Source organism: Poeciliopsis prolifica, unplaced genomic scaffold, assembly GCF_027474105.1.
Source record: "Poeciliopsis prolifica strain line A6 unplaced genomic scaffold, Auburn_PproV2 SCAFFOLD034, whole genome shotgun sequence".
In the NCBI taxonomy this organism is placed as follows: Eukaryota; Metazoa; Chordata; class Actinopteri; order Cyprinodontiformes; family Poeciliidae; genus Poeciliopsis; species Poeciliopsis prolifica.
In genome coordinates, this window is record NW_026562409.1 from 5,689,671 (window position 1) to 5,750,618 (window position 60,948).

The following is a 60,948-nucleotide window of genomic DNA, read 5'->3' on the forward strand; positions in this document are numbered from 1 at the left end:
TTCATTTATTTATTTATTTATGCAATAGGATTTCTTGAAAGACTTCTGGAACGTTCTGGAGATTAGGAGCCGTTTGGCTGACTCACTGAACAGTATTAACTCCTTGTATTAAATTTTGTAGGTTAATCGGTGTCTTTTGTAACACCGTTTCCAACCTGTTCTATTTGGCAGATATTTACACCTGTGGGACTCCCTGCAGGGAACCAAACCAGTAACCCCGCGGGGATTCTTCAGGTTTGCTCAAAACGCCAAAAGAGGCTGCTAGGCCGTCTCTCAGACTGTGTGTAGGTTTTTTTTTTTTGTTTTGTTTTTGTTTTTTCCACTTTTATGTAACTTTTAGGCCCCTGTTTCTTTGGATTTATCAGAAAAGAGGAGAGGGAGGAACGCTGCAGGAGTTGGTCCAAAAGTGAAACGAGCCAGCATTGGAGAGGGCATCTATCAAAAAATACCTCCCGAATGTGCCGCCATTACAACCAGCACCACCTCCTCTTCCTCCACAGAAGTCCGGTGAGAGTGAGGAAGAGAGAAGGCTGGCAGGCTGGCGGAGGAGAGTCGTGCCAAGTCCCTTAATGTTCCCCAGCAGCAGCACCAGGAGCTCCGGGGAGGACAGCCTGGCGTGCGCCAGTGCGCCGCGGTTCACCGGGCCAAAGTGGCACTGCTGGGAGGAGTCGATGTTTCTTTCCTAATTTTTGCAGCATCTGTTCATTATCCAGAATGCTGAAAAACCGAGAAAGAGAGATAGAGAGAGGGCTCATCCTGGGAAGCCCTTTGAAACACACATCCTCATAAACATACAGTAAGTAGTAAGAAATATTTTTTGCGAATAGCTGTTCCATAAATATGCATATCTCTCTCTAACGCTGTGTCGTACATGAGCTCATGCATTGAAATTAGCGGGTGTTGCATTCTTGGAATTTGACTGTTGACATGCTTTAACCTTGCAACAAATTAGTCTGGTACCACGCGTGCAAAGACAAATGTGACGGCTAAATTCCTGGGGAAAAAAACTACACAACAAAAGCAATCACTAGATTTTAAAGATTCCTATTTATTAAAAAAAAAAAACTAAATCTTTGAAAAAGTGAAAACAGACATTTATTTCAATAAAAACAATTCCCAAAGCGTTAGATTTTGTCACATCACAGAAAAATTAAAACTAATGTCGAAAACATCATGTGGTTATAAAAGAAAAAAATCAATTGTTTAATGAACATTCAGATCAGAGATTTACACAAACATGTAGGCTAAACAATTCTAAGTGTTCATGCAGAAAAGTGTTGCTTTCACATGAAATTAGATTAAAGGAGAAAAAATGTAAAAAAATGAAACTTCCAGTGACACTGTGCTCCACTCAGGATGAAAAGTGAGTGAATGAATCTCGCTGTTTAAATTATCATGTTCATGCCCACTCATTTTCTCACTCAACTTGGTAAGAAGGGGAAAAATCAGGAGTGTTTGTCCGACATAACAGTCAAAAGTGCGATTATCAAAATGTCACAAGTACTATGGTGTGAATTCCAATTAACGTCGAGTTAAAATAATAACGGAATGTTTTTTCCCCCGTAAAATAAAATGAAGGAAAATTATGAAAGAAATGTGATTATTCAGTGCAGTGAAGCGGGATGTAATTTGGGCAGGAGATGGTGAGCACTTGCAATCTGTTAGGGGTATAACAAGATGGCTGCGGCTTAAACATGCCTCTCTCATGTAGATAACGCATGTATCCAAATATTTAATATTGTGAAAGAGGAAAAAATGTCACAAAGGGTAAATTGTTAACTTCTCTGGCACCTGCAGGAAACAACAAGATGCGCCACATGTGCAGAGAGAAAACTTATCGTGCGCACTTTGGCCAACCTCTATACCAGAGCCATAAAAGGGGAGCAGTCCATTCACAAGAAATTCCACAACATCTGTTTGGTGTCACACAATAAGGGAGCGGGGGAGTGTACAGGCAGGCCAGCTGAACTACTGCTGGAGGTTCCGCCAGGGGACAGGCTCCTGGTATGGAGGAAGAGGGCGAGGAGGAAAAGGAGCAGAGGCAGAGGTGGAGATTCGGGTGAGCGCCAGGTAGGTTTGAGGCCCTTTGGAGAGCGGCCAGGTAGGTTTGTGTGCTTCCAGATGTTCAGGAAGAGAGAACCTCCGCGACAGTTTCCCGTCATGCCCCCGAAAGCCCAGCTGCGTTGTGCACCGGAGGGTCCAGAGCAGGAGCGTGGCTGGCCCAATGTTTAGGAGGTTAAGTAGGAACGCCACTGGATCAGATATGGAGGATGAAGGTGTGGGGGTCGCTACTGGTCTGCACAGATGGCATGTATGCGCGCGTAAAGGCGTGTGCGTGCGTGTGTTATGATAGGGTTGGATGATGCCCTGGTCACATGGGCAGCAGTAATTGGCCTCCATATTGACCAGTTTGCGGCGCTGGGGGGCGGGCGGTCTCCCAGCTGGACCTGTCAGATGGCATCGCATCCACCTCACTGATCACTCCTCCACGGACGACCTCCGAACCTCACCCCCCACACACCCCTTTTCATCTTTCTTCTCCTTCCCTTCATCCTTCTATCTCCACCACCTTTAATCTCGCCTTGCCCACCTCTCCTGTCATCACAGCCATCTTCATTTCAGAGCTCCTTCTCACTTCTAGCAAGAACTCTACAGGAGCACCAAAGGAGAAGCAAGGAAGATATCTTTAGTTATCATAGATAATTCAGCTTTCATTTTCAGAACTTTAATAGATCCCCAGTGTTTGGCAACATTTTTACTGCATCCCTTGGATCAACTAATTGGGGTCTCACAGTAGGTTTTAGGGAGTTTGGACTGCACAAATTTTCACAACTGCAGCAACTCTGGAACTGTTATTTATCCTTTTGTAACTTGTAGCAAAAGTTTAATTAATTCTAAGAGTCATTGGGTCCAGTCTTAAACTTTATAACTTGACAATTCCACACTATGTTCTTTCTTGATTGTGTCATCTTCCTCAATGCAGCAAATCACCTACACAACATGATACTGCCACCATCACTCTTCACAGCTTGGGATGGTATTCCCACATTTAGAAGCCTCCAAAATTGTGATGGGATTTTTCAGTGCTTTTATGATACATGAACATTAACGGCATTTCTTGGTATCAGTCGTAGCTTAACATATCGGTATCCATCCTATAAGTAAAATTGTGTTCATGTAAAATGTAAACACTTTCTGTTACTGTATTAAAATGGCAGAGAAATTAGGTAATATTTGTTTATATTGGTTATTGGGCAGTACAACAATTTTAATATTGCAATACCAATTTTGGTCTGAAATCTTCATATTGGTGCATCTGTACCAGGCTGGTATTCTGTCATTTTTGAATGTGTCTGCTTCAACACACCTAAGTTAAATAATGAGGAGGTAATTCAGCCATTTGATTCAGGTGTTTTGAACCAGGGACACATCATAAAGTTTCAGGACCCTGTGGCCTCTTCCTTCCTGAATGGCTTATTTATTTTTTTGCTTATGCCAATTGCAGAACTCATTACTGTGGATAATGACACTCTTTCTGACCTGCTTTTGCCAGCATCTGATGGCTGTATATTCTGATGATGTACACATTCATGCATAGTTTTATTTTCACATGACATCAAACAAAAAAGCTGTTCTTTTCATGAGTTTAGAAATCTGTCAAGAGGTGATATAAATAACTTTCACTACCTATCAGAATTCAAACAATTATGTAAACAAGAATTGATCAAACCTTTAATCTGCCTTGCTTCTGAAGTGCATTCGCAGTCTTCTTTGTGTGGGAGCTCAAATTAAAGCTAATTTTAAAGCTGAAGGCTGTAAAGATTTGGCATGCAAAACACTTTTTATGAATCAGATTAAAAATAGTAAGCCGTGTAGAAATGTGTTAAAATCACAAACTGGCACAAGAATGGTTTAATTTGGCCAATTAGCAAGCAAACAGGGGACATTTGATATTTTTAGAAAACATTAACGTTTAATTGCTGAACACTTTGAAGTATTTAGTTTAAGCTATTTGCATCAATAGTGTGGGACAGCTTAAAATATGTTTTTTGCAATAAGGGCAAGCCCAAGGTGGGATGAGGATAATAAATAAACTTTAATCTGAAGCCCAATTGCTACACTAGACTGAATAAGTGAAGGAGAATGGGCTTTTTCACAAACTTGCTCATTTATTCTTGCAGTCAATTCATTTAGTATTTCAAAACAAACTCAAAATAGCTTGAAAAAAGGACCCAAGTTCAACTACTGCGGAAACTTTTTAATTAAGTATGGAATTTAAATTGAAATTCAAAATTGTTTTCAATCATGTGCCATCATAATTCCCCAGTAGAGACATGCTTTTTTAAAAGTATGGCTAAATGTGACAACATGCAAGAACAAAACAAGTTGTGAGACTTATAGTGCAGTCAGCTTGTCTCAGAAATCACAACTTAGATGTTAGAATATCAAATGGACGTAGCACAAGTAAGAAACCCAAAGGGATTTGTTGGTACTACTGCACTTATAGGTTCCACTGACAGCATTTTTTTCATGTTATTTATCCAGACTCTGCACATCTTTACATCCTGTATTTTTGGTTTATAAACATACAAATGGATAGGAGTTCAAATAAGTAGTTTATACTGCAACTTTGTATGTGTTTTATACTCACAACAACCATAATGTAATAAATGAAGAGGCGCTATGGCTACAGTTGGTATCTCAAGACTTTCTTTTTGGACCTCGGAAAATTTGACTTGGTTCAACACTGGGATATATTGTGTGATGACTCCAAGCCTTTTGGGGGCACCCTGCTGCCCTTGGGACCTAATGCAGCAACTTAGTTTGCTTATGCTTCTGGCCGGCTCTGTTTGCAACAGATCCCTGCATGTCTAAGTGACTTTTGTACCCTGGTATCACCCTCCCACCCACTGCAGTGGCGGTGTGTGCGTGTGTGTGTGTGTGAGTGTGTGTGTGTGATTTGTTGTGAGACTCCCGGCTGTGAGGAGTTTGCGCTAAAGAAAGGATTTTCATCCCAATCTTGGCAGGGGAGGGTCTCTGGGTAGGTAGAGAACAATCGTCTCTCCTTCACTGCTGTCAGCCAGAAAACACAGAGAGCTGGCACACACTCAGTGAGAAAAAAACAAAAAGGAGCGGGAGTGACAACAGGGATGGACACACACACACGCATGCACACGGGCACACGCAGTCAAACACACGCAGTCACACACACTTGTACACGCAAGTCCATTCTTTGCTCACAAAATGGGTTCTGATGATGCCTTCGGGGATTGTGGATGACAGGCTGGTTCTGCAATGTGGATGGGAGGGCCTCCATGAAAACAGTCCACAAAATGACCACAGTGTCTGCCTGCTGTCAGACTAAAGGATACACAGAGTAAAGAAAAGGTGGGAGGAAAGAAAATAGAGAGAGAGAGAAGAAAGCAGCATAGTGTCTGCCATGCATGAACTTCTGCCAGAGAGCACTCACTGGAGAGGACATGTTTAAAAGGTCCCGCACCCTGATCTGAACAAGATCTGGTTTTTTCTCCTGACATACAGGAGTGTAACATGCATGTGTGCTTTTATGCATAAACAGAAAAAAATAGAAGAGGAGGAAGATGGTGTGTGTTTGTGTGTAAGGAGGAGGAGAATTAGAGAAGGAGGAGGAGGGGGAGAAGGAGGGGTGCACGCTTAAATTCTGTGACATCTGTTCATTACAACTAGAGTGTGTTTATTTTTATATAGCCAGCCACAAGCAGAGAACTCGACTGGCACTGCTGGTTAATGTACCAGCCTGCTAATACGGTAGGGCAAATGAAATATTAACAGAGGAGACAGAGAGGATGAGGAGAGGAGTGAGGACAAATGAGGAGAAAGAGGGGAAATGATAAGATAATATGTGACAAAAATGCACATCCACACACACATTGTCTCCATAAAAGTCCCCGTTCTAGTCTCATTAAGGAGACATCAAAACATATCAGCAAGGGGGAAAAACTCCACTACTAAAAACAACTGATGTGCTGCAGTGAAAAATTAGGCACATAAAATTAGTTCAGATCGGTGATGAAACAACACAAATGATATTTGTAAAATTTCATCAGAAAATATCAAAAGAGAGAAAGTTTAAAATACACAAGTAATTTTATGTATTTTGCAACAGACCCAAATCCAAGTGCCAATATTTTTCATTCAAGATCTGAAAACAATGTTCTCTGCATCAAGTCTGAATGAGTTTGAGTTACTTCGCAAAGAAGGATGGTCAAAATATAGGTGTGGAAAGCTGGTCACAGGAGGAGCAGTGGCAGTCGCTTGTCTTCAACCTGCTGCAGCAGCACTTCATGAAAAGCATGAACAACTGCTTCTAATCATCCATCCAGGTCTTTGCATCAACAAGCTCTTTCCACTGCTTTCCCCCCTTGCTCCTTCCCTTCAACTGCCCCCACTTCCACCTCTACCCAGGCCCATCTCTCTCTCGCTCTCCCCAGGGACGACCTGCTCTGGAATGGCGCTCATGGGGAAGAATCTCGCTGCAGGCGGGCAATATGTCACATGTTTCCCAGAGATGGAGACTGGGAGCCAAACAGAGGTGTGACAGGTATGTGTTTTTTTTTTTTTTTGTTTTTTTTTTTTTTGCGGGTTGATTGGGTCTGTGCCTACATGTTTGTGTTGTGTTGTGCATGTGTGTATAACAGATTCCCAGATTGAAGGTTTAAAGGGTGCAGATTAACAGGCTGAGGACAGAGAGCCTCCCTCGGAGCTGAAGGGGAATTAAGATGGCATTAACGTCTCTTCTGCATCGGCACATTAGCCTTTCATTACCGTGTGGTTGCACAATCCATACCAGGTAATTCCCCACATTCACGACAACATTGACATGTTTGGGAGTTTTGTTGCTCACATGCCTTAATCAGAGGTATAATCTAATAGTTGAGGAACCCCACTTCTGCTGTATTTATATGTTTTGATCTTCAAGTCCTTTGCTCTACTTATGATCATTGTGAATTGAAATCCAGTGAATTGAAATACATGCATTCACAAAGATAAATTTGTTATTTATTTGTGTTGTCATTATATATGTGCTTCAAACTCAAATTAGTCTGGATAAGCTTGGACTGGGTCACACACAAAACCTGTGACAAGAATGGGAAAACTCATAATTGTTAATTTTTTTTATAGTGTTACTCTAATAAATGAATTTTTATTCCTATTTGTCTTTTCATTTCAGCTATAGATCTTCTTTTGAGGTCAAAATATCAAATGGAAAGCAAATGCTCAATTAACAAAAATAAAGACAGTGCACTGTAAAACAACTGAGTTGTACAGCTGATAGTTAATTTTCTGTGGTTTCTTTCTTATTAATTTGTTTTTATTCAAACGTTTCCCCCCGTTTAAAAAAACATAACACTTTCTGCAAAAGACACAGAAAATTTGGGTGTATCCCACAATAAAAACAAAGCTTCCTGAAATCAGAGTTTGGGAGCTGCTCTCTTTGAGTTGTGGATGTGATTTCTAGCTGCCAGAAAAGCCAGCTGTTCACTGTGAAAACTCACTGACCTACCTGCCCACAGACACAGCTAGAGTACCCACATGGGAGTTAAGAAGCAACAGTTTTAAAAGTTTCTGAAAATTATTCAGAGAATTAGATACAGGAAGTTATTCTTTTTCATTTTGAAAAAGAAGTAGATCATCTGCCCTAAAAGTAAATAGGCTGCATTTGTAAAGCACTTCATTAAGTATGAGGACTCCAAAGTGTGTTTAACTACAATCTGTCATTCATCAATTTGTACAGTGATGGGCGTCAGGTACAGTGTGGCCACAGATGCCATGACAAAGTTATGATTGCCACAGGCAATAAGCATAAACATGAGAGTTGCTGCATTTATTTTTAGAAAACAGGAGCAAACATTTACCAACTAATGTAGAATATCAGGCTCTAATTTGCTAAGATGCCTTAAAACTCTTAACTGCCAACTTCTTGTTGTTTTCCAGTTTGGCTGCATGTGCCAAGAGAGACGTGAAGACGTGGATTGACACACCATGTCTTCCTCCAGAGCCTCCCTCCTCAGCATCACCAGATTAACGGATTAGCAGGCAAGGCGAGCACTAAAGCTGGCTAATTCTCACCCAAGCACATAGAGCTAAAGCTACTCAGAGCCCCACAGAGCCTCTCTCTGCTCAGAGCAGCTGTGTGGTGGAAGGAGGGACGGAGCTTCTTCCCTCTGAAGAGCCATGAGGAACAAAACAGAAGATTCACATTGTCATTCATTGGCTTGTTTTGTGCACTAATAATTATTTTTAGTACGCCATAGTATACTGTTCAGACAAAACAACTTTTGTGATTTAAGATAAAAGTAATACATGGGCTTATGTTCTAAATATTCTGATTTTAAATCAAATTTATGCATATAAACTGAATTCTGTGTGTACATTCAGATAAAGTGGTGCTAAAAGATTATTTTATCTCTCAGCTTAACCTTATCCCTTTCTTTCTGGTAGTTCCTCTCTGCTGCCTCAAATTATTTGTTTGAGAACATTTATTGGTTGGACCAATGCTGGGAACTCTAAGAACTTAAGTATATTTAAATACCTAAGAAGAAGAAATTCATATTTACAAAATATGACAAAGTTTTTTGGAGCTATTTATCTGTGAAAGACCAGCCGTTTAGCAAATTGCTACACTCTTTCTGAAGAATAGCACATCTACTTTATAGCTCAACAGCGCCCCCTAAACTCAGCCTCTCACATCAGTTTCATTCAGGTATTTTATAATTGGTAGTTAGATCCATAGACCAAAAAAGTCTCTTGAAAATGTGCCATAAAACCACCAAAAAGGCTACTATTTTGTACAAATTTGTCAGACTATGCACTGTTTGGATTTTAATTAACTACTCCAAGAAATTTTGTAGTATTGACTTTGTATTTAGTTAGCATCGACTAAAGGCACAGGTTTAAAAGTTAGGGAAAATGCTGGAACCCAAACTTTGCCTTCTCTCCATGACAAACAAAATGCCGTATATGTTCAGACAGAAACTAAGAATTACACCAAACTTGGTGTCATTGATGCACATCCAAAACACAATAATACTGCATGGTCACAACCTGAGGTCTGCAAAGCCTCGATCATTGAGAACATAAAGTCACATGTTTTACTGGTTCTCCTCTAATATGTAACCTCTTTACTTAAACTCCTTCAAACTGTGTCAGATAGCAAGTTTCTAAACAAAATAAAGCGTTATCTAAATACTTATTTTTAGTGTTATGTACAACTATTTATCCTTTGATCGGAATACATTCAACTCTGTAAGCAGGCAGATGAAGAGATGTAATACTAAATATTTCAACTTTCCTTCACCAGCTAGATGACTGAAAGTTTGATACAATGAGAGGCACTGGCTTTGACTCACTGGCTTTGAAGTGGATAAAACAGGCTGAAATTAAGCTCGTGAAATGGCCTACTCAAAGCATGACTTTAAAACTGCTGAACATTTACAGTCTCTGCTTTAAAAATGCAGTTTCTGGGAGAAAATCCTGCTAAAAAAATACAATCTTTGAAAAGGAAGTGAATGTTTTCAATTAAATGGATTTGTTATGGTGATTACTTGCTATGTATAATAAAAAAACTGTTTAAAAGACAAAAAAAGAGAAAAGAGTAAAAAACACTGTTAAAGAACCACAAACTTGTGGCACCAATCCTAGGAAAATTATCAAAATGCATTATTTAAACAAAAATAAATAAATTAACTATGTATGTGAAACTGATGCACACATCTCCCCCCATTCTTGCACCACAAATAGTTATTTTCATAAGTATAATTAGCTATATTATCATAAGAAAACAAGATGTAATATTATCTTGTATGCTGCATAGTGTTAAAAAAATGAAAAAAACATTTTTTGGGCTTGCAGTAGACAGATTTGGATGTTTATTTATGCTAAATAGAAATAGACTGACACATGATTTTGAGGATTAACCCTTTAGGGAATAATTAAAACCACAATCTTTCAGGACAGCTGTACTATAAACCCCTAAGAGCAACCAGAATACTTCCATTAGGATGGGTAAACAGAACAACAACCCATAATTATCAAAAGTTCAACATTATTTCACCATCACAAAGTCAATAAAAGGCAAAACCTCTCTGCTATATAAAGTCTAATCATAAATCAATTTAAGGGTAAGTATTTTTACTTCAAAATTCATAACATGTACATGTTTTATCTTGAAACCTTTTCAGTTTTTGCTTTATTAGTGCAGTAGCTGCTGTCAGTGGGAAGTAACATTTCTCACTGAATAAACCAACACTGAGGTAAATAAACTAAAAACAACAATAAAATGCAAAGCTGCTCAGCTGTCGAGCAACATCATTATGAGTGTAAATGTTGGCTTTTCGCAGAATGAGATTCAAACTGTCAACTATCAATGCCAGCACCTTACCACAATATTTACTACTTCAAGCTACACGAAGGTCGAAAAGTTGGCGGGACTAGAAAACAGACAATGAGGCACGGGAACACGGCTTCCCAAAAGCGTTTCATCACGCAAGCACACAACCTCATTCATCTTGACTTTCGGTGCACTTTGGAGACCTAAAGCAAGCAAACGACATCCATCTCAGTCCGGGTTCGGTAAACAAGAGGAAAGGCGGTGAGAGGGTCCGCGGTTTGGGCACGCGCTCTCGAGCGGGCTGAGGACAATGCAACGCTGGCAGAGCCGCAGTCTCGTGCCAGAGGGAATGGAGTGCCACATGGTGCCCCTTTTGAGTGGGGCCAGCCCGGAGGGGGATGTGGACCACAATGCATGTGCACATGTGTGTTTGTGTCTCCTTTTGTGCATGCACTTGTGCGTGAACGTGTAAGCTATGCGTGACCATCCGTACATACCGTATCAAAAGAGACAAGGCAGATCATACATTTATTGGTTATACATGTAGGGTTTTTGTGTGTGTGTTAGAGTGTAAAGCTGGTTGTGTGGGTGCATATGTGAGGGGTGGGGGACGCTAAGGTGGAGCACAGGGTGTATGCGTGCGTGTGTGTGCAGAGGTGGGGAGGGGGAGTCCCAGTTCCCCTTTGCATCTTAAATTCCTCAACATCTGTTCAGCCCTTCTCTGTGCTAGCAGCAGCGGGTTGTGATTTCGATGTGTACGTGTTTGTGCATGTTTGTGTACGCAGATGCCCCTGAGTATGTCTGTTGCTGTGTTTGTGTCTGCCTGCATATGTGCATGCTCTGCTGAAGGTGCTGGTTGTTACCCGCACCTTAATTAGGGAGGAAAAAGAAGATTCATTTTCAACAGTACTTGCAGGTATTGTGTGGTATTCTCACAGTGAATACAAAGGGAGAGCCGTTCACCTGCGACGCCCCCTTGGTGTACTGGATTATGACCTAAATTACAACTCAAGTTCAAAGCTTTTGATCAAAAATCACAAAGCGTGTCACCCAATTGAGCCCAAAACTGCTACTATGTGTTCTGAAAGTAAAGCAAAGGTGGGGGCAATCTCCACACCAACCAAATCTCCCTCAATTTAAGACTCCTAAACACAAAAAAATTACAAGATGTGGGTTAGCGTTACCCTGCAATGTGCATCTGTGAGCACGAAACGACAGAAGATTTTTGGAATGAAATATTTACGTCCTGTGTGCCATCTCCTGAGTGAGAATTTCAAAGCGTCAACAGCTTTGAGGTCAGTAAACAGGGGTGGAAAGTACATTTTCTCAAAGACTGTGAACGGAATCCCTCTTTAGCATTTATATTTCATGATTCTTGACTTTGTTTGAGACGAAACAGATTTTACTCAGTGTCATGCAAAAGTATATACCTTTTCGCATTTTGCCACATTACATCCATAAACGTCAATAGGTTTAGGAAGGATTTTACGTGGTGGTACATCACAAAGTAATTCACCACAGTGAAGTGCGATAAAAAGGACATGTGGCTTTCAAATTTTTTCAATAAAAATTTTAAAAGTGCAACAGAAATTTAGACTCAAGACCTCTAAAAGATCAAGTGTACTCAATTGCTTTCGGAAGTCACTGTATTGATAAAGTCTAAATGTGTCTAATCACAATGAAAATGCTGCTCTATAAAGGTGACAAAGGTTCATAACAGAACATTATTAAACAAACATCACCAAACTCATTGGATATTTGGGGATAAACAATAAGCCAGCATTTCATGCAGCATGAGAGAGAACAAAACGAAAAGCAGAAGTTTTACAGCTGTTTCATTCATTGTGTTCTTTCATGGAGCTGGATGACAGCCTCCATGAAATGCTTCAAGCATAAACAGATGTTGAAAACAAATAGATGTTCTGTCATTGGTCAAATTAATATCAGTTGGGACCAATTTTACTCCATTAATGTTGTGTGAGGACATTTTTTTTATTTGTCATAAATACGACATTAATGCCTTTAACTATTCATCCAAGACAAGCTAAGGTTTTAGATCCTTTGTAGTTTAGATTTTTAAATCTTGATTTGAGTAAAATTTCTCTAAAGTAGTATTACCTTTACTTAATTGCTTTTTTATGTCTCTGCTTGCAACTATAGCAACAGAAAAAGAACATTCTGCAGTGCATTGACTCGATGGAGGCTGATTACCAGCCACATTTTCAGATTTCATTTGTAGAACTAAATATTTCTTGTATAATATTCCTTTCATTTGGCAAACGACTATACTACTGAGAAGTATTTTTGAAAAGTTTAGAACTAGGCATCATGTAAAGATGCTTTTCAGCCTTGCCTGCCTGTGTCATAAAAAGTTATGTGAAGCTCAAACTGCAGTAACAGTAACCTCTTTGACAGACACTAACCGTTCGGCACCCCTCACTAACCCACCGCCAGTCTTGTGCCACCTTGATGCCAAGTCTGCCAAACTTGTGTCACATTCGAACAGACCCCGTGTCAACTCGTCACAGTACATATGCCAAGTCGATGCCCTCCACATGCCAACCTCACGCTAAAGCCGTGGCAATCCTGAGACAACAATGTGCCAGTCGGGGACCTCTGTTTGGCCTGCTGTGTGAATCCCTCGGCACTGTGCGCTGGGGCAACACTGCGTGGAAGCGGAAAAGGTCAAAAGTCACCAGCAAATTAGGGTTCAATGACAAATCTGTTGATTTGGTTCTTCTTCAGTGGATGCAATTAGCAATGAAATCCAGCTCCCAAGCCCTGCTTAAACTCTAATCTCAGAATCTGTGGGTTCCCTCCAGCATGCCTGTCTACCAGCCTGTCTCCACCAAAGCCCCTCACCTCTGTCTCTCTCTCCTGATGCCTGCTGGCACTTTGGGAGCAGTGCCCCTCCAATCCCCGTACCATCCCCTCCCTCCATCTTCATCTTTCCCCCCAACCGCCCCGTCGTCCCCTCCCTCGCTCTTCCTCTGGATGCCAGCCGACGGCCCTCTCAGTGTGGCACGCCATCTGCTGCCTCCCGCCCCAGCAACCCATCCACCCCTCTTCTCAACGCTAACTCCGCCACCCCATCACCACCCCTGCAGACAGCAGCTACCCACAATCCCCTTCTTCCTCAGCCGTGCGGCGCATAGAACAGGAGGCTTTCACACAGATCACTTCACCCCCTGATGCCCCTGCCATAAAGGAGGAAACCGGGAAAAAGCTTGCATGTATGCGTGTGTGTGTGTGTGTGTGTTGTGGAGAAGGTGCGGGCCTCTTAGACAAAATAAACAAGGTTTTCTTTTCTGCATGTGATTTAAAACAATGTTTTTGTGCATGAATGTGTTGAGGCCCACTGCAAAACACTTGGTGCTTCATATTTTAGTAACATGCAGATTCACCAGTTACCAAACGCAAACTTTCGTTTTGAAGCGTCTGTTTTGCATTCTTCATGCATCAGAAAAAAATGTGTTTGCACATTAAATAACAGGATCTTTTTTTGTTTCACGCTTTATTTTTCTCTTTTCCATATTTTATAATTCTTGAACACAAGTCAAACTAGAGGGGGGAAAAAAGATGAATATTGAATAACAGATCATGAAACCTGTTTTTGGTTAAACTGCCACAGCCTTTTGGGATCTGACGACGTCTCTTGTGGCAAAGCTCTCTGATCAGTGTTTAGCTTTGGAGAAGCGAGCTAAAAAAGATTAGACATCAAACTCTAGGAGGCAGCGAGAAGGAGCGGCGCTCCATCCATCTTGTGTGAGCATGGAGCCTCATTCCTGGCACTCTATCCATCAATGAGCGCAACATTAACTCTCTGGATCAGAACCAATATCTCCATGTCTCTCTCCATCTCTCCTCCCCTTCGCCTTGCTCTGCTGAACACACACCAGCGTTCAGAATTGGTGTTCACCAACATTCTAAATTCAACCCAAAATCTCCCACTTTGCTGTTAAAAATAATCTAAATTTTGGATGGCTGATTATTTTTCCTCCTCCTATAAACACATCTAACGATAATGTCATCTTGGTTCAACTTCTCTTTTCTCCTCTCTGCCGAGCCACCCGATCTGCTCCTCTCTTTGTCTCCCTCCCAGTTGGTGTTAATAATTTAACTACAGAGCTGCTGCAGAGCTGGCACCGGTCCAGGCCTCCGATTGGCACTGTCTGTCTATTTATGACACTGTGTGGTGGCACACATGTGTGGGATGTGCAAAAGAAAGAGGAGGCCAGTGTGTGTACAGGTGAAGATGTCTGAGCTATTTTTCTTTCAGAATTCAACCAAGAACAAATTACCTTCCAAAACCACAAGAAACTTCCCACAAGTGGACAAAAAAACAGATTTTTATTGTTAGACTGGTTCACTGGTTCAGCCATTAGTCAATCAGAGACTATATATTTTGCTGAATGTCTTCTGGCTTTTAGTGTGTGGTAACGGTTGTGGGTGTGATGTTATTTTTGGGAACAGACAATCCAGAAGGACTCTGCAAATGCTTTGCATTTTGCACATTAAGCTTCAACAATTGTGTGATCATTTTAAGATGAAATTGTTTTTCTTTAATTTCGGATTCAATAAAGGTCATTCTCTGTATAGCTGTCGACCTCCTAGATAAAAAAAAATAAAAAAATAAAAAATTCTGAGAAAGAAATAAAATGTTTAGCACCAGAAACTGCAGCAGGGAAAAATAGTAATGATGCATTTTAAATGTACTGCAATTTTTAAAATTTCACTTCTCCATCTGCTGGGTCCAATAATCATGAACAGGCATCTGCACACTCAAATTTACATGATTTAAAATCCCAAAACATCGCCCTATGACAGCAACCATCAAATTTTTTTTCCCAACAGAGCTTTAGATCACTGTACCTCCTCCAAAGTTACCATGGGCCTTTTGCTTCTGTCATTAATCAGAGTGAGTAGATGACTTTGAAAAGCAAAACTGATGACGATGGGTTTCATTTAGGGGCACCAGAGTAAAGGTTTGCCATTGAAGTTCTACTTCCTATTTTGGCAGCACTGCCTGAACGATCAGCTCAGTCAGGCTGAATTCACAGCAGAATTAACCGACCTAGTGCTTGTCATCACCTGAGAAAAACTCCACAGATTCCGAAGACCTGAAAAATAAATAGATAAGTAAAGAACTGGGTGACGTTCCCAATACTGGAGGTTGACACGGTGTGAATCTCGAAGCCGCCTCCTACACCTCTCACCCTCCCACACTCCTGCCCATGCACAAGACATGTCAGCTGCAGAATCTGAGCAAGTTGCTCACGACGTTCTATTTAGTCATCCTCAAGCGCCATCAATCATGTTTAGAATAAAAACACCATCGTCTTTAATCATCATTGCCCATCATACTGAAAGACACTTGGAAATTATTGTGTCTTTTTTGTTTTGTTTTGTTTTTTTACAGAAAAGGTTTGTTCCCTGAGAAGAATCACGGTAAGATTCTTGACGTCTCGTGCGTGGAAAGCTGATGTGAATGAATCTGTTGTATTGCGTCGAGGCGCTTCCAAGGATTCATAGTAAACAGACATATGCAAAGCCGCCCACCACTCCACCTTATCTAAATCTGATATCTCATAAGGGCCCTTCACACTTGTCGGAAAACATAAACACGCCACGAGCGGCTGGGCGCGCGCGCACGGAACCTGCACTGTCATTAATTTCGGCGGCGGGGGGAGGTCAGCGTACCAGACGGCCTGCCTGAGTGTGCAAGCATGTGTGCAAGCTGGCGTGGCACTACAGCGGATGCGCACTCCCATGTATGTGTGAGTGCGCGTGTCGTGAAGCGGAGGGGAGGAGGAAGGACTGGAGAACATGGATGTGGCCGTGCACGCGCACACACCGGCGTTGACAGGTGGCTGCGGTAAAGAGGTGGTCCCTGAGCTGGGGTCTGCCTGTCTCTGGCTGAGAGAGAGAGAGGAATAAAAAGCTCCCAGCAGCTGTCGCCCTAATTCCTCTAACACGGTGCTTGTGCTCTGATTAGAAAACAGATCTGGCCTCTAATTTACTCATGACACCAACTAATGCTCTATATCTCAATCGCTCCATCCCCGCTCGCCACTGCATGGCCTGCCTGGCTGGACACAGACACTGCTGCACGCAGAGTGACTCAGAAGGCAAAGAGACGAGCCCAAACAATCAGCTGAGCGCTAAAGTGGCTTTACCTCCACGGATTATCCTGCAGTCTGAGAAGTCAGGAGTGTCGCTGCGTGCTGTCAAAGGTCTTCAACAAAACCAAGCAAATTCCAGACAGACAAATGATTTCTTCTGAAGCAACTAAAAGTTATTTTTTACAAATAATGATACTTTTTATGACAGGAAAAATTTTTTATTCAAACCAACACCAATTTCTCGGCCAATAGTAACTTTTTGTTCAGATTCACTGTTTACTAGCAAACTTAGAATCAAAAAGCTATTTAAATAGAGCCTGTTGCACAACACGAAGTAGGCTAACAGGTGTCTAAAAGCAACACATCATGTCCTGATCTATAGAAATGTAAAAACATCTGACAGACGAAAACCCTGACATCTGTCAGTCTGGGAAGAGTTACAAAGTCATGCATTTTAATGCAATGGGACTCCAGTGGACTGCAGCGAGAGCCTTTACCCACACATACAGAAAACATGGAGCTGTGGTGCTCAACCTTCCCTGTTGTTGGCTTAGAAAAAATGACTCCAAGAGTAAACTGACAACTGATCCAGAAAGGAGCCCAGATATGTGTCTGCAGGTCTCTCTTGTGTCAATTAAGGTCCATGTTTCACTAAGAAAGACACTTGGCAGAAATTACATCTGTAGAGGAGCCGTAAAGCAAAGATTATCCAGATCAAAAAGAAGGCTAAAGGGCTTTATTGTAAAATATTTTGACTTTAAATAAGCTGTTCAGGCCTGAAAACACATAGATGGCTAAATGTAAATTATTCTCCAAGGAACAGTGGGTTATATAGCTTCCACATTGATGCAGAAGACTCATTGCTAGTCGCAAGCTTTTGATAGCAGTTGTTAATCAGGGTGAAAAATCCAGGTATTAGGTTTCAGGAACTATTACTTTTTCACAGAGCGCCAGGTTGGAGAGTTTGCTTCCCTTAATAAATGACATAATCATTTAGAAGCTGCTGTTTGTAATATCTCAGGTTAACTTTGCTTCATCTTAAAATTTATTTGATGATCTGAAACTTTTAAGCTTCACAAAACATGAAAACAAAACAATTCTGTATAGGGAAAACATTTTTTTTCATAATTGTATTCCATTACCTCTGATTATGTTAAAACCTAAGTTTTTTTCTTTTCTTTTTTCTTCTTTTAAATCCCCTTTGGCCTGTAAAAAGGTCATGCACCATTTCTTTTATCCAAGTCTTTCATATGTTTACAAGATTGTAAATTATTCTCAGCTTTACTTCCTGGCAACTTTCTTGTCGTTAATTGCAGCAAGTGCTAAAATATTCATCAAACCTGCAGAACAGTAGCCAAAAAAGTCTTTGTAAAAGATATTAATTTGATGTTGGAGCATCTGCATGTGTCAGAATCTGTGGCTCTTCTCCAGCTTGTCAAGTTGTGAGTTGGGAAATATTAAACTGAGGACTGTAACAGGTCAGAAATTTAGGATGTGTGTGAGATCATCATCTCTGAGATAACGAGGATGTTGTTAGGGCTGAAAAACAAATGGAAAATTGTATGGTATCAGAGTATTTTAACAATAAAAACAATGTTTATTTTAATATTTATTTGCAGCATGTTTAGACAATATAAAGGGTTTTCAGGACCAAGTTTATCTTAATATCACTGAGGATTGGAGGGAGGGTAGAAAAATGATTATTGTTGCACCAAATAGTGACATCTTGGCATTAACAAATCTTCATAACCAGCAATCTATAATCCAAAGAAACTGTTTCAAAGGCATGTCAGGAAAAATAAAAAAAGGCTTTTCTTTCCTACTATCAAAAATACAAACATGAAGAGTTGCTAAATCCCTCTCTTTGATTTACTCTTATGAAATTAATAATGAACTTTCAAAAAACAAACATTCCAGGTGGAATGTTTTAAGACCTAAACTCACATTGAGCTGCTGAGAAGAAGACATCAGAGAGGATCCAGAACTCTGGCTGATTTAAAGATTGAGCAAAGAAGAAAGGTCAAAGATCCAGATCCCTCTCTCTGCTATCTTTGTCAACTATAATTTGAAAAAATAACAAGTAACAAAAACTAAGTGCTGAGAATATGGTAAAACTACTCATTTTAATAAAAACTATTTTTTAATTGTAGGACTTATTTAATATTATTTTTGCCCTCAATGTACAAGTTTGTCTACGATGAAGGTTGGATTTTTTTCTTCTATTTTGCAGTGTAAAATTATACTTCTGCAATAAAGCTAATTCTGTGTCATACATCAAGCCCTTACATATGCAAGGGCTGACCAAAGGGCCTTGGTAGGTTAAAAAAATATTGTGGCCAAAAATATAAACAAATACAGTATTTGAAATTGCAAAATAATCAGAAAACATAATAGTTTGAAGTTATCACATAACCTCACTCCAAAAAGAAAGCTTTGATTAAAAGCGTGACAAAATGTGAAGTTATGTTCCGTGGAGCCAGTGGAGGCGGAGGCGGCGTCTGGATGCCGTGACGCGGTTTGCCCAGCAGGGGGCAGAGGTGTGATGCAAGGAGTGGGAGGTGACAGCTCAGTGTCACACTGCACACACAGGGTGTCACCTCAGCAAGCTGGGAGATGGAGAAAAAAAGAGAGAGACGGGGGGGAGGAGAGGGAGAAAGTGGACAGAGAGACAAAAAGGTGAGAGATCGGCCTCAAGCTGCGCGCGTTTTTTTCTGCTTCTATCTTTGCGAGGACTTGAGAGTGAGAGGTTTTCTGACCTGTCTGAGAGCTTAAGCTCTGCTAAAGGTTCAATATCCAATTTAAACTGCAAATAAAACATTCTTACAATCTTATTTTAATCTGATGGTGAACTTATTAGCTGTTTATTTCACATAAATAAAAGGATGTTGTATTTATTAAGGCCACAGTGTAATTGTTTATATGTGGACTAGTAAAGCATAATAAAGCTATTTTGACTGGCTTATGTCTGAGTAACATCATAAAAAAGCATCTCTGAGCTTTATTTTGAAAAACAAATGCAGTCGCTTTTTTAATGCCTTGGTTGGGTCCAACCAATAATGTACGGTAACTATCAGGTTTTCTTTGAAAACCTGAAAGTTTCCTTCTTGAATCTAATATTGGCTTTATTTTGAAGAGTTAACAATGCCTTTGTCATCATTGGCTTGATTATGCTAGTAATGCAGAACCTACTGCATTTTAGCAATAAGCTAAACCTTAGAACATTGAAGATTTTATTTGGAAAAATATCTGCAAGCTTTATTATGAACTGGCAACTAAATCTAATTTTCGGAAGTGACATAGTCCTATCAGAAATTAGAAATTTTTGCAGGAATCTATTCAAAGAAATGTTTCAACTTCTATTATGAGTAGCTGATCTAAGCTTAATTTTTAATTGATTCTTACGTTTTCAAAAAGAAATCTTTTGGCTTTTATTTCCAAAGTACTAAAAAAGTTGTAACTCTTGATCATATGTTTATGCCTTCATCCTTTATAATAATAATAATAATAATAATAATAATAATAATAATAATAATAATAATAATAATAATAATAATAATAATAATAATAATCATAATCATCATCATCATCATCATCATCATCATCATCTTAAGCAACTGTGATTTTCAAACCAATTTCATTAATTGCTGGAACACTACTTACCGATAAATCAAGCTGAATTGAATGTAGAGTACACATTCATACTTTAGGGTTATGAAGTGGACCCCTAAAGAAATTCTGCCCAGGGCCTCATATAAGCTTGGGCCGCCTCTGATAAGAGCTAATGCATCCATATGTTTTGACCATTTTAACTATAATCCTGAGAAAAATGAGAGTGAACTTTGTAATTCACAACAGCTAAGATACTGTTCTTTGTGAAAGTGACTCATTTAGTGTGTGTGTGTGTGCATGTGTGTGTGTGCGAAATCCTTTCCACATCCTCTTTCTTCTCTCTCTGTCTCCTCTATTTTTCTCCAGGGACTCACTTGGCATCACTCCCTACTTTTTATTCTTGCTCCACAAACTGCTGGTGTCTGAGCACAGGCTGGCCGAAGACACTCCCACACACACACACACACACTCCCACGCACACACGCGCACACACACAATTATTTTCTCCTTAAAAGAAAAGGCAGTTACACTGTTGAACTTGATAAAGCACCAAAATGTTACCATCACTTCGCTGCCATCTAAAATACTAGAGAGAGGAGCTTGTAAGCAAATAAAAGTAGTGTGGACAACACAATATATGTTGAATCCAAAGAGTGTACCCAAAGAAACATACATATAAAGCCTGTGATGCCTCCCAAGACACACATTTTCAAGGAGAGAGTAACTGAGCAGCACAGAAGTAGCATCATCTGAACTTGATACAAATCCGTATTGAAGGGAAGTACACAGATGCACATGCCGGATGAACCCCTAAAACATAAACAAAAACAAAAATCAAGGAAGTTGGAGAACATGCACATCCCACATTTATTTGTTTATTCTATCCCCATTTACAGCTCTTTTAGTTTGAAACCAGCCGTATACACAAACACACACATACTGAGCTTGGAGCTTTAAGTTCTCCTGCAAAACATACATTACACTGACAGGCAGACAAGGCAGACATCAAAAGCAAGAAATAAATAAATTAAACAGAAGTATGATGGGGATTAATTAGTAAAACGAGGAGATAGAAGGAGACGCAAAACAGGAAGGAAAGATGGAGTTTGGAGCTGAAAGAGAGGAAGCAGAGAGGGAGCCGCGGTGATCTTTGGAAGGAGGCTGGAGGTGCAGGCAGCAAGACTAAGAGTGTCACTTCACGTTTTACTAAAGCAGATGTGGCATGCAGCAAAAACAACCACAAAGAAACTTCTCACGTGTCAGCATGTGCAGGTTGCTCACTTTCGTGCAGGATGAGCCGGACCTCATTTTTAAAAAAAATACCCTTCTGAATTTTGTGCACCGTCTTCTCTTCATTATTTGGAGAAGGGCGTGAGTGTGAACACAAATATGCAAATGTAACGGTTATTATTGCATTGCTCATCAAGCAGCGCGAAGCAGACATTAATAGGCTGATGAATATGCATGTGAATTTGTTAATTAAGTTAATTATTCTGCTGAAAATGCATTCGTCTTCCAAGGACATCTTCCCCAGGATTCCAACCTGCTCTGCTCATTAGTCATGCGATATTTTACACTGGGCACCGGGACAAGAACGAGGGAGAGGAGGGGCACTGAGGGGCCACCGAGGTTAAGACGTGTACGATATAAGGGCATTGTGGGTTTTTGAGTCCACTTAAGAACACGGATTTGAGGGCATCAGAGAGAGATACGATGGCGTGGCGATGACGCCTAATCATTCATCCGCTCTTCCAAAGTGAAAGGTCAGCGAAAGAGACAGAGCACGGCAGCCAGCTACAGAGGGGCGTTCACGTCTCTTGTAGCCAGACGTTCGTTCCATTTCTGCTTTTTCCTCTTTTCCTCTCCAGTAATTCCCCCTCTTCGCTGCTTTTCCTCTAATTGCTTATTAAAACCCTCTTAAATGAACTTTTTGTGCCAACTTTCCAACACATTAATTAATTGTTGTAGCCAATTAAGTGTCGCTGTGCAAATGAGCTTCAGCACAAATGGTCCTGCAGGGCCCGCACCCCCCAAACCCCCTCCCCTTATTACACCCCTACCCTCTCTCTTACTGCTTTCCCAGCAGCCCCTCTGCCCTTAAAGAGGCAGCACCAACACATGCAGGCACCGAGGGGGAGACAAGGCAGTGACTCTACCATGCTGATCAAGCTTTTTGAACCGAATTGATAATAAGAAGGTGAGACCTTGGGGAAAAAATGACTTTGGTTTGCAGAAGTGCAGCATCATGCAAAGAGGATGATGTGAATTTGACTGAGGTGGTGATATCGCCAAGACAAAAGGTCACAGAATACATTTAAAGAAGCCAGCAATGTCATCTGTCCTGAGCTTTTCTTTGCATTGCAGCCTCTCCAGTTAGCCTCACTGCTGTCGGAAGACCCAACGCAGACTTTTCTTTAGGAACACTCTTTATGCTCTATGCTTGATCATTTTTGCCATCCATGTTTAACACCACTTGCCCTACAGTTAAGTAGTGACAAATATGAAATAAAATTATCACGTGGCTGAATTTAGTCTCCCTCGGTGATTCATATATATCTTTATATCCTGTTTGAGTCAGATTTTTCAATCTGTTGAAAAAAACTTTTATTCCCTAATGTTTTTTTGAACTATTATGTCACAGTATTAGCTGTAAATGTGCTAAACAAGGTCATGGACTTCCTATGAACCAATTTTACGAATCAGCCATTTTTATTTCATGCAGTGATTTTGTAGTCGAAGTTTAAGGATGTCAAAGATAAAAGTGGATAAGTCAAAGTGTTTGGCTGTTGGTTGTAATAACTTTGTTTTTCTTGAAAAATAATTACACATCAGTGGGGAAAGTCCTCTTTGTGCAAAGCGTTTTAAGGACGACTGCTTTAGCAAACTCCGCTAGTTTCAAGTAAGAATAACTTTGAGGTGTCATCTGTCTATGAAAGCGACACATGCAGCAAAGTATTAAGCTGCAAATAACGCTAAATTGACAATAAACTTTATTTTAGACATAAATTTGCTGAGTGTTAATATGACGTCTTGGCTAATGTGATGATAGCATTAGCATTGTGAATTCTGCTTCTGTTAGAACTATGTGTGCTCACTTTTAGGGACATAACTATACTACCTGCTATTAATGTACTATTAATACTGTTTAATAATAATAGGAATATTAGCATTATTAAACAGTTTGTCATTGTTTTTGTCACTTTTGTCTTGGGAAACAAACCATCCAAAGGGATGCAATGACATTTTTAGTGCTGGAGTTATCTAACTGTGTGAGCCTCACTGTATCTAATGTGAGGCTGAATGGTCTTCTGTTGATGACATCTTTTAATCAATTTAGAAATGAAAAGTTCATATGAATATATTGTTATAACAATAATTTAAAAGGAAGAATTAAAAGTATCAACATCAAAGTTAACTCTTAGTTTTAGCAATGTTTTGGAGTGTCCCAGCCAGAATCCTGATTTAAATCTGATGTTTCTGTTGTGTGTGATTAAAAGCTGCATTTATATTTGGAGACTGTTTCCTGTGTGAGTTCAAGTTTTCTTTTTGCCTCTTTTCGGTATTAACGTCCTCAAAGTCTGCTTGTAAAGGCCAGACCTGACATAACAAGGATGTAACATGAAAATTCCTAGAAACTATAAAATATAGATAAATGGGGGGTGTTGTGTTATGGCACCTATAAAACTTGCTGTTTCAGCAGTAAACCATACATCACAGCTGGGGGGAAGTGGATCAGTTTTTTAAATATTGTATAAACAGAGATGTACTCGTAAACAAAATGGCTGACATAAAATTTTATTTGATAGAAGACAAAGAAGAGCTGATGAAGACAAGAATATTTACACGCAAGCTGTCTTAATAATTAAAAAGATTTTGATTCACATTTTATTCAACTAGGTGCAGGAATCTGTTCTACTTTGCTTTTATTTTAATATGTACGTTTGCCAATATTTGGAGTTGTAGGCCGCTATTTGTCCTTTGTGTTTAATTTGGCTTTGTGTGTCTTGGATGTGGAGCTGTGGAAGTCCCTGTGTCTCCTCGACGAGTTCACAAGCTGATCAAACAGCCTCAGTCATCAAACCGGCAAATTGCTCACAAAGACAAAATGCAGACTGCACATACTCATATTTTCATGTAGAGGTAGTTAAGAACTTTTTATCTATACCTTTTTATATGTTGAAATGAAGTTTTGAGATGAGAAATAAAAGAATTAAACTAATTAATTAAACATTTCAGAATATTTTTTTGCTTTGCTAGTTCAATTGTCAACTTCTAAAATCCTGTTTAGTCAAGAGTTTTATTGATATGCATAACATCCTGTTTTACATGGAGGTTTAAACAGAATGCTTCATTTGTTCCTTGAAAATTAAAAAGTACAGTGAGATCAGAGTTTGCTGCCAGATTACAATGTGGTGGCATAATTTAAGGAAAAATATTGTGCTTTTAAGAGACAGTCTGTAGTTTGTAGAAGTCTCAAGAAAATGCTTCTATGTCTCTCTTTCTAGTGATTTTTTGCTGTAAAATTGGCATTGTTCCATTCTGTTTTAATTGAGGGGTGCTCAAAGATCCTTTACATATAACATGGTACACAAACCAGGTGTTTAATTTTCACAAGACCTGAGAGGGACTCAGAAAATTCAATCAGTCTTTGAAATAAAAATCCAAACATTCATTAAATCAGTTTAGCATGAATAGACTTGAAACAAACCCTCAGCAATTTCACTGTTTGTCTGGAAGTCTCCCAGAATCGCTGCAGCTGATTTAAGTGCCAGCATTCAAAGTGGAGGCTCCATTTTGATCGCCGCAGACTGTCCCTGCCATGGCGACGGTGAGCGTCAGATTGGCACATTTTTGGGCATTCCCCATAAGGTGCTTTTTCTGATTGATGGCACCGCCTCGCTCGCCTCCGTCTCGTCACTCCTCAGCCCTGATTTATTCGTCTCGTCTTTGTGACTTGGCGCTGGCATTGCCCACTACATCCTCCAGTGGAAAGTCCCTGCGGGCACTTTCACTATTATTTGGAGTCCCGACGGGCAGAGGCATCAGACAGAATGCAGCACCGTCTCATCTCATTCTCACTAGGCCTGTGCTAGAGGGCAGGTGAGCCTCCCTCCGCCTCCTCTCTGAATGGATATCCCACCCAGAGGGCTCAGCTGCTCGCCGGGCCAGAGGGGTAAGCGGCTCTGTAAGCGTGCCAAGTGAGGAGCTGGTCTCTGTGTGCATGAAGCCAATCCAGCACACACACACACACACACAATCTGCACTATCCTTGGAAGCCTCTGCGTTTGCCCATCTAAGGTTTATGATCCTTGGCTGCCTGTCGGGATCTTCATAGAGAGATCAAACCAAGTGGGGAAATAACTGATGTATAAATATGATTGATATAGAGGGAGAACCAATCATTTAGACGCCATGTCTCCATCTGACTGGGTTGGAATATAATCCATCCAACTTTAATTGGGTTGGAGACAATATTACAAGCCAGCTCACTTTAAAAAATGTGTAATTTAGCAGCTTGTGCATTTTTGCTAGATAAAAATATATCAGTCAGCTAAATAGCCTTGATCTTCTGATTGGTGAAAATTCTCGCTTTTATTTAAGTCTATAAATGTAGCAACACACAGAATGTCAAGATCTAATAAGGGTTGGGAGTATTGTATGATGTATAAATAAGGGTATTCTCATCACCCCTTTTCTGCTGTAATCAAAACTGCCACTTCTCTCAAGAAGCCTGCAACATCTGTGTCATTTATTACATTTTAAATATATAAGTCAATCAATATTATTCCAAAATTTATGGAAAACATAAAAAGTTTGATGTTATAATAATTTTATATGAAAGTGGAAGCCTGCCATGGTGATGTCCTCAAAGTAAAGTATTGAAATACAATCACACAACAAAAAAATGTCAATGTCTCAATAATGTCCTGTGCCTTTGAGTATCAACTACAGATGACAATGTTTACTGATGTTCATAAGTCGACTTATTGTATGCTGAGGCATGGCGTCCCACTCTTCTTGAAGGGTGCCCCTTCAGGTCACAGTTGACCCCGCCTACCCTCACTCTAACACCACCATTGCTCTCCTTGATGTCGTTAACATCGTTGGTTGCCATAAATTCTTCTCAAAGTGAATCAACTTTGATCAGAGAAAATCTCTGAGGCTCTTTTGTCCAGCGCAAATGCTCCTTGACCCTTGCAAGACAACACCACCTATACCTGGTGGTCTGGTCAGGTACAGCGCTTTTAAAAGGTATTGGTGAATGTTTTAACAATTTTATTGCCTTTAAAATTCCTCAAAAACAACTCTTTAATAACATTGCATAAATATTTGGCTCTTTTAAAGTGGCTGACCTAATTCAAGACTTCTGGCTAACTTGTGCTTGTATTCTCAGTGGGTGGAATAGAGATCACCGGAGTGGAGTGAGTGTGTCACAAGTGATTGGAGTATGAAAGACATAGAGACACGTAAAGACACTCCAAGCAAATCAGAGAAAAGGTAATTGTCAGGTATAAGTCAGGGGATGGATACATAAAAATCTAAGGCATTAACATACCCTGGAGTCCAGCTAAATCCGTCAAAAAAATGGACGGAATATGGCCCATTTTGTGGCCATATTCCTTCTCTACTTCTCTTTTGTGGAACAGAGGCATAAAGAGACGAGAAAACTACTGTCAATGCTCAACTTGAGACTAATGGTCAAACGGACGAAAGTTCTTTAGTCTGGTGAGACCAAACTGGAGCTTTTTGGTCATCAGGCAAGACACAGTTTGGTGGACACCAAACAGTACACATCACCACAAAAACACAACATTCCCACTTTGAAGCATGGTGGTGGCAGTACAAGTGGACCAGTCAGAGCCAAAACTTTAATTCAAAAGAGAATTTGTGGCTTGAGTTGAAAAGGGATGTTCAGAGTCTAGCAACCTGAACAGATTTGCAAGGAAGAATGGAGTAAAATTGAAAAGTTCAGATGTGCAAGCCTGATTGAGACCTATAGACGGACTGTGCTGAGATTGCAGTGAAAGGTGCGTCTGTGTTTGATATTTTTGTAGGGTTTTTTTTCAACAAAATTTTCACTTTCACATTAATGAATTTTTTGGTAAAATTCCTTCATCAAAAAAGCCAAGCTTTTCCATTAGAAAACATCCTGTTGCATGTTTTCCCTTCCAGTGGTGAGGTACTATTGATCAATTGATAGGCGTCGTCTTCATCAGATTATCTCCATCCAATCTCATTTGAGCAACGCAGCAAGGGACGAATCCCAAATCTACTTTTGTGTAGATCTAGATTACATAAAATGCCAAACTTTTACAAGTATGTGGATTTAAGAGGGAGGATGTGTAAATATTAAAATAGTGAATCAGTTTTGGACTATATGTACAAAACTGAAAAAGAGAGAACCATTTAAAAATTATGTTAATATCTGAGGTCAAATGAGATTTTCCAGGAATCTTTTACTGTACACCTGAGTGTCCTCTATTTAGTATTTTTGTGCTTTGTTCCTTCAGAGACAGCATGCTGACTCAAAATGAAACAACTCATAGCACCGAAACCTGGCCAACACTGCAGTTCTCATCTTTTATGAAAAAAAACAAGTTGGGATTTGTGGAAATGCCTACCATCTAGTGGTCACTTCACACAGAAACGTTCAGAAATAGTATGTAGTCCATCTGGTGGGATAACCTTTAATAAGCGACCCACAGCCCCAAAAACACAATTACAATTATTTTTGTCGTTTCTTCTGTCTTTTATTTTACAGACATTACTTCTCCCTTTCTTCAAAGCAAAAGAAACCGAAAGCAAAATGACTGACCGTCACTTTTTAAAGCGTTTTTCACTTTACGTAGAAAATAATCTAATCAAAATAAAGAAAGAAAATGAGGGGGGACTTGTTGCAGCAGTTGTCAGAAAGGCAACGCGCTTACGGCCCAGGTAAATCCGTGTGCATTTATTCAACTTTACTTGAACTAGAGTAGCATGTGCAGAGCAGCGACATATAATGTTTCGATATAATCCATTTATGGGTCAGAAACAGGAGAACTAGAGGCTTGTTAAAGAAATGATTGTTGCACTTCATAGGATCACAGTTCAGGTAGTACATCTCAATCTGCTGAGGTTTGGGGTTTAAAACAAAAGAAATGCTCTGAAAAACATACACAGTGGTCACTCAAAGCAGAACTGAAGCCCCATCATACCCGAAATCATTCAGGAAAAGCTGAAAGATCAGACTGAAAACAAGAGGAGCTCGCATTTAAAATAAACTGAAAAACATTGTTCTCCATAACACTGAAACGCACTGAAAGGGGGCCACTGCAGTGGAACTGACAATCATTAAGCCTCAGTTGCATAGCACTCAGTTTAGCAGTCTGGCCTCGTCGATGTTTGGAACAGAGCAAAGACTTGGAGGCGGCGAGTGTTGCAACCTGAACTAATCCTTGACCACCTGACCCCATGTCCAAACACTCCCACCAAAGCAACAGAACAGCTTGCTCCATTAGGCAAATGCATTACCTGAAAAAAAAAAAACTAAATTTCCTCCTTTTAGACATTCACTTTCAAAATCTTTGATTTGACTTTCACTACCTGCTCTTGGTCCAGTGAATCACTTTCTGTGGCTGCATTCTCCATCTGCCTTTCCTTTCCCCTCAGGCCTGGACTGCTGGAGTTGTCTCATGATACCCAACATTAAGGTCACCAGTGGATTGGAGATCAGCGGGCGGTTCCATGGGAAAATCGCAGATCCTGGTCCTTGGGGAACTGTGCCGAAGTGGTGGGAGCAGCAGCACCCAGCGCTACCGGGGCCTCAGCTGGGGCTGAAGATTTAACAGGAGAGTCCGCAATCCAGGTTGGGGTGGGGTCTTCACAGCCTGTGGCATCTACAGCCGGGGAGGGGTCTTTGCTTTGCTTGGAGGTCACGACCTCCAGGTCCTGCTGGGAGATGAGCTGAAGCAAGGCAGCAGCCACAGCAGGGCTGATGCCCTGGTTGCTAGGCCGAGTTTCTGACTCGGCTTGTTGGGAGTTCACCAGGAGAGGACCTGCTGGAGGTGACCCGGGTGGAGACGGGGGGCGCTGCTCACCGCTTGGAGGTAACGGGTCAGGCAGAACTTGTTTCCTTTTCGACGCGCCACCATCTAATGGACCCAAAGAACAGAAGGGATTAAAAATAGAAGAAAATTGATCAGCAATGTTAAGCTTTTTTTTTTTTTTTTAAACTCCCAGTGTGTTCTACACCTCACTTACATAAAAAAAAGTCCTGAGTAAATTCAGCTTGAAAGTTAAGCAATACTAAAATTTTCATATCGACCACAAGGGGGCGCACACAACTAACGACATATAAACATTTCTTTGCTCTCAGATCATGTAGTAATAAATGCTGTGAAGCAGTGAAACATTAAAATTTATGCAATTTTCCAGGTTTAAAATTGTTAATGAACCCATTTTTGTTAATAATTTTAATTATTAGTCATGAAACAAAAAAGTTCAATCTAGTGCATGTAAAACAATATTGGCACTCCTCCCATATAACCAGTTGTGTGTACTGAAAGAAAAAGATGAGCTCAAAGCACCAGTGTGTGATATTTATAGAACAGTGCAACCAAAACAAGACTAACATTGTGGCTTTAAGCATTCAAAATACTCAAAACCATTCCAGTATAAACCATGATTCTGCTTAATATTTATACTAACTAATTACTGAGTGAAAGTTTGAAAAATTAAATAAAAACGTGACAAACCAAATTTAAAAGAAACACATGCAGGTGAGATCTAAAAAGATTCAAAATATTTATTTTCACTTGATAATTTATTAGATTTTCTTCATAAAAATCCTGACAATTACAGACTGGTTTTTTTTTTCTGCGAAGAAGCCACACCTCCTTGATGATGAAAATGAAGTGAAGATAAAACATGTGAAAATGAAACGGACAGAAACAAAGACAGTGAGAAAGAAACGAGAGGGAGATTTCATGGGAACAACACAGCGTGAAACTTTTTTTATTTTACGCAGCTGAACATCACTTGACTAGGTTTTGGTTTTTACTGAGCACTTCCAACCGTGCACTGGTCATGTCCATGTGCACAAACGTTTACCTGTTTACCCGGGTCACATGACAGCCAAATGCACAAGAGATTTTCACAGGTTTCTTTTGCTGTTTTTCTTTAAAGACAGGTGCTGAAAGGAGATGAGTATTTGTCAATATCAGATGGGTTGATGTATGATTGGTCTAATAGCCGGATTCATTTGGATTATTGTTCATTTCATCAGGTCATCTAAAATCTAATTTGAGAAAAGTTTATAGGTCTTATACAGATTTCCTCTGCTTTACTCATTTTATGAATTTCCCTCCTGACTGGTTTCCTTTTTGTTCACTCTCTAAAGACTAAACCCAGACTTGCCCTTGGAATCAGTAGTAGAAGCGGACGAACCGCGTGTCAGCGCCTCCTCTGACTTAACGCCATTGCTTTCATCGCTTTGCTCCTCGGTTTGAGGTTTTATGATTTGGCCCAGAATGAGAGCCAGCAGGCTGGCCTGGTCTTCCTGGCTGAGCGGAGGTTCTCCAGATGTGGGTGAGGCCTCCTGGGGTTCGGGAGGCGGCTCAGGAGGCTGTGATGAGGCAGGAGGCTGAGCCTGGTCCTCTGCAGCCCCCTGGTGGTCAGAGGCCTCATTGAGAGTTGATAGCAACTGGCTGACAGTGTCTGAGTCAGAGAGGTTAAGGAGCTGGGCCACTTGGGGCAGCTTTAGGTCAGTCTGTCCCTGGAGGAGGTTAAGCAGCACGGCCAGCTCAGTTTGATTCAGTTGCTCTGCGGCCGCTCCAAGACCTGAAAATACATAATGATTAGCAAAAACATAAACTGGAAAGAGTAGAAAAAAAAGAAAAGAAAAAAAGAGTCTGGCTTTATTGTGACTAAACTCCTGACAATGTACAAGTAAATACTCACATTTCCATACATACATAATGTATCATTGCATTTTAATTTAACAAACACCTCAGCAGGCCAAATTACATGTTAAGAAAAATGGAAATCTAACTGTATGCAAGCTTTTAAACTTTAAGTGACTTCACACTGTCTTCACAATCACAGCTACGTAACTCTAAACCACAAGCTTAAAATTATCCCAAGACTAAAAGGCCTTTAATTACATAATAATAAATATGTCAAATAAAATATGTTCTTTGACCTTTGGAGATCTGGGAGCTGAAAAAAATATTTACCTTAAACACTACAAATGATATTAATGCTATTGATTTCAGATTTCATTTCAGATGTAGCGTTTTGTTTATTTGCAATGAAAATTGTTAACAAATAGGAAAGACGTTTTTTTTTTCCCAAACATAATACTTGGAGATGATTTGTTACCTGTCAGTTCACTGTCTAGTTTGGCTGTGGAGGGCGGCTTTCCTGGGGGTGGGGGCGGAGCTCCAGGCGGGCTGCTTTGGGGTCGGCTGTTCTCTCCACTGGAGGTCCCAGCCATATCTTTACGGAGCACTTTGGGCACAGGCACATCCTCAGGCAACCCACTTTGACGTGCACGTCTTTTCTTTTTAATCCACAACTCGTGACAGTCCTGGTGATGAGGAAGACTGGACCAAGAAAGCACAAACAGGTCAAAATTTTAAAAGATTGGAATCTTAAACTGTGCTTTTCTAAATAAGTCTTTTGCTACTAACTCTGGTGGCGACATCCTGCCAGGATCGACATCAGTAAGAAAGTCACTGAGAAGAGCTTGCTCCGATGTGCAGCGACGTGAAGGGTCGAGGGTCAACATTCGGTCCAGCAGGTCCAGCGCAGGAGAAGGCAAACTGCAGAAAGGAACAGAAATATTTACCAAACCTAACAGAAAACAACAGATTTGACATGAGCATTTGGCAGGCGACATACAAGGCAAACTCCTCTCGTAGCCGCCGTCTGTACTGCTTCTTGGGCTTCATGGTATTGAAGAGTGGAAGTTTGATGACATCGGGCCACGCCGCAGGACAAGGACTTCCACACAGACGGCTGCAGGAAATGGAAGGGAGCTTTTAATCATGAGATATGTTTGAAGAAAACAGCAATTTAAGATGGAAACGATGTGTGAAATTCTCCAACATCACAGAGGAAAAGCATCGACGATTCTTTTTATTCTTTATTTCACTCCCTCTATAAAAGGCATGTAACTCTCAGGTAGCCTAACATTTGTTTTGGAAGGTTGTTTCCCAAGAATGACAGCAAATAACCAACAAAGCAAGAAACCAGATACTATTGTTTCTGTAAATATTCATCCAAACTACGCTGAATCACTTATTTCCAGAGTGCAGTTTTTAAGAACTCAATGGAAAAATGTAATTTGTTTATTTTGACGAGTTATGACTCTGATGTAAGTTGTAATGGTGATCCAATTTACTTGTGAGACTAGCTGAGTTCAGGTTTTTAAAGCAGTCGACAGCAGCTAAAACACATTGGGGCTGTAGAAGTTTCTGTACCTGATGAGTTCCAATTGTAAAAGTTCCTGGTTTGCCTGAAATATTGGTTTTTTAGTGAAGAGCTCTCCAAGAATACACCTAGACAAAGAAAACAAACACACAAACGAAGTTAGTACACTCACTGAATATATATTGTACATGAAGAGCAGTAGTCCCATTTAAAAGTGACTTACAAAACTTTCTGTGTAAGAAGGCAAACTTAGTTGGTGTAATTTATTAAATGCAGATACAAGCCCAAAATGTACAAACAAAAGAAAATGTTACTTAAGATTTAAATACATTTTCAACAGTACTTTAGAAAAAATATATGCATTTTACTCTGTTGTTGACATAGCTACCCATTCAAAGAGCATGATAATACATAACAGATTCAGAAAAATAAGACAAACTATATTAACATTATTTGAGAAAAAATATTAATAATTACAAGGATTATGTTTCCAATTACAAAATATCTGTTGTAGAAATTTTAAACAGCTTTAAAGAATCTTGGAAGGCTGTAGGAAAACAAGATTGACAGGCACAGGCCAAAAAATATAAAGTGAAAAGTACTTGAGGACCACAGAATTTTGATTTCATCTTTTTTTTTTATTAAAACTGCAAAATGTATTTTCATTTTAACCTGAAAACTAAATATTTGAATAAAACAAGTAAAGTAGTTAAAACAAATAAAGTAGTTTTCTGTAGGGAAGGGGATGTGTAATTGTGTAAATCATTACAGATCTGAAACATGAACGGGGTCTCAGTATTACTGCAACACATAATTATAAGTAGCAGGAGAATCTTCAGTACTTATTAACCAGATAAATTCATGCTGAGCTTAAAATTTGTCTGGTTCCCCAAAGAAACGGAGACAATATGCAAACAATTAATCTTGCAAATTGCTGATGTTGCTTACATTGCAGAAGAAGTGCTATTAAAACATCTGGATCATTAGAACTATTCTCTAAAAATATAACCACTTATAAAGTACAACATTTACTTTGGTACAGTTTATGCAAATGAAATTGGACAACTTGTTTTTGGAAACAGGTTGTCTTTTGTAAAAGTTGCTTCACGGTAAAAGAATTATGTCCATTGGTTTTGTTTTGTTTTTTTTTTTTTAATAAAAACAAAGAAAGAAAAAAGCTGGATTCTGACTGACTGAACAAGCATTCCACTTCGACAGTTTTAGACTTACCCGCAGCTCCAAACATCAATGGCTGGGGAATACCTCTCCTCCCCAAGCAGCAGTTCAGGAGGACGGTACCATAGTGTGATTACTTTATTAGTGTAAGGTCGACTGCAGGGGAAGAAGGACAAAGAACAATGACGTTATGAGGCATTCACACAAAACTTGCACCCCCGTGTGTCCAAACAGAAATGGTTCAGATGCAAGTGAAAAGATTTTGGCTTCATCTACTGAAGAATTACTCACTTGGTTAAAAAAAAACTATCTTAAAAACAATTCATTCATGCAAACCCCAAAAAATATATATCTAGGGAGACCCTCCGTATTGTAGGGAGGGTCAGTTGAAACTCTTCCAGGACAGTTTGTTGTCCCGCAACAACAAATTAAATGCCTGAATTACAACATCAACATGTCATTCCGTTCTGCAGCAACCTGGTAATGAACCAGTAAGTTGATACAGGCACCCAGAGAATAAGGAGGCATCTAAAAGTTGGAGGATAACCACTCTTAAGGACTTGAGTTAGAATTCAAGATAAACCGACTGTGTGTTTCATATGTTTTTTTTGTTGTTGTTTTTTTTTAAATAAACACACACTCACCTTTCTTCAGAGTTGTAAAGTCGAGCCAAACCAAAGTCTGCCAGTTTGATCTGACCTCTGCAAACCGAGAAATATCAACATCTGGCATGAGTAACAAAGCAAACAAGCTTTATCTCCATCAACCAATTTTCTTACTAAAACCATATTTACTTTGTGTCTTTCATGCAACAAAACAAAGACAATGTTTTGGGGGGGAGAAAAGATCGGTCATTAGTCTACTGGGTTGTAGAAATATACAAAACCCCCCAAAACAAAACAAAAAAAAAGACAGAATTGTAAAACCAACAATCACAATGCATATAAATGTTGATTGGAGTGTGTTTGTTTTCTGACCTGTTGTTGAGCAGTATGTTGGAACATTTGATGTCCCTGTGCAGGAAGTTGTTCTTATGGCAGTAGTCCAGGCCCTCCATGAGCTGACGCATGAAGCTGCGGATGTGTTCGTGGGAGAACTGGACCAGGCCTGACTCCAGAAGGCCCATCAGGTCGTGGTCCATGTACTCGAATACTAAATAAAATGCACCTGAGAGTAAATAGAAAAGATTACAGCTTAGAGTGAACTTTAAGATCAGAAAATCTCAGCTGAGGCTGGTAGGAACATCCGAGCAGAAGGAGCTGGAGAGTGTTGATGGGGAAGAGGGTGTCTGGGTTTCCCTGCCAGACATGTTATTCTGGTGGCCCATTCTCAGACAAGCAGAGCACAACACACACACACACACACACACACACACAGATATGGGGAGTATTCAATGTCGGAGAACTAAAAAAACTGTAAAATACAGTTTGACAGTTTTGAGTGAATAAGAATGGAAGTAATGAAACAGCTGCCCAATCCTTCATATGTAATAATCTGTTAAACACACATGAACTCTTTTTCTCAGTTGGAGTGCTGCCATATGGAGCGTTTAAATAGAAGCAGTTCTACAGACTTCTTTAGTAAAGGCGTATCTTGAAAGAAGTAAGAGTAACGATATTTGTTTTTCTATCTAGCGCTCAATAAGTAAAGCTTTCCAAAGCCTGGAGCTACCAAACAGAAAAATACAAAGACTGAAAGGAAATCCACACCAAGTTTCCATGCCTCTTAGACAGTAAAGATTTTACTTAAAGACCATCCATTTGTCACATGTTATCTCAACTTTAACATAGATTAAAAACAGAAATTAGATTTTTTTTTTTCCCCATTCACAGCAAAAAAACATGCATACCATCTTGTAGCCATCGTACCTTTGTCCTTTTTGAAGTCTAGTGCATCCTGCTTGTCGGTAACAATTTCCTTCATGTTGACAACACTGCGATGTTTGAGCTGCCTCAAGATCTTTATCTCTCTGATGGCGGTGATAGGGAATCCCTCTTTTTCATTGTCCAACCGCACTTTCTTCAAAGCAACAAGTTCCCCTGTAAAGAAAAGTGATGCACACAGGATTTACAGTAGAACGCATTTAATTCACATATCTTGAAATAATCATAAATGCTTTGCAAGCTTGTACATTACCTGTGTCTTTGTCCTTCGCCTTGTACACTTGGCCATATGTGCCTTCGCCTATGATCCCAATGATATCAAATTTGTCCACACAGCGTTTCCCCCAGTCACTCAAGTTATGTTTTCTCTCACCGTAACGTGGGGAACAAATCCTGGAAATCAAAGAGAAACAGAAAAACAAAGATATGTGGGATCATGTGGGAGTATTGATGATGCAACAACAGGTAATGGGGGGGAAATTAACAAAAGATTCTAACTTTGGTCTCTTCTTGAGGGGCTGCTGGGGGACAGGTGGCGGCTGGCGGACAGGCGACTGAGGCGGCGATGAGTTAACTCCAGGCAAAGTGGGCGGCAGAGGGAGATCAATGAGAGACGGGCGGCTGCTAGACGACTTTTCCTTTCTCGATGGACGCTGGGGAGGCGTGGATTTCTTTGGGCTGACGGAACAAAGCAAACTAATTCAGAGATAAAACCTTAATTTATTTTATGTTCTAATGAATAAAATTATCCACCAAATTAACGATCTAAGAGCACAACTCTCTTTTAAGTGACCATGGTGGTTTATGTTAACAGAGGAATGACTGAAACAGCAAAATGCAGGAAGAGAAATAACTTGTATTTTCAGTTTAGGGAACAGAAAAAAACTTGTTCAGGTTTAGAAAGTAAATGCAGTTCCAATATTTGTAAAACAAAAAATCTGTATCCACGAATCTTAAAGTTTTGCTTCCAAGCAGTCAACTTTTTATGTGATAACTAACAATTTAAAGTGATTTATTTAAATTTTAGGAGCTTTGTTAAAAACTTTGTTGGTTTTGGTTTGGTCTCTTTTTCCAACCCAGACTCAAGTTTTCATGCTCATACATAAGCACTGGAACAAAAGTATAATAACATGCTAACAATCCAGGTTAAACATTTAAGTTCTCAGAAAAAAATAAATATCCAGAAATCATTTGATGAAAACTGAAATATAGGATTCCATTAAAGTTATCTGCTTTGGAAGCAAAGCATAACGATACTAGGGATAGTTCTGTATGTGCATTTCATACTATAATAAACTATTAATGTTTGAAATCGTGTTTCACTTAGAGACGACTCACCTGTCCTGAGTGTTTCCCAGCAGCATCGGGGGCAGAGGGAGGGGGGGCAGAGTGGATGTTTTGTGGAGTGGTGTCTGGCGGACAGGACTGTGTGCAGGAACAAACCCTGGCGATTTTGCCTGGGATGTGTGATGCGTGGCGGGTTGATTAGCCCCTTCTGGCTGAGGAGGCGGTGGTGGCGGGGGTGGCACCTGTGTGACAGGTGACGGGGGCACAGGAGGGGAGGGCTCAGGAGGAGCAGGGGAATTGGTGGGAGAGGAAGGTAAAGGTGCTGTAACTTGATCCTCACTCCTGGGAGTATTAGAGGCTATTTGTGCTGTTGCTTGAGCCTGGGTTTCCACCTTCGCTACAGAGTCTCTTTCTACCTGTGGCGGCTCAGTTTTAGTGGGCCGTGAAGATGTGGCACTAGCGAGTTTTTGGGTGGATGGAAGAGGGGAAGAGGTACCACTGGCATTGGCGCGGGCGGCCGCCTCAGCGGCCAGGCGCTCTTTTTTTCTGCGTGTGAGCTCTGCACCCAAGCTGGAATTAAGGGGTAAGCGAGATGAAGGTGGGGAGCGGCTAGCAGGACGACCAGTGTGGGAGCTGCCGCCTCCTAAAGCTGAAGACGGATGCCTTTTGTTGCGTGAACGAGACGAGGAGCGGCGAGAGGAGTAGTGTAGCGGGGAACGACTTCTGGAACGGCCTGAGCGTCTGAAATAAGACAAAAAACAAAACTTTAAGCCACTCTAAAAGATCTTCGAAACACAATTCAGAAGTTATTTAATACAGATGTTCACTGAAAATAGAGAATTGCTAACCTTAAAAATCTCATCACTATGTAATATAGAAAATCATTCCATTTATTAATCTAAAATTTACTGAATGTTTCCATGCATTTTATCTTTTTTTTAGTGGACTTGTTTTTTTTTTTTATTATTCTAGTCAGATAATGAGGACTGTCATGATAGATTTACGTGGATATTAAATTGTCCCAGTAATAATTACAAAAAACAATGAAATTTTGAGACCACTTTCAAGTAATCTATTGATGAAGGCATAATAATGCAAGTTTTCCCTCTCAAAGATCAATGATTTTTGTAAAGGACACTTAACACTAGAACTGTAAGATATTAAAATCCCAATAAAACATGACAGCCAAAAACAATAAATAAAACCAACTTCATCTCAAATTATAAATAAAATGGACGCAAACCAAACTGGCCCTCAAAATTTTAATTGAGCTCATTTTAATTTATCTTGGGATTAATTGCAACAGACTTACTGATAACATGCAGTTCTATCACCCAAATAACATCAACCAGAAACTATCCGCTTTGGAATTTTCATATTTCATAATATATATTATGTTATCATACAAATCTATAAGGTACCTTAGCTTATTTACAAGTTTAAAAAAATATTAAAAATAACATTATTTTTAATGTAGATGTAGGAGCTTCAAGTTTTTACTCTTACTCCAATTACTCAGGTTTGTGAGGGTGAAACTGTTAACAGTTCAACCTGACTTAAAACCAAGAAAGCAGGTTTAACACATTCCCTGAAGACATTCCTGATTACTTTTCAACTCTCCTCTTGAAATGTTATATAGTTTGCTACACTAATCCATTAAAAGTCTTAATTATTCAGATGTAGCCAGGTAAACCCCTACAAAGTGTAGAGGGTTGAAGTAGTGGTTCACCAATAAATCGCCCTGATTTCCTTCATTTTGGTTATCGGCCAATTTTATCCACCAATCTTATTTACCTTGGCAAAGGTCTAAAAATTAACCCCTGTCCTCTTTTACTCTGTGAGAGGTTTGACTGACAGACCTACCCACCCAAGTCATGTCTACACATTTGCGGTTAATAGTCACCCCACTAAATATAGCAACCTTCTTGCTGTAAATACAGCAGACAAAAAAAATCTGTTTGCCCAAAACTGGAATCAGCAGGTCAGGGTTTTTAAAGATTGGTAATCCACGATCGGCTGAAAGACTGCAATCGGTGCAGCCCTAGTTTTCTAGATGTACTCACCGAGACGCTGGGCTTAAGCTGGAGGACCTCCGGCTGACATAGGGGCTGATAGAGCGCCTCCTGGAGTAAGGGCTGCTGTCCCTCTCACAGCTGGAGGACCTGTGCCTGTTGACATAAGGGCTGTCCGATCTTTGCCTGCTGCGGTGGGACAAATCCCTGTAAGGGCTGGGGCTCTTCTGGGCTAACCTCCGCCTGGAGTACCCATCATCCCCCTGTTGTCCATAGTTGGAGCCCAGTGGACTCTCACTGCCTCTTCTGGGACTGGATGGTACAGCAGAGCTGGCGCCCTTTCTGCGAGGGCTTCCCCTGCCTGACAGCTTCACCTTAGGGCTCGACTTGTGGCTCTTGGAGGACTTGCGGTGAGTCCTGTCTGTCCGGCTCCTATGGGAGGAGCTTCGGTTTCCATCTCCTCGGCCTTCTCTCCGCTGTTGCTTTTCTTTATGAGTCTTCCCTGAGCGACCGCTCTCCTTACTGCGAGATGAAGATGTGGAGGATGTGGTGCTACCTACACTGGCTGCAGTCTGTACAGAGAGCGTTGACTCCCCACGCTTGGTGTCACCTTCCGGTTGGAGCTGGCGCTTGGACGAGGAGCCTGATGAAGCAGTTTTCTCCTTGATTTTCCCAAAATTACCTTTTTCACGATCTTTGCTGCTCTTTTTCTTGTACCCATGCTCCCCGTTTCCAGAATCTTTGACTTTATTAGGGTCCTTGGGCTTTTTCCGAGAGTGTCTTTGACCCTTGCTCTCTCGCTCAGGTTCTATGACGATATCGTCCCCATCGTGTTCGGGAGAAGGGGAGGGATCCAGTCGGTCCCCGACCCCCCTCTCAGAAGGCCTGTTGGACGGGGGATCCGAGAAAGTGTCCGAGTCGGAACTGATGTCGTCGTACTCTACCAGAGGCTTCACCGTGTTGACACCAGGAGGCGCCGTACTACCCGGGGCAAAAACCCCGGGTCGCGGTACCGCCACGGATTCTCGGTTAGGTTTGTTTGATTTATGCCGTTTTCGTTTCGAAGATATCATGGAAGCTTTTAACAGCGCCTTACTATCTTTGCTCGTCATGTTTCCCTCAGAGGTGTGAGCTGGGCCTTGGGTCTGGTGTGGCACGCCGCCGCTCGAAACAGTCTTCCTCTTGGTCCCATGGTGTCGGTCCGACCCTGGCATACCTCACGCCGGCTTCCGTGTTCCGAGAGATTCATCCACGAGAAAACAACGGCTACTTCAAATGTTAAAACAAAGAGTTGCAAAGCAGAACCAGAATAAACACAAGCACAAAATAAACACTCTAGGCCGCTCGCGTCCTGTCCTCCTCAGCGCCAATTCATTCCATTAGCTCACCAAAGTAGTTTTCCAAAACAAGAACAAAAAATCCAAGGTGATTTTCCTGTGCAGAAAAGTTAGCACTCCGAGACAGTCACTGAATGAGGAAGGTCCAAACCAAACATAGGAGCATTGTGGTGTCGCCTCCGTCTCAACGTAGCTAGCACAGCTAGCTAATGCTCGACGGCTAGCGAGCAGACTCTTAAAAAAGAAAAAAGTCCCTTTGTGAAAGGTGTCCTTGTCCGGTGCCAAGTTAAGAAAACGTATTATTATTCCACAGAATAACGGTCTTAGTTTTCAGAAACAAGCAGACGCCTTGAGTAAAAGACGCTCGTTTCTCCAACAAAATGAAAACTTGACCCGGTTGGTGCTGTTTACATGTTCCCTTTAATGTAAGTTTTATCCTCTATAGATTCAATGTTGATTAGAAATTATAGTATTTTCGTGTGTAGTAGATGTTCCTGTTTATTATTAATGGCTCTGGAAATCAACCAGGCCTATATTTAGGGCGATGCTGGTGGATTTTGTATCATCCACAGCCCTATCTGAAGGAGACTACAATCGCCATTGTGGCTCCTGTGACTAGCAACTTCTGCGCACCAGCGAATTGACCGGAAGAGGGAGTGCTGGCAATCTCGACAGCCAATCGCAAGAAAAAGCCCGCCTACTGCTCTCGCGATGGCGCGACTGAAACGAGAAAGGTGGCAAGTTGCTCAACAAATGTTTTTAACTCTCAGTTAATATAAAACCATCACGTTTTGAGTTATAAAAACAAAGCAGTCTTCGTATCCTGCTGTTGTGTCACAGCAACAAGCAGTGTGCTTCAGATGTGGCCTAAAATACATCCATATATATGACTCCAATTAACTTAAATGTGTGGAAACCCAAAAGCTTGACCTGTATGTATACTTCTGAATTCAAAGAAAGACACGATAGATAGATAGATAGATAGATAGATAGATAGATAGATAGATAGATAGATAGATAGATAGATAGATAGATAGATAGATAGATAGATAGATAGATAGATAGATAGATAGATAGATAGATAGATAGATAGATAGATAGATAGATAGATAGATAGATAGATAGATAGATAGATAGATAGATAGATAGATAGATAGATAGATAGATTTCTGAACTCCCTAAAATGTCAAATCTCTCTTTGTTTAAGACAATATCATTATCAATGTCAATTTCTTTATTTTGCACTTAAAAACAACATAAATTGACCAAACCATTTTGTAGCTCAGTAAAATGAAACAAGATCACACACCAGAGCATTTTTTGACAAAAATTGTATTATCTTAGAAGAACAGTATCAGAACATGATGCGCCCACCACTCTGCTTGTCCGTGGACATGATGTTCTATGGTGACCTGTAGTGTTGTTTGTGGGAGATATGCATTTTGAAAAATGTCACAAAACTTAAACTTTGGTTTCATCAGACCACATGTTCACGTTCTTACTTTAGTTTGAATAATAATAATAATAAAAAAAAAAAAACGGAAGCTTGCCTATGGAAGGTCATTAAGATAGTTATTTTGCAACATTATCTGTCACATTTTTTTGTTGTATGTATTTTACCATTCAAACAGTTGCTACTGAAGAAATGCACCTTCTACCAAAACAAGCTTTGCCTTGACAATTTCCAAATCTCACTAAAATCAAATTTGTTTGGGTTGTAATTCCATTCAAAAAACTTTACCTCACGATAAGCAAGAACTAATAAAATCTTTTAAATAACTTCCAGATAACACAACATCCTTCAGAGGACTTCATTGATAATAGATTTCTTTAGTTCTTTAGATTTCTTCTTTTTGTCAAAATTAAAAATTTCAGGTCACCAACGCGTTATTTTTATGAAACAAAATTTTACTATTAAAAAAATAAAATCAGTTTTTCACTTGATAAATGCATTCTGCATCTGGTTCCAACATAAATTGTAGAACACAAAATATCCCCCAAAGAAACATCGAGCTCGACTTTCTGTGTCCACTATTTTTGCTTGTTTTTTAATAAAATAACTAAAACAACAACTTAATAACTGGAGGAGAATTGCAACCTTTTTCTTTGTATGGGACATTTTAGATGAGGCATTTGATTTAAAGGTTTTCCTGCACATTCATATTTGCCTGTGATTGTCATGCAAGATCTTTTTTAAGTTAGCAAAACAAAATGGAAAAAAATATACTACGAAAAAGAACGGCTCGATATCATAAAAAGCGGATGCAGTGGCATTTTAAATTGGAAATCGTAATATGAGGATAAAAAGTGTTAGACGACATTGACCTGTTGTCAAGCATGCGTTCCCAAGTATATAGCATGACGAACAGCCGTTCTGGATGCTGATTGGCTCCGATGGCCATGTGGGTGTGGTTAAAGGAAACGAGGAAGTGGCGATTCTTACTGTAATAACAAAAGTCGTAATGTATGTAAATATGATAGACTGTGGTATTTAAATGGCCAGCTGAGTCAGATGCATACAAAACAATTTAAATGCCCTGTTCGTCCCTCTTTTACGCCATAAACAGAAATCCAATATGTAAGTCCTATTGTAGGCTGTTTATTAATTGTGCGTGGGAAGAAGATGGCGTTTTATGTGATACAATAATGCATTTCATCTGTATTTTGTGTTATGAAATGTATTAGTTTTGAGAGGATTTGATATTTCTGACCGTTTCTATGGATTCATGAAGCCTGTCGGGTCAGGTATTTGTGCTACGTGTACGTGTTGAAAGGTTGATACCCCGCATTGATATTTTTACTTCAAGCTTCAGTGAACAAGTAAGTAATCCAAGTAGTCATTTTCTGCGTGGGAAATACGTGACTTGAAGCAACAGGATTATATTTAGTTTTTCTGAGAGGTGTAGGCTCAGTTTTAGGCTCCCATGCCTGTTGGGCTATTGTGTTGGATGGAAAGCTGCACGGGGGGGAGGAGGAGAGGGCGAGTAGATAAGAGGGAGAAGTGGTTTATTGGCTGGCTGCTGCCACTAAACCCTATTTTTTTTCAACCAGAAAACAAGAGGACTTGTCGTTTGTGTTACAGGCCGTAAAGCAACAACATCGCAACCCCGGGAGCAACGGGAGAGGACATGGTAATCGTGGATCGGGCCCGTATTTCTATTCTGCAGCGCCTACTCCGAGCTCATTGAGTCGGTAACCAGCGTCCGACATGGGGAAGGAGGTAAACGGTGTTTCACGGAGCCGGTTTGAGGTGAGTTAACCTCGCATGTTGACTGACAGTCGGAGACACAGACACGACCGAGCTGTTAGAAGCATTAGCATGCGGTTCCGAACAATGGCTGTCGCTGTAATTATTTTAAAACGTCGTTGCAGCTTCCGCAGTCGGTGTTTAGGATTAGGTCAAAACACTGTTGTTTTTGTTCGGACAACATACAGCCGAGGCCTGGCGTGTCATCTGGCTGGGGACACAGAACGTCGTTTTTCCGTCCAACCTCGTATTTCTTTCTCTGCTAAAGGCTAAACTTGGAGCTTAAAATGTTCACTTCTTTTACATTTGCGCAGTCAAAACAAAGACAGCGAGGCCAGGGAGCACGGCGAGGCACAACTTTCGTACTTTTAGTCATGATATTAGTTTTTTATTGTCTTTAAGGCAGCTATTCTCTTTATCAACATGTAACACTGTAATATATGTATCGCTTTTGTTTGGGCCAACCCGATATTTGTGTACAACTGTGGTCGCGAAAGGGGGCCCTCTGCTGTGAGTGCTGCCCTCAAACACAAACAAATGACTACAAACTGCCTCAATATAACCTGCGTGGAAAAAAGGATGGCCACTTGGAGATAGGTGCAGAAAGTAATCGGAAGTATACCCAGAAACTTTGTTAGCTGAATATTTGGGAGAGATTCGGAAACTTATCTCACCGGTGACATTGACCGGCGTAGCCTGAGCAGTTGATGTTGTTTAATCCCCAGCTAGCATGGGATTTGTGTGTGGTTTTATTTATTTTTAACGGCGCAACAGCTGACTGACTACTCAGAAGACTCAGGCCGTTTTACCTTCTGGCCCGACAGCTGCGGCCAATCTGCTAAAGCTAACTGGAATTCGGACAGGAGGAAACCGGAAATGGCTTGTGCACGCCTTCAATATAAAAGTACTTTTGTGAAGCAAAGTTTGAAGAGGATACACTGTATAATATTTCTTTTACAGATTTACTTCTCCAACCCTTTCTGGACTTTTGTTGTTGTTGTTGTTTTTTTTTTAATTTACTGAAAAATGAGTACACACTAATTTACCAAATTTAACATAAACCTATTCATCCATTGCATACCTGCCTCTTGTCATTTCATAGTCTTCAGTGGGAATAGAGCAAGAGGGAAGACACAAGCTGTATAGGTCACCTAAATTACCTGAGGACAATTTAGCAATTCTAATAAACTTTGATGTTTTTGGCCTGTGAGAGGAAGTTGGAGTACCCGAAGAAAAATCATGCATGATCCAGGAGAACAAGCAGACTCCACGCAGAAAGACCTCGGCTCTATTTTCGCACTCTATTCTCCCCTCATACACAAACCATTGTGTAATATTTTGTACTTAAACCAATGCCTGTCTGTTTTTTTTTAGATTGGTTAAGTCTGAAATTATTGAGATGAAAAGTAAGAAGATTATTGTTTTTGAGGATTAAAGTTTTTTGTTTTTAAGTCATCCTCTCTGCATTTATTTTATTGTGATCTCTATTTTGCCTTTTGGCTTAAGTAAACATTGACAGACTATGCTACTCGAGCAATCCAAAATGGTAGATACTATTTATTGGAGTCATCTAGCCACATTTTTTTAAATATAGTCAGAGGAATATATAGAAAATTACTTGTATGTGTTGCAGCATGCAGCTCATACTTGGAAAATATGGGAACAAATCTACAAGGCAACAGAATAATGCCAAAATAGTTGAGTAACCTTTAATCAATTAATCTTTTAATAATAAGCTTCTTAAAGAGACTTTATGTGGTGACTACATGTCTTCAAGCACTTTCTAATAGCTAAGGGTAAACCTTAAAATTATCATGTAAGGTGGAACATTTATTTCATTTCGTTAATATTTCTTACGCTAATAGGCCTCGTTCAAAAATTTAGAGTTTTCTCGACTTTTACTTTGAAATGTCTCAAAGGAAGTCCATCTAAATTCACATCATCAACATACCCTTTGTGTGCTGGCTCATAACCACAACAACCTAAGCTGTATTTCCAGTCTTGGCCTTCAACATTGAGGCTTCAGTTTTAGTTAAAAGTACCAAAAAAGGGGACTCGTTTCAACAAATTGAGTCATAAATTTAATTAGAAAACTCAGTGCAGGTTAAATGCTTCCAAAATTATGCCATAAAATAGAAATATGAAGAAATTCAAATACTCTTGTAATATGAGCGCAACATATATTGTGCCTTCTCTAAATATTCTTTCATTAAAGATGCACTTTATTTCTGCATTTTGGGCTTGCAGCTTATTCATTAATAACTTCTAAATTACTTTAAAAAATGCATTAATCTAATTCTCCATGGTGTGGAGTGTGTCTTTTAAAGCAAGGCAGGTCATCAAAGAATTGACATGGCAACTAAAATGTGGCCCTCATTTTGTTGATCTATCAATTTGCTGCCAGGTTTTTAGACAAAACCAATCTAATAATCACTTTATTTTTAAGAGTTTTATCTTATTTCTATCTGTGTATTTTTGTCTCGGGGTAATGGAAGCTTTAGGACAAACAGGTTTGTTATTGCCAGGATGATTGTAACTACTATGGTAACTGGGGCTGTATGGAACTTCGAGTAAAGTTGCATTGACCATCCCCCACCTGTTGCGAGGCAATGCCAGGCAGGATTTTTAAAAAAGAAGTGTTTTAAAACTACAGTTGTCAAGGTACAATTGACAAATCTGTCAAGTAGTCGACTGCTCAGGTTGGCTACGTGAGCATATCAAACAATTAGCCAACCAGTACAAGCTTCCTTTACTCGCAGTGTAATTAGAGCTGATCAGTAATAATTTATAATATTCTGCATAATAGACACTTGTGCTACCACTGAATTGAACCAGTGGCGTTATACATTTTCTGAAGTGTATGTGTCATAACAATACATATTGATAAATTTACAGTAAATAATGGCGTGGGTATATTATTTTAGCAGCGATTTAAATACTCGTCATTCTTTTGTTTCTGTTTCAAATGACTCTTAGCTATGGTATTTTCTACCCAGTAATGTTAACCGTCAGACTATCATACTGACCAAGGCATAGGTTCAGTATAGGGTCATCTCTTGAGTTCGGGGTCTGAGCATTGATTGGTTTGTGTTAAGTGAGTTAAAGGGAGCATGCTTCCCTATAAAGGAGTAATAAAGCTGAGTCTTCTGAAGATACCCAAGTACAAGTGCCCAAGTACCCAAGAACTTGACTTAAAAATGACTGAAAAAGAAATGCATTGTTGCAAAAAGTCCAAATAAATATTGCTCAGCATTTTTGAAAATTACAGGAAAATTTGACTTTTTATATACATTTAAGACAAATGTATAGAAATGAGAAGTAGCTCAAGACTTTGTAAATTATTATATTTTGATTCCTAATTTAACTACAGCAGTGATGTGCAGAAAATCATTTCTGTATTAAACCACAGAGGCTGTTTAGTTTGTGTGTCTTGTTCATAGATTCCTAAAATTAAATTACTTTATTAAGCCACAAATGTTTAACATGTATTACACATTTTTTCTGTTTAAGCCATTTTCAGCAAATGAATAGTACAATATAATGTCTAATTATGGTTCCATGGCATTTTCTGAAAAATTTCAAAGAGATTTCACTGTGCTTCACTGGGTTCCTTAACTAAACATTGGAGCTTTTCAAGCTTTCTCTCAGACTTGCTTTACAGATTATAGTTGACCAGTGGAGACAGCATAATGCTTGCATTCATGCAGCATTAGGTTCATTTTATCTTAGATTACAAAAGGAGACAGTGTATGCCTGGTAAACAAACATGCACATCTGCCTCCCTGGAAATGGCTCTGGACTATTTGGCCAAAAAAAGAAGTACTCTGGAAAAGCGGGCTCTTGCAGCCAGTTTGCCCCAAATCCAAACAGCGAATGTCTGTCCCTTTCTTTTTCCCTCAAAATTTTACACGTCTGTGCTGGCAGGCAGCCGCTTGTGTAGACAGCTGTGTGTGTGTATGCAGAGTTTGTGTTTATCAGAGAGACATAGAAAGGCTTTGACCCAAAGGCCCTCTGGCTTTCTAAAGCTCCAAGCATTAATTTCATCCGGCAGACATCTCAGTTTGTTTTTATTATTTCTGCAGATGAATGAGTTGAAGTCCCACAATGTCCAAACCCATTGTGTGGTTTGAGACGCCCATAATAAAAGCAGCCCACTGTTGGGTGTTGTAAATTATTGCTATTGTTTAAAGGCGGTAAATAAACTTTTAATTTAGTTTTAATTGTTGGATGGCTGATTTGTTTAACTGACAAAATGATAGATCAGCACTAAGAAAATGCCTTAATTTAATGTCCAAGGAAAGCCCTGAGTGACAGCCCTTTACCACTGGCACTTTGGTTTGGATTTATTCCTCCCCAAGCCTGAGCTGGGAGCAAGGATTGCTTCATGTGTGGGTTCTCCCAAACATCAGTCTTCCATTCTGCAATCTAGCACAGGCCCAACTTTCTTCCACAAATCAATAGTGTACCCTTTATTTTTGAGTCGGAGGGTTTGTAATTGCATCTATAATGTTAATTTACAGTCCTCTGCATGTGAAGACCGTTTGTGTGTGCGAATTAAAGGGGTTTTATTTGTGGGTTCTCAGCATGCGGTTATTTGTTTGGAAATCCATTAGACGGTTGCAGGAAAAGAGCTGTGAAAGATGCAAGCTGGCTGATTCTGGGGTGAACTCATAGAACTTGCTGATGTGCAAACTCTTTAGTGTAAACAGAGGAATTGAGATACTGTGCACCAAAAATGATAACATGAAAGCAAAGGCCATCACAACTGCTTGTCTGCAAGACAAAGTCCACTCCTGCTGATTTTCTTAGAGAATCCCAAATATCCATCCTGCGTTCTGTGTTCTTTCCACAATTACTGAAACTTTCCTCCAGATCAACTTCTGCCAATGAATTTACCCATCAGTGTAGTGAACTTCTTTTTTAGGGACCAAGTTACTTTGAGACAAGCCGGCAACACTGATATCCTCTCTTTTTGTTTCAGATGTTCACAAATAGTGACGAGGCAGTCATCAATAAGAAGTTGCCTAAGGAGCTGTTGCTACGGTGAGTGACATTTTATAACTGAGTCAGCGTATCTGTAGGTTTTGTAAGATTTGGGGGAACTGAGATGTAAACTACTTCATACTTCACAGCCTCACTTTGAATCAGCAAATTTGAGCCAATGCCACAAATGCCCCACCTTTTCCTTTCTGTAACCTTTAAGCACCACATTCACAAACACACCCACCCGCATGCTGTGCATTTTGCAATCATATCATGTATGCTCACTGGCCCAACCACCCATTTTCCCTTTTAATACCCAACTTGCTCTGCTCCCTGAATGCTATAAGTGTAATTAAGAACAGATGCTGGTGGCTATAAAACATTTAAATTGATTTCAGACAAAAAAAAAACAACCTCAAACCCCTTAGTAAACAGAAAATGAACACCATAACTCAACCCTGGTCCATGCCAAACAATCTCGCTGCACTGCGACTGCTTGGCCAGGTGCAGAGCTGCAATTTCTGAAGTTGGCAGATGGTGCTGCGACTTGCTGTTTCCCTATTTCGACCCCAATATGCTTTTAGCTGCATTGCAAGATCCTGTAGATATTTAACTTGGATCCTTTTAGTGACTTTGAGTTGCTTTTAAGAAAATGAAGAGAGCGTAAGCAACTACTGTGCTTACAGTCAGTGATGTTGGCTGGTTTACGCTCTGCCTGGTGCTGTGGTTGCAAGCAGCTGCAGCGTTGAGCTGAGGGCAGCCTAAAATCATCAGACAGTCAAACAGTTATTGGCAGCGAAACAACTGTTGTGTTTAGTGGCTTGGATGAAAAGCAGCCATACATGTGGACTTTAAGATCGTTCACAACTCAATCCTTACTATTTCTTTTCCTAAAAAAGTATTTTTCAACATGTTTTTAACAATCAATAGGATTCATAATTGAAAGTGACACTGGACCAGTCTTCTACTGTCCTTAATGGTTTTCTTGGATGGATGTGGTGACTTTGCTGTTTTTCCTAAAATTGTTGCTTTGTTCAGAACACCAGTTACAAAAAAATAACTTGTATTTATTATATTTAAATCATTGCATGCAGAATATGCATCCAGTAATATTTTGAAATCTATTGAGATCTGTTGATGCTCTCTTGAAACCAGCAGTGGAGAAAATGAGGAAAAAAATAATATTTTCTTACAATGTAGTTTTTAAACATCATCACTTAAAATGTATCACTATGAATCCAAGTGATAAATTGGATTGTCATCATCATCATCATCCTAATACATTTATTACTGTAACAAATGATACAATGAATGCCCAATGAATGATACAATGAATGTGCTGACACTGATTTGTCAAACAGTCATTTGAGAAATTGATCCTGGTGTTTACTTGACGCTCTAGGACAGGTTTCTGCAACCTGAAGACTCAACGGCTTTTGAAAACTTTGAATAAAAATGATAAGTTGAAGTTTTAGAAATATATATAAAACATGCGCTTTTCTCAGTTTTTTATATGGAATCATTTGATTTAATTTCTACAATAGAAGCATCAATAATTTTTATTTTGATCTATTTTTCTTGTTAGAAGGATGGGAAATTCTGAATATCCCATACAAGGAAATGTTGCCATTATCCTTGAAAAAATAATTTTCTTCATTTTTAATACTTAAAAATAAGAATAGGATAGTTGTTTAAATATGACAATGGATTTTCTGTCATAGATATTTGTCAAAAATGAGAAGTTGTCTCTTTTTCTTTTTCAGTTTTTGAAAAGGTCATGTAATATTTGTGGCTGTGAACTCAGGACAAAAAAAGCTCTTTGGATTGTAAAGGTTGCAGACCCTGCTCTTGGATGCCATTGAAGTGTTTTACTTGTATTGGACCTTTCATTGAAAGACACTTGAAAGTTTTTAGGGTAACACTTTATTTGACGGGTTGTGAATAAGACTGTCATTACACCGTCATAAACATGACATAACACCTGTCATGAACATGAGTGAGATTTCATGAATATTTATGACTCTCATAAAGTGTCATTCGGTAAATCATGACACTTTTAATTCAAAGTTGACATTATTCAAAATGTTTTTGTGATGACAACTTGGCATTAACCAAGAAATCATGATCTGACATAAATTTGTTATAAAAGTATTACTGATTAAACTTTAGCTTTTATAACGTAAAGCTACATAATTTTTTAAAGTTTTCTGACCAAATATAGTGAAGATTAGGTCTTCCAATGAATTGATATGTATGTAATCACTCCACAAAAATAATTTCCCAACATAATAAAAAACTGAAGCAACAAAATTAGCTAAAGCCAAAATTTGTCACTGGCAAAACACTGGCCATGATTGCAGCATAAAGAAGCATCTTCCAGCCACAGGAACCAGAGTCTGTAAATCGTCCCTGTCTGTCTTCCAGAATTTTTTCCTTTCTGGATGTGGTGACACTCTGTCGATGTGCCCAGGTCTCACGGGTGAGTCTGTGTTCACTGTTACCATATCTGCATGTTTTCTGCTTGTGTAAGAAGTCGGCAGGCGTAGAAGTGATGTTGACTCTTAAAATGTCTGCGTCTGTTTCCTCAGTCCTGGAATGTCCTGGCCTTGGACGGCAGCAACTGGCAGCGAATCGACCTCTTTGATTTTCAGAGGGACATTGAGGTGAGAAAATCCTAAGTTGGTAATTTATTGGTAATATGACTTTAGATATTATTGAAGAGATAAAATAAGTAATAGATGTGACCATATGTGATGGAGTTTTTGTGTTTTGTTGCAGGGTCGGGTGGTGGAGAATATTTCAAAGCGATGTGGGGGCTTCCTTAGAAAACTGAGCTTAAGGGGTTGCCTGGGTGTTGGTGACACTGCCTTGAGGTGAGTTTGCCAGAAACCTAAGCTAATTAAATACTCACTTCAATCTAAATATTGCACAGAAAGAATCCGTAATGTTTTTAGTTCTATTAAATCAATTTGTTTCTGCAGGACTTTTGCACAGAACTGCAGAAATATTGAGCTACTTAGCTTGAATGGCTGCACCAAGATTACTGACAGGTTTGTGTTTAGCTCATGGAGTTGTGCTTGTATCACACTTATGTTTTGAAAATGTTAATTTTTTTTTCTCTGTCGCTGCAGCACGTGTAATAGTCTCAGTAAGTTCTGTCCAAAGTTAAAGCACCTGGACCTTGCCTCCTGTACCTCAATCACCAACCTGTCTCTTAAAGCTCTCAGGTGTGTTGCATCAGTTCTGGGTCAGATTGTACAGTGACACACACCCCTCTTAAAATGTTAAGCATTTGTGATGTACTGTGATAAATCACTTAGAATCTTTACTCACCTTTTAACATAACTTATATGCTAAAAAATTTAACTACATAACAAATGAATATGTTATGAGGGTGAATAAAAATAGCAAAAAGCTGTATTTACCTGTCTTATCACTTTGTTTAAAGCACCTTTTGATTCAGTTTCAGCTCTAAATGTTTTATTACCATCCCAGTTCCTGACTTATTTTACCCAGGTTGAATAAACTCATTTTCAAGATAAAAAAAAATATATTTTTTCCTTAATATGTTCTTGAATTTTATCCTCTGATGCTGCTGTTATTGACTTCCTTTTGCAACACCTCATCTGTGTTCTTTAGTGAAGGTTGCCCTTTGCTGGAGCAGCTGAACATTTCCTGGTGTGATCAGGTCACAAAGGATGGCATCCAAGCTCTGGTGCGCTCCTGTCCCGGACTCAAAGGCCTCTTCCTAAAGGGCTGCACACAGGTACTGCTGAGTACCTGTCAACATTACCAGTTCCTAGTATTGTTTTCTAATTAAAATAAGCAAACAAATGAGCAGAGGATGTTTTCAGGTAAAAGAGATGCTGGTTACTATTTGAAGCAGTAGAATGTTGTATACAGCCATTTTATTAACAGTCAACAACCTTGCATTGAAAGACAGTTCAAGGTGTCACATAGGTTAAATAGGTTTTGTGAAGACAAGTTAATCATTTAATGGCTCAACATCTAAGCATTGTTTCTTTCTTCCCATAGCTTGAAGACGAGGCTTTGAAGCATATCGGCACACACTGTCCAGAACTGGTTACTCTCAACCTGCAGACATGTTCAGTAAGTAAATTAACAAAAACATGAAGCTTGTACTGAAATATAAGGAAGATTAGGTTGTTGTAACGTAATAGTTAGTGTTTTAAAGAAATGCCACACCGATGCTACAAAAAGCTGATCTTATTCACTGAAGACATTCCTTAACGGCTTACGGAACAAGTAGTTTAGCACTTTGTGTTCTTTGCTGTGCAAATACTGTGGTGAAGTTGGGAACTGCTCAATTGCCCTTAGGGAAAATTGCTTTGTTCAGTGTCGTTAAATGCATGAGCTCATTATCTGAAGGTATTTAATGTTTGTTGTCACTGAATTACTTGCAGTACCAGTCTGGTGCCCAGAAGAGATCAAAGTAGTGAAGCATCAATATTCAGGGAGGATTTCTTTCTCTCCTGTAACTTAAGAGTAACTTGTGAATCTTCATCCAGGTGCAACTTTCACATTTGGTGTGAAAGTCCTTTTTTTGCTTCCTCCAAAATTCTTCCCAATCACTTACAAGCCTTAAGTTCTGAAAGAGTTTTGCTGTGGTATGCAAAGGCATCTTTCCTAAATAAAGGTTACGACTCAAGCAAGAGAACTTGGATGTTTTCAAAGTTTTTGAGTGAGAATGAGCTATCAGGTGTGTTATGTACTTATTCATGTCATTCTAGTTCATAATTAGGATTAGATGGAGGTCAGATTGCTTAGTTTTTCAGTGCAGAAGGCAAGTTCAACTTTTATAGATGCTTGGATACTTGTCAGGTTTTCCATCCTTCCATCTTTCCTTCCATCCTTCTTTCTATCCTTATTTTCTTCCTTCCTTCCTTTCTTCTTTCCTTCCTTCCATCCATCCATCCATCCATCCATCCATCCATCCATCCATCCATCCATCCATCCATCCATCCATCCATCCATCCATCCATCCATCCATCCATCCATCCATCCATCCATCCATCCATCCATCCATCCATTTTCTTCCGCTTATTCAGGATCGGGTCGCTAGGGTAGCAGCTTATGAAGGGAGCCCCATACTTCCGTCTTCCCTCTTGGTTAACTTTCGAATATCAAAAATAGGCCTGTCACGATAACTGTCACACACTTTTATTCTGCACCGTGGTCTTAACATTAGCCCTTTTCATAAAAGCCCTCAAAATATGTCAATATCAAGATGAATGAATGTGAGTAATGTCTACTAAAGCTTGCATAAGATATCCCCTGTTTCTGGTGAGTATCTCTCTGTTTGAACTGACTGTCATATGCTCCAGCGGCTGCCTGATGAGACTTTTGCTCCACGCTTTATGTGACCACTTATAGCCATTGGTCTCCAGTGTACAAAGAGCAGCTTATATCAAATAAATGTGCTAAAATATCCATCTCTGGTCTCTGTGTGCAATGATTCACTTTAATTTTAATGTTTAGTTTTAATTTGGCTTATTTTGTAAAATTAAAATACAGAGCAAAAGTATTAAAAAAGTTATGAAGTATAACCATATAGAAAAATCTTAAAACATAAAAGCACATCTACAAAGTATTAATGAGAATTTAAATGGAATATGTAACAATGAAAATGTGTCACTAAGCAAATTTTAAGTTGAACCCCTCTCGTTGTATATCTGCTTTTTATTTATAGTGTTAAATTGACCAGAAATCATACTGCAAATAATGAGATTTCATTCCATGCCAAAAATTCTATGTTTTCAACTTTTGAATACACTTGTCTTAAGAAAGTGCAGATGTTTTGTTTTTTTCCCCCATATTTCTACAAATTCTGTTGACTTTTATTTATTATTCTGTTTAAACACTTCAGCCTTTATTTTTTAATCTGACTTCTGCAAAAAAATAGAAAATTAAAATGCAGAAACAAATGAAATTCTCTCCTATGCTGAGTTTATGGCCATTGACAGATTTTACTCTTCACTGCTTGAAAACACAGCAGAGTGGAAAATTGAATGAGAATGTTAAAGTTTTTTTCTTCTTCCTCAAATGAGCAGCAGATCACCGATGATGGCCTCATCACTATTTGTCGAGGTTGCCACCGTCTGCAGTCTCTGTGTGTGTCGGGTTGTGCCAATATTACAGACGCCTTCTTGCATGCCCTGGGACAGAACTGCCTGCGTCTCAGGTACATATACATTCCCAACTTTATCGCAAACTTATCAATTAAACACTCACATAATCTTTATCAAATTGTTGAATAATTTCTGTTCATTCTCCCAGAATATTAGAAGTGGCTCGCTGCTCTCAGCTTACAGATGCTGGCTTTACTCCATTAGCAAGGGTAAGTTGTGGTGTTTTCCTTTTGAAGCCAGATTTTGTATTTTGATCATTTAAACTTAAACTGAATTTACATTAAAATTCAAAACCCTAAAGTATGTCAGATTAATTTCAATGTTTAATTTTTTTTTAGAATTGCCATGAACTTGAGAAGATGGATTTAGAAGAATGTGTACAGGTGCATACAAATATTTAAAGTATTGATAATTCAGACATTGTGACGTATGGTTTAAACGGCAAGATTTTTTTTTTTTCCCACACCAGATCACAGATGTAACTTTGATCCAGTTGTCCATTCACTGTCCCAGGCTGCAGGTCCTGGTGAGTCTGTGCTCTTCTCTCCCGTTACATTTGGAATCACATCTTTCGTTCTTTTTGATTGACTTGTGGCACCCGTGTTCCCTCAGAGTCTGTCTCACTGTGAGCTGATAACAGACGACGGCATCAGGCACCTCGGCAGCGGCCCCTGCGCTCACGACCGCCTGGAGGTGATCGAGCTGGACAACTGCCCCCTCATCACAGATGCCTCTCTGGAGCACCTGAAAAGCTGCCATAGTCTGGACCGCATCGAGCTTTATGACTGCCAGCAGATTACCCGCGCAGGCATTAAAAGACTACGGGTAAGTTGTGTTGGCTGATTATTCACACACATAATGTTCTGTAAGCATTCATTTTCTCAAGGCTATGCATGTCACTTATAGTGTGAAATTGATTTACATTACAGTGTGCACATATGTGCTGTGAGGGAATTCTCTGTTCAAATTTTTTGCTTCTCTACTAGAGTATAAATGTTTTGCTTCCTAGGGTTTCTGCTTATAAATCACAACAAAAAATTGCTTTATTGTGACCCTTTTTTTTTGCCTTACAAAAAAAAGCATCCACACCTCTTGAAATTTTCCACCCTTATCGCTTTCTGAACACAGACATTAATCTTTACAATATACACTATGATTGAGCAATTCTTATTTTTGAGGATTATTTTTATTAATCACAAACAACAGTGCTTTGTGTCAGCCTATAATGTTTATAAACCTCAAGCATAAACCCGAGATATTCTCCAAACAAAGCCAAAACCTGACATGTACTTTCTATGTGCACAATTATTGCTTATGCAAAATGATTACATTCACTTTATTATTTAAGTATAAATTACACACAACCCCAAACCTTCCAATAAATGGTTCTAACATTACAAAAACAACCGAGTGACTGTTATGGCACTGTTCTTTTCAATAAGTCACAAACCGTCTTTTCATGGAGTCTGTCAGATTTCATGGAGTCTGTCAGATTCTTGAAGTTGATCGACAAGTCTGTCGATCAACTTTCTGAGCAGCAGCAACTGCAGCCTCCCAGACACTGCTCAGAGAGGTGGACTGTTTTCCTTCACTGGAAATCTGTTAAAAGAACTTCCATGTGTCCTCAGTTCAGTTCAGCTCAGGTGAAGAACGTGGCCATTTCATAAGTTTTGTCATCTTCAATGCCTCTACTGGCTAACCAGGCACAAAAAATGTATTGCATAAAAATCATTCTCTTTTTGAAAGATGCGGACTTCTTCTTGAACCACTGGTTTAAGAAAGTGTTTTCTAAAGCCTGCAGTAGACTCTGGAGGTTTTCTTTTTCTTTTTTGTCTTGAACCTGAATAGGTCCAGCCAGTTTATGTTTTAGTAATACCAGTCCATACTCACCTCCATCTTGATGGTGTTTGAGTTGATGTGGAGCTTTGTGCCCCTTTTTTTTTCACATCATTACTCTTCTTGATCTATGGAAGAGGAATAGGACCTATGGAACAAAAAGAAAATGAATTCTGACTCGGTTCTAAAAATTCTGACTTCAATCAGTTAATTTTTTTTTCAGTGACCCTAATAGTCTCCTGTATTGATCAGCAGCCTTTCTTTCTGTTCCTCACTGTCTCCGTCCTTAGCTGCTTATAGCACTGAGTATCAGTCAGTAGCTTGTTAGCGGAAGTGAGAGCATGCACTAAATAGTAAAACATAGGTTCACAAAGTCTTGAGGAAGATAATTGGACTCCAAGAGTTTTTTTCCCATGTTGTATCTGCAAAGATTTGAAGCATTGAAATAGTTGAAGTGTTTTTATTTAGGGGTGTCACAGTAAAGTGGGCTGAAAGCAAGTCCACACCAGACTCTTGATTTTTGACATTGAAAAAACCATGTAATTTAATTAATTTAATTATGAATTACTTTCTCTTAATGTACTGAATAAACTTTCAATGAAATACTTTGAAATTTAGTTGAAACGTGATGAACATAAGCATATTCCTCTGTCTGGATATAAATATCTATAGAAAAGCAGCTCCTAAGAAAAGATCATTTCAGACATGAATGTATCTTGATAATTTTGAAGTGCTTTAGTAATGCATTGAAATGTCTTGTTTTTGTTTAATCATAAATAGACTCTGAAGTCTTAATGTTTGTTCTTTTCATTATGTGTCTGCATAAAGCAGACACACTAAAATGCTGCTTGCACACTAGTGATTCATGCGATTCTGACTTTACATTGAAATATGGCTCCGTATTTGAAGCAGCAGACTTGTCGCAATCGATCCCCACCAGCAAAGTTTTATGTATGGAAGGTAATCAGAGGACAGAGAGTTTGTTTAATGTTTTTCCAAACTGAATTTTGATTTCTGAGTCACTGCACCACCCACATGAAGCTGGTAATCGCAAGCTGAGCTCGTCATCGTTTGATCTCAGGCCTGCCCGCTTGATTTAGATGCGAATCAATCATCGCAGGAGTACGCTGGTAAACAGGAGTTTGTTGCCAGTGGAAGACTGACTCAAGTGATGCTCCAATTTTTTTTCTGAGACGTTAACAAATTTCCCATTTTTCTTGCTTCCCCTCAGACTCATCTGCCTAACATCAAAGTACATGCGTACTTCGCTCCTGTCACTCCGCCCCCCTCCGTCGGGGGCAGCCGTCAGAGGTTCTGCCGCTGCTGCATCCTGCTATGATGCAAAGACAAGCACCCCCTCTCCTCCCGCAACCTCCCGACTCGGCGTGTTCCTCCCCCCACCCAACGCCACAGCGTCTCATCTTCTACAGAAAAAGGATACAGAAAACTTCATGCTGGTGTGCCCGCTCTGCTTTCTTCTTTTCGGAGCTCCAGAGAACGACGGAGCACCAAACAGGATTCAAGATTCTGGATGAACTTCTCTAGAAACAATTTTGAGTCCCAAATCATACACGGTTAACACGAACATCGGTGGGCACATCAGTATTATTAAGAGGGGCTGTGTGAATAACAGCTGTGTTCATCCATGCTACAAGATTTTCCTTTCAATCAAATGAAGTATGGACAATTTAACCCCCCACCAAGTCAAGCTGAGGATTTTCACAAAGATCCCCTCCTCCCAGTTTTTCCCCTTGGTTTCAAAGGTCTCTCAAAAGCTACCTCTAAACAGGAACTGCACTTGAGTAAGACCAGCGCTTACTGATTATTTCAAAATAAAAGCAGCAGTGACATAGCTGAAAAACTGCCAACACCTCCAACAAACACACACAGCAGCAGAGAGCAATTATTTTCGTTCCTTTTAAGAATATCAGCAGCCATTTGCACTTTCAATGAAAAAGAGAAACAATAATCAGACATTTTACTAACAAACGCTGGCGCTCACGGCCGTTGTCCTCTCACCTCTCTCTGTTACAATCAGGCGCTTCAAGATACTGAAGAGAATAGAAACAAAAGTTGAAATATTTTTCTAGAACTCAGACTCACATGTCGGGACTTAAGAAGATGCCAAATGTTGCATGTAACTCCTCCTAGTCCTTTTTTTAATAAAAAAAAAAAAGTGTAAATATATAGGACTGCGAGTTGAAGCCAGCTAAGGAGCAGCAACAGGACAGTGACGTAAGTTGTGGGTGGAAACATCCACCCATCAGAGGAAGCTCCAGCAAAGTCAGAGCATGCTCGTTTACACACTGATCTGCTGGGGAGTTTCAGCCAGATCTCTGATTTGCTGGCTTGTTACAGCTTATGTTAACAACAAACTTTTCTTTTTTCGTCCCCCGCCCCGAGTAGAAGTGTAAAAATAAGACCCAACATCACTACTGGAATTCAAGCTGAAGGACAATGGAAAGATAAAGCCAACTTGAAAAAAAAAAACAATCCTAGATTGTCTTCTTTCAGTTAGTTTGAGTTCACTGAGTTGCTTTTTCTTTTACCTGGAGGACTAAGGAAGCGGTAGGGGTCGAGAGCCTCAGCTCCTCAGAGGCCCTGCAGGGATTCCTCCGGCCGTCTGGGACGAGCGACCTTGAAGCCGCTCTAAGAGAAAGCTGACTGAATCTGAGACCTGCAGTGGCGGAGCTTCTAAAGGACTTCAGCTCCGTGGCCCTTTGAAGTATTGAAGCCTTTTCTTATGAATCGCCCTGTCCTGCTCTCACACCTGCTTCATTCTATCGCTTTATATAAATGTTTTTTTTTTTTTCCCCTCCTGGCTGTAATTTCCTCTGAGTCTTTCCTCTCTTTGTTTTGCTGTGGTTTGGATTCTGTCTCCGTTGTGTTTGAAGCCATGAGTCCCGTCTCGGCGGAATGAGTTTAAGCCCAATTTCCAATCCCGGTTTTGATCTGATGGAGTTTGTTTTCATTAAGTTTGTTACTAAATGTGTAGCATTTGTCCGTGGGAAGTTTTGGCATCAGTGCAATTGTACTTTTTATTTTTTAAGCCACATATAAGTTGAGGTTAATGGCTATTATTGCTGAATGTTTTAATCGAGGAGAAGGATCTTATTGCAACAGAATGATTCTCATTTCCACCCACAAGCATTCTTTATTTGCCTTGTTTTGAGAAATAGAAATCCTTTACTCAATGTTCTCTGCCTAAATGCTTCAAGCAAAGTGACAAATAAGGATATTTGTAAAAAAATTTAATGTGCGTTGCAACAATTTGGCATTTGCCAAATCCAAAATTAGGATTCTGTTCAGTGTAAATTTTAAAATTTTTTTGGGAAGGGGCTTTACAAGAGTATTTATAAAGAGAGGAGTAGGAAAAGTTTGGAAAAGGTGACCGACTCTGTCTTTGTGCTCCCAAAGACAAGACTTTTATCTGGGATGTAACACCTGCTTGTCCTCAAGTTCACCAGTGCAGCTAATGGCGACGTGCTTTCAACCTGCTCCCGAGCGTTTCATGTGTATTAAAGAATATGTCATTTGATGCTTCAGAAAAAAAAAAGAAAAACACTACAAGTTCCACCTTGAACTTATTTTCCAGAGCAGTATCAAACTCTTATCTTTATATCGGCGCTCTATATCCCCTGGTTTACATGGAAGTTGGAGCCATCACGCTCCGGTTCTGTTTGTCTAATGCACGTTTTGTCCTAAACACTGGAGACAGGTTAAGGAGAAAGGCAGAAGAAGCTGAATCAACAGTGTCTGTGTCGGAGGCAGAAGATTTGACACCTCAGAAACATAAAAAAAAAAAAAAAAAACAGGAGTTTTGGAAGTGACTGTAGTTCATATATTTACTGTAAATCTTTTCCTTTTTTCTTTCTTTTTTTATAATTAACCAATATAAAGAAATATGTATGTATGAATAAATATATACCTATATTATTAAGACTTGTGTTTTTATTTTAGGTCTGTCATTGTTGATGGGGATTTAAGACAGCAGATGGCAGCAAAGATCAGGTTATGCTGATTCCATCATTGCCCAAACTTCCCCCACCCCCATTAATTTTTTTAACCCCCAGTTCAGTAAATTGACGTGGGATCAATTCTGATTTTGACTTGATTTAAAAAGTTACCCTTAGACTCTTGAGGACAGGCCACCGCTGATGTAAGCTAAATTTCAGAGTTTAATTTTTCTGTCCACTTTCTTTTACATGTCTCAGTAGCAACATTTTTAATCAGCAATTTTAAGTTCCAACAAATAACTGTTTAACAATATTAAGCCAACTAAACAAAGTGCCAAATATCTAAGAACCAATCAAACAATCTGCCAAATCTACTAAACTTTTGAGTAGAAAACTGAGGTGAATTGTGTGAGAGTTTGTTTTGTTGTTTTTTTCTGATTCGAAAAAGCTGGCAGTTTCAGCACAGCTTAGCCATTCATAGAGTTTGTTCCAGAGCTGAACCAAAAATGTTTGATCCTGTCTCCCTTTTTAGTTGCAGTCCATAAAACACTAAATAAAACTGTTCTCT

General features: G+C 39.6%; 2 protein-coding genes and 1 long non-coding RNA gene across 4 annotated transcripts; 2 read left to right on the forward strand and 1 right to left on the reverse strand.

Annotated features, from left to right (window-relative positions):
* The first annotated feature begins 6,429 nt into the window (after window positions 1–6,429).
* LOC129373851 (uncharacterized) lies at window positions 6,430–8,343 on the forward strand. Its single transcript, XR_008607407.1, has 3 exons — window positions 6,430–6,580; window positions 6,678–6,829; window positions 7,975–8,343. It is a non-coding gene; the product is annotated as an uncharacterized LOC129373851 (long non-coding RNA).
* A 9,350-nt stretch (window positions 8,344–17,693) lies between these two features.
* On the reverse strand, window positions 17,694–40,919 carry cdk12 (cyclin-dependent kinase 12). Of its 2 annotated transcripts, XR_008607406.1 has the most exons (15): window positions 38,924–40,919; window positions 36,912–37,601; window positions 36,072–36,251; window positions 35,827–35,966; window positions 35,559–35,729; window positions 34,668–34,857; window positions 34,335–34,391; window positions 33,745–33,846; window positions 32,565–32,642; window positions 31,984–32,100; window positions 31,773–31,904; window positions 31,462–31,685; window positions 30,529–30,921; window positions 28,687–29,234; window positions 17,694–19,097 (listed from the first exon to the last, which is right to left on the reverse strand). XR_008607406.1 is itself a non-coding variant. In XM_055051934.1 (14 exons), exons 1-14 carry the CDS (start codon window positions 40,084–40,086, stop codon window positions 28,813–28,815), a joined length of 4,059 nt encoding a protein of 1,352 aa, XP_054907909.1. In that variant the 5' UTR covers window positions 40,087–40,919; the 3' UTR covers window positions 27,772–28,812. The 2 variants fall into 2 exon arrangements, 1 of the variants encoding a protein (XP_054907909.1); XM_055051934.1 differs by lacking the exon at window positions 17,694–19,097 and having other exon boundaries at window positions 27,772–29,234.
* Window positions 40,920–43,054: 2,135 nt separating this feature from the next.
* On the forward strand, window positions 43,055–60,364 carry fbxl20 (F-box and leucine-rich repeat protein 20). The gene is made up of 15 exons (XM_055051940.1): window positions 43,055–43,459; window positions 48,438–48,499; window positions 50,864–50,918; window positions 51,028–51,102; window positions 51,218–51,312; window positions 51,421–51,489; window positions 51,571–51,666; window positions 52,079–52,205; window positions 52,475–52,549; window positions 54,511–54,641; window positions 54,737–54,797; window positions 54,927–54,971; window positions 55,058–55,114; window positions 55,201–55,413; window positions 57,656–60,364. Exons 1-15 carry the CDS (start codon window positions 43,418–43,420, stop codon window positions 57,761–57,763), a joined length of 1,311 nt encoding a protein of 436 aa, XP_054907915.1. The 5' UTR covers window positions 43,055–43,417; the 3' UTR covers window positions 57,764–60,364.
* Window positions 60,365–60,948: the final 584 nt, after the last annotated feature.

Excerpts from the sequence above, each read along its gene's own strand:
- cdk12 (XM_055051934.1), bottom strand. The coding sequence starts at position 40,086 with ATGCCAGGGTCGGACCGACACCATGGGACCAAGAGGAAGACTGTTTCG. Across the intron at positions 34,392-34,667 it reads AACATACTGCTCAACAACAG|AGGTCAGATCAAACTGGCAG; the intron begins GTCAGAAAACAA and ends CTCGGTTTGCAG. Across the intron at positions 33,847-34,334 it reads CTTTACAACTCTGAAGAAAG|TCGACCTTACACTAATAAAG; the intron begins GTGAGTGTGTGT and ends CTTCCCCTGCAG.
- fbxl20 (XM_055051940.1), top strand. The coding sequence starts at position 43,418 with ATGGGGAAGGAGGTAAACGGTGTTTCACGGAGCCGGTTTGAG. Across the intron at positions 51,667-52,078 it reads CTGTCTCTTAAAGCTCTCAG|TGAAGGTTGCCCTTTGCTGG; the intron begins GTGTGTTGCATC and ends TGTGTTCTTTAG. Across the intron at positions 52,206-52,474 it reads TCCTAAAGGGCTGCACACAG|CTTGAAGACGAGGCTTTGAA; the intron begins GTACTGCTGAGT and ends TTCTTCCCATAG.